This window comes from Arachis hypogaea, chromosome 6 (assembly GCF_003086295.3).
Source record: "Arachis hypogaea cultivar Tifrunner chromosome 6, arahy.Tifrunner.gnm2.J5K5, whole genome shotgun sequence".
Lineage (NCBI taxonomy): Eukaryota > Viridiplantae > Streptophyta > Magnoliopsida > Fabales > Fabaceae > Arachis > Arachis hypogaea.
The window spans coordinates 101601025-101673113 of NC_092041.1; the positions used below are offsets into that span (position 1 = coordinate 101601025).

General features: G+C 31.3%; 2 protein-coding genes and 3 long non-coding RNA genes across 16 annotated transcripts; 3 read left to right on the forward strand and 2 right to left on the reverse strand.

Moving 5' to 3' along the window:
* Window positions 1–24109: 24109 nt before the first annotated feature.
* Window positions 24110–38272, reverse strand: LOC112697170 (ABC transporter I family member 11, chloroplastic). 11 transcript variants are annotated; one of them, XR_003151126.3, is made up of 12 exons: window positions 37909–38268; window positions 37611–37690; window positions 37396–37447; window positions 37141–37274; window positions 36239–36353; window positions 36063–36149; window positions 35838–35886; window positions 35449–35533; window positions 32982–33242; window positions 32369–32488; window positions 25005–25092; window positions 24110–24391 (listed from the first exon to the last, which is right to left on the reverse strand). XR_003151126.3 is itself a non-coding variant. In XM_072197431.1 (10 exons), exons 1-9 carry the CDS (start codon window positions 38095–38097, stop codon window positions 32410–32412), a joined length of 870 nt encoding a protein of 289 aa, XP_072053532.1. In that variant the 5' UTR covers window positions 38098–38268; the 3' UTR covers window positions 24110–24391; window positions 32369–32409. The 11 variants fall into 11 exon arrangements, 5 of the variants coding, with proteins under 5 accessions (XP_072053532.1, XP_025606016.1, XP_025606014.1 ...); XR_003151121.3 differs by lacking the exon at window positions 32982–33242; XR_003151123.3 differs by lacking the exons at window positions 25005–25092; window positions 32982–33242 and adding an exon at window positions 27430–27637.
* On the forward strand, window positions 27038–30169 carry LOC112697172 (protein LAZY 1). Its single transcript, XM_025750233.2, has 5 exons — window positions 27038–27416; window positions 27501–27567; window positions 27963–28723; window positions 29280–29565; window positions 29899–30169. Exons 1-5 carry the CDS (start codon window positions 27411–27413, stop codon window positions 29916–29918), a joined length of 1140 nt encoding a protein of 379 aa, XP_025606018.1. The 5' UTR covers window positions 27038–27410; the 3' UTR covers window positions 29919–30169.
* A 5569-nt stretch (window positions 38273–43841) lies between the features above and the next one.
* On the forward strand, window positions 43842–45761 carry LOC112697173 (uncharacterized). Its single transcript, XR_003151128.3, has 2 exons — window positions 43842–44140; window positions 45129–45761. It is a non-coding gene; the product is annotated as an uncharacterized lncRNA (long non-coding RNA).
* A 197-nt stretch (window positions 45762–45958) lies between these two features.
* LOC112697174 (uncharacterized) lies at window positions 45959–47802 on the reverse strand. Its single transcript, XR_003151130.3, has 3 exons — window positions 47287–47802; window positions 46682–46828; window positions 45959–46499 (listed from the first exon to the last, which is right to left on the reverse strand). It is a non-coding gene; the product is annotated as an uncharacterized lncRNA (long non-coding RNA).
* Window positions 47803–59963: 12161 nt separating this feature from the next.
* On the forward strand, window positions 59964–65948 carry LOC112697175 (uncharacterized). 2 transcript variants are annotated; one of them, XR_011862541.1, is made up of 7 exons: window positions 59964–60168; window positions 60412–60478; window positions 60811–60903; window positions 61027–61943; window positions 62535–63571; window positions 63680–65535; window positions 65713–65948. It is a non-coding gene; the product is annotated as an uncharacterized lncRNA (long non-coding RNA). The 2 variants fall into 2 exon arrangements; XR_011862540.1 differs by having other exon boundaries at window positions 62535–65535.
* Window positions 65949–72089: the final 6141 nt, after the last annotated feature.

The following is a 72089-nucleotide window of genomic DNA, read 5'->3' on the forward strand; positions in this document are numbered from 1 at the left end:
TTAATTCATATTTTTGTAAGATATTCTTAAATTTATTTTGTACTATCTATTTAATCTGTATATATTCTATTACTCAATAATATTATATTTTTGTATAAATATTTTTTTATAATTGTTAGAAAATATTATTCTTTTCATAAACGTTTGATAATAGTTTTAGGATGAAACCAAACAAGATTTTCCTTAACATAGTTATGAGAAGAAAAAATTGGATAATAAGTTTAAGGGATAAGTATAATTTTGGTTCCAACGTAGGGGTTGAAAATTTATTTTGTCCCTCGCCTTTTTTCCGCTCCAAAATGGTCCCCAAGGTTTCAATTTGTTTTAAAACCGTCCTTCGGACCAAAATGCTCATATCCCTTCTTCCCCAAAATCATGCAAAGCACTAGCAGAAACAGAAGCATAAGCACCACCACCACCACCCTCCACCCATACTGCCACTCCATCACCATCTGCATCACACCAACCAAAACTCAGAAAATCAACATCATCATATTCATCCTCATCAGAACTCAGAACTCAGATCTAGAACTCAAACTCAGACAAACAAAAATTCAACTCAAAAAATCATCATCATCATCAAGAACCTAGAATCAGCAACAACAATACTCCAAATTCAAATTTCAGCAACAACAATATTCCACAACAAATTTCACAAAAAATCCAGAAATTTCACTAAAAATCCAATTCATAGAATTCACAGAAAAAGAAGAAGAAGAAGCGGCGGGCGGCGGGCGGCGGTACGGCGGCAGAAAGAAGAAGAAGAAGCGGCGGGCGGCAGTGGGTGCAGCGGCGGGAAGAAGAAGAAAAAACGGGCGGCGATGCAGCAACGGGAAGAAGAATGCGGCGGGCAGCGGTGCGGCGTCCCCCTTCTCTCCCCCTCCCCCTCCCCCTCCCCTCCTCTCGGCCCCCTTTCTTTCTTTCTCTCCCCACCCACCACCCTGCTTTTTCTGTATCCCCCTTTCTTTCTATTTTTCTTCTTTTTTTATTTTATATTTATTTTATTTTATAATTTTTTTAATAAAGGGTAATTTGGTAATAAAAAATATAATTGGTAAAAAGGGCGATTTTAAAACAAATTGAAAATTTAGGGACCATTTTAAAACAAATTTTCAGCCCCTACGTTGGAGACCAAAATCATACTTATCCCTAAGTTTAATTAGCATCATACTACTTAGAGTAACATTTGATGTCTCTTGATTTTATGGAATGTTTGAGGACCGATTCATCATATCCACCTTTTATATATGCTTAGTGAATAAACAATTTTTTTCACTCCACAAAGAAAAAATACTTAATCTTTCAAAGCCAAAACCCATTAGAATGGCAGCCCGGAAGCTACTTGCTATGCTATTGGTAGCAGTTATGACAGCTTCCATCATAGTTGGTATCAATTCATCGAGATAACTAATCTTTCATTTTTCTACTAATTAACAATTTTATTCTTTTATTTTTCTTGTTAACAGAGGATACTAGTATGGTAGAGATGTGATGAGTCGAAATTGATATGTTCAGATAATGGCAAATGCACTAAATCGCATAAAGTAATACCACAGTGAGTGGATATCATTTTCACAAAGATTAACGAATTGAATCAAGTAACGTCTAATTGAATCTCTAATTAGATCAATCAAATATTGGCAAGAGGATTGTGAATCTTAAAGTAGAGCAAAGAACAGTGAAGAGATAATTATTGTGATCGAAAGGAGATTTAGAGATTTAAGAAAGTAATCAAAGAATGGAAATGTTAAAGATTTCTGAGATGTGAAATTCTTAGAAAAAGCGATACTTGTGGTTTTCTAATTTGACTCATGAAAAAATCTTTTCACAGCAAATAATTTATAATCAAATTTCAATTCCTTAATAATTTAATTTCTCTTAACTTAATTAATTGTCAATCCCTTGATCAACTAATTAAGAAAAGAGGTGAAAAACGGTTTAATTTTAAGTCACGCAATATTAAAAAACTATCCATATCTGAATTAAATGTCACGTGTTCAAAGAGTAGTTCTAAATAATTGAAGATTATGAGATGAGTTTCAAATTAATTCTGATATTAAATTTTCTAAAGTAATAACAGAATCCAAAACAGAATTAGAATATTTTCTAATACTTTTAACCATTAATGATGAAAAACGAAACTCAATCTTGAAAGAGTAGAAAAGCATAAATCAAAATAAAGAAAACATTTATATTACTAATCCATCAAATCAAACAAAATTCCTAACTAATCATTTAAATCTTGAATCTTGAATTGAGTTTAGGGTTTCATGGGAGTTGGATTGGTACTTAACGCTGGGCTTCCTTTGTTGGGCACTGGGCCTGATGTAGGGGCGCTGGGAGTCAGTGCTTGTGATTTTCAAGAGACATGCCGAATAGCGTTTTAGGAATTCGCGGCGGTTTTTAATCACCGCGAAACGAAATTCCAGCAGTTCCCCAAGCGTTGCCTATTAAAGGGTAGAGATTTGATTTTGCGGCAATTTTGTAAAACCACTGGCACAACTGCAGCAAATCAGATAATTGATTTTGGGGCGGTTGCAGAACCGCCGTTATTTGGTAAATAAGTTTTTTTAAAAAAAAATTGTGGCAATTTTTGATCGCCGCTATCCTGCACGCTGGTTTAAAAAAATTAAACTGCCACAATCTTCTATATAAGATTATAAAAAAATTTCTAAAAGTCAAAGCATTTTGAAATATGCCCCTTTTTATATGTTAAATACCTACATACACTAGAAAGGTTGTGAATTTTATTTATATAGCAACAATCAGCAAAAGAAAGATAAAATACTAACTTAACACATCAACAAAACACCTATATAAACATAATCTTCAAAATTCAACGGATTACAAAAATCAAAAGAAAGCACTACTGAATTTTTCACTATCCACCACATATTTCTCAATATCTAGATATAAAATAGCAATAAAGGACATCATATTTCGGATCATCTCTTAAAGAATGACGACCGACATAATGTGTTCGGCAAGTAGAGCATTCATTGTTTCTAAGATAATACATGAACGATGAGTTTGCATATAGAGATTATATCCTAAAATACAAAGAATGAATTTTCAAATTTTTACTTTAATTTATTTTTCAAACAAAACATTTCTTGAACCTTCAAAATATTTTGTCTTTGTGTAAACATTTAAGTTTCATTTATTTTTCAAATTTTTAGAAAAATTTTTATTTATTTTTTATATATTCAAGTGAGGCCTGCTTTTGACATGACGCATCTCACACAAAACAAAGTAACATAACCATTTTACCACTACTACATTCATGATATATATATATATATATATATATATATATATATATATATATATATATATATATATATATATAATCCACACAATCTCGAAAAAGATCTTTGCATACCATTAGTAAACGAGTACTTCACTATAACAAACCAACTTATTATCCTAGCACACTTACTATAATTAAATGTATATGGCAAGTTTTTGCTGTGATATTTAAAAGAGACACCACCTCTAAACAGATCTAAGCTAGTATTGTCCGAGCACAAAATCTGAAGGATGTTAATGAATGATAATAGAAATTTTATCATACTTATATGTTATCTTTTTAGTACAAAGCACCTATTTTCAGTTCTGAAAATAGTATATTACTTTTCCATGCGACCACACATGGAACACTTGAAAATTTTTAGAGTTATACTTTTTTAACATTAATATTGGAATTTTTTATTGGGTCTGAGTCTATAAAACAGATTATTCAATGAAACTATGCAGAGAAATTAAAGTAAAAGATAAATTTAAAAAGAAAAAATAGTATTCTAAACCTTTTAGTACCAACATAGGTTCAAGAATAGAAATAGGTTCACTAAGACAAGTCTTAATACACACCAAGCATCCTCTCAATTTTGGTTCAAGCACACCAAATTCCTCAGGTCTAACTAATAGTATTGGTAGCAGATGTTTATAACTTTTATGTCTTTATCAATCAATTAAGCAAATTGGGAAATCTTGAAAAAATGATAAAGTTGTTTGCATACCTGGGCTAATTAGATTATCTAACTTCTCAATTCTCTTGCAATTCCGTAGAGCTATAGAAGCATCATTTTCTAGTGATTTAAGCATGACAACACCAGGACAGTCCAACAACTTAATATTTTTGTCCAATTGAACCTCTTGCATCGATCTTGTTAATCTAGGAATAGCACAAACATTAACAACATGAGCTCTTTTTAAGATATTAATAAAAATACTCTTGCCAACATTAGGCAGCCCAATTACACCTACTGTAATAGTCTTCTTGATCTGCAAAGGCAAAAAAGCAACAAATAAATAAGTACTATAAGTAAAGCAAACAATAAAACTGACTCAAAAAGTTACAAAAACTATTTAGATCTACCACAAGTTTAAAAAATTTGCAGAAGAATTAGCAGGTAAAACACCATATACTATAGGGAGGGAAGAGAGGGTACAGACACAAGCTATATGAAAACAAACACGAGTTAAGTTATAGAACCTCATGACTTCTTGTGTAATTCTTCAAGACTTTGATGAGTGTATCAGCTCCAAGACAATCACTTGTTTGCAAAATATTACTTGGTTTTTGCTGCCTTTGATGACTTCCACCCTAATTTTGATCTCTGCTCCTAGGTGCTGCACTTGAAGGCCATAGTAGGCAGTTTCTTCTCTAAGGTACTTAAGCCATTTCTCAACTGCTTCTCGGAAAACAAGATCTAAGATAATATGGTGGTTGACACTATGGTTAAACCACACAAAACACCACAAATTAGCAAAAAGTATCAGTATAATTGTTGATGGTTGGGTCCTGCTTAAAGTACAGATTCCAGTTTTTCATCAAATCTATTGGGATTATTTCATTTGTCATCATTTTCTAATATGAGGAGAGGAAGGTGGAAAGAAGAAAATTATTAATTTTATTCAATAGTAACACTAGGTGCTTATCCGAGCCAACATTCATCACCATCTTTTCCATATTAGTGCAGCAGGTACTTAAAGGATATTAGGCATCAAGGACTTCTAAAATAACATCAGAAGCTTTAACAATTTTTACCAATTTCTTGTAGAAGAGTTTATCTGCATTATCTGTGTATGTACAAAATTATGGGCATGTCAGAATAATGAAATTTAATAAAGCAATTAAAGACAGGAAACAAGCAAATATTAGGCTATAATACCAAATTATTAAACAATTGTTGAGCAAAATGAAACACCTTAGTTCTTCCCAGATGCGGCACCCATTGTATGAGCTTGCTCTTATGTTTCAGTCATTTGAGACACGCCATCATCTTCTAGTAAACCTAACTTCCTCTTTCGAGCCTGAACAATTGTTAACCATAGTAAGAATACTCTAATGCAATAGAACATCTTCAATTCTATCTAGATTAACATCAAGTCCATAATTGAAACAAAAACAGATAAAATTACAAGTGTTCCCAATAATCTCTAAATAACCATATTTCTGAATCACCTCTTTTAGCATATACAATAAAAGTATATATCACTTATACTCAATCAAATGATTTGATCTGCATCATCATTGTCGTCAAAATATTCATTTTCACTATCATAAATACCATTTTGAGCAAATTTGAGAAGAAAAAAGTGTAAAAAACAAATGAAAACAAATAAAATTTCACTTTGTTTCTAATTCTTATGTAGTCAAAATAAGCACAAAAATGCAGCATGTTTGATTGAGATTAAAAAGAAAAAAAAGAAGTCTATAGTACCCAAAATCATAAAAAAAACAAGGACTTTATCATCTTCATCAAACTCTTCAAAATCAGCATTCAAATCAAGTGGCAAATTCAAGATAAATAAATTATTGAATATAAAATATAGAGAGAAAAATTACTCCTTAAATCACCTTTGACTGCTTAAGTTGTTAATTGAAAATGTAATTTTCGGTGTTCAATCAATTGACAAATCTAAGAATCCAAATAAAAAGGTGAATAAGAAAACGAAAACCCAAATAAAAAAGAAAAGGAAGAAGGAGAAGAACCTGAGATGGGTGGTAATGGTGACGAGTCTAGCAGCGACGGAGGCCAGAGACGACTGTGGCAAGAAGCTTATGCATCTGCAGCAAATTCAAACCACAGATAAAGTAGATTTGAAGAGAGGAAGCAAAGGAGCACCACTTCAGAGTCAAAACCAAAAGAAGCAGCACTAATCGAAGCTCATGGAATAAGGATTAGGGTTAGCAAGATTTTTGGGGGGCTCTTTTCCGAAAAGAGGAAAGGGTGCCTGTGACGTGGTTGGTGACAATGAAGGTTCATAGGAAGGTTAGAGAGAACAAAGGTCACGATTGAGAGAGAACTCGGGAGAAGAGCAAAACCGGTGAGGAGAAAGAATGAGACTAAGAGAGCGAGAATGAGAGAGACAGGACTATAAAGAAAAACGAACAAACTAGCGATGTTTCTCTCCAAACTGCCACCGAACTGGGAGCATATAGTTGCACCTCTCAAAACTGTCGCAGTAACCACCATTAAACTAGCAGATAATGGTTGTTGGCCTAACCTCTGCAATTAGTGCTATACCTTGATGCGTGAAAGCTACATTGCCAATTGGATCAATCAATCTCCATATATTGTTCCTCCTGGTTCTGTTTTTGAATTTTCTATGGAAGAAGGTGGTATTTCTAGCACCTTTCTTAAGCCACTTGATCTTGGATTTTTCTTTCTAGTATCTTTTTTCATTAAGCACTGCTTCCTCAAATTTCTGTTCTAGTTCCATCATTTCAATATCTCCCTGTATCTATCCCACTTTGTTCGAGCTCTTCAGTTGTCATGGATAACTGATCAATGGTCCTTTTAGAGTTAAAATTGCTGGACTACTACCATTTTACCAGCTTATGACAGCAAAGCTTGATCTTCTGAGCCACTGCGTACATTGTCGAACCATCTATACTAGTCTTTCAAATCTTTTCAATTAAACGTCTAACTTCCTCCAATCGCACCATTTATCCTGGAATTTAAATCTGTATTTTGATTTCTCTGTCTGAGGAGAGGAATCCATGAGCAACGAGGCATGATTTGAGCTTGTCTCTAAAAGGTGAAGGACTATCGAATTAGGGTACAATTGTGACCAGTCTTTAATCGCTAAACACTTATCTAGTCTGTCCTGAATTAAATCTTCTTCTATTTTACAATTACTCTATGTGAATTTCTTGCGAATCATACCCAAATCAATCAATAAAATTTTTTCAATGAAACCATTAAATTCTACCATTGAAAACTTTTCTTCTCTTTCATTCTTTTTAAATGGATTAGTAATAGCGTTGAAATCCCCAACAATTTTTCCAATGTTTTGTGTGATCAACGCTGAAAATTTTTTAAATTGTTGATGTTAGATCTAATCATTATGATTGAAGTACACACCAAAGAACAACCAGCTCTCTCAAATAAATATCATTAATCCTCGCTGCTATAAAGAACTTCTCAGCTTTCAAACTTTTTGCATCCACTCTCTTTCCATGTTAAAATCAAACCACTAATCCTCCCATTTGGTTCCACCGTGTAACACTTTAAAAAACCACATTCTCTCGTCTTCACCTGCATTTGCCGAGATTGAAAATCCATCAAATCATTTATGTGAGGTTAAATATTCAAAGTTAAAATTCTTAAACCTAATGCATTTGAAAATTTTTTTTAAAATATCCAAATGAACACTCAAAACCTAATAATAGAAAAAATATCAAAACTTACTAAAAAAGAAATCCAAAAATTCATATTTCAAAAAATAAAAAATTCATATATTTAAACATTTGAATCTATAAATCTAAACAAAAAATAAAATAAAAGTGATGACAGATTCGTAGCTAACAAAATTGTAACTCATCTCATTATCACTAATCTAGATTAGCAAAGGTAGTAGAAACAAAACATGTTAACCTGAGGGAGAAAGCAGTTTAATTTACACCGTGTCGTACAAAGACTGAATCAGTGACAACGACGAATATGAAATTATACTATTTTATGCTTGTTCAACTAATACGACATGCTCATTTGATTGTAAGTTGTTATGTATATTGGCACTATAACAAATGAAGGCACACTTTGATAATTAATCTCATTCAAAAATTGATTAAAATAACCTTGAACTTATTAAATAGTTTATGAATGTAAACATTTCACTAAATTTTGGATATAAAAATATTTTATATAAACATCTAATTATGTATTATCAAGTCAATTCGAAAAAAAAGTATTGTTTATGTAATTACTTTAATATTCATTAAAAATTAAAAAAATTAATAAAAAAATTGTGTAAAATAATTTATTTTTCATTTATGAAAATTTAAATTCATAGTTATTAAATATATCATATAGATGGGATTTGAGTTAACCAAATTACAAATAAGTAATGACTCAAATATGGATTTATATTCTTTTTTCACAAAATCACATAGAATTCACATGGTCATTATTTTTTTTATGAGATGAATTAAATAATTTTTAATATTAAATATTACATCACAAACTCACCTACATAACTATATGAGTTTTTATATTTTACTATATAGATTAAACTCATGTTTCGAATCCGAATACAACGTTAAAGAGGTCAATAAATTTATCGTTTGTATCAAATCTCATTTGCACATGATTATTATCTATCTATGATATTTTTTTTCGTTAAATAGATTGAATAAATTTCAATTTTAAGTATTATAACACTCATATTACACACTCATCCACACAATATTTAAAAAGTTCTTTTTTAATACTTGATATATTCACTAAAATTTGAACTCCAATGCAACATATTAAAAAACACATAAATTAGCATATGAACTAAGTCTCAGTTGTATTTTCTATCCATAATATTGATAAGGGTCTTCACCTGCGACCCTTGAGTGGCCCATAACTCTAAGGACCCTAGTGCTTGTCTTAAATAGTTAACAGCAAAAATTGCTATGACTTGTTTTTGTCCTTACTCCTAAGCCCTCCAAAAGTGGCAAATCGCTTGTTCCAACTCTCCCCGGATTTTGCTTAAAAAGAAGATGCCATTTCATTGACACGAAATCATAATGTCACGTTGCATAATTTTTGGTTGGGCCATCATGTACCAAGCAATCAGAATGTCATAATAAAAAAGTTAGAGAGTTATCGAAATTTATTATTTTAGCTATTAATTAGTTATTAATATTTAAAAATATAAATTAAAATATATCTTTGAATTATTAGATTAAAAAATTTGAATTAATAGTTAAAAAGAATAGTCAAAAATAATAAATTACGATGATTTTTTAATTTTTTTTTTAGAATTATTAGAGAATGTACTAAAGTGACCCAATCCTCTGTAGAAGCATAGTCTTTTGTTGTCGTCATGCCAACAGATTTTTCTTAAAAGGGATAACAATAGGTTTTATAAGTACGTGCTTATTAATAGATCTCTTGATATACTTTTAGGGTTAGGAGGGTTCGGTTAGAATAATCAGTATTACTCAACTTTAATGTGATATCAAAGCAATAAAGTATATTTAATTGAGTTCTTAAAAGAAATGTAAATTGTACAATTTTTTTTAAAATTTTTTTATTATAAAATAATCAATCTTTTCACAATTTTATGTAAAAAATATCCATCTTTTACAAGTTTGTGCCGAATTAGAATAGCAATGGATCGAATAATGGGTCGGATATAGGAGTGAATTTTTGTCCTATCCGACCTCGCCCTTCTGTTCAATTTAAATATTACTTACCTCACTTTTACTCACGAATTTTAAATTATTATATTCTAACTTATCGCTGCTCAATTCTATAATAATTAAATAATATTTTAAAATTTATATATTCATACATAAATTAAAATAAAAATATAAAATTTATTTTATATATTTTTAAATTAATTAATTTTTGTATATTTATATTATATTATATATTTTATTCTCCAAACTTAATCCCACCCTGCTCCCCTCAAACATCCGTCACGACAAAAAAAAACCCACCCGCCTCCGAGTTGGGTAATTATTCGCACCGATTTGGGACGGGACGGATACCTGCGAATTTGAATACTGGTGTCAAGCCTACGCCAGATCTGAGTTTCATCTCTTAAGCAACTTAATCTATAACGCCAACACACCACACCAATAAGATCTTGTCTAATTATCACATGTTGTTCTTGAGATAGGTCCCACGAATATTTTACAATTCTCATCTTCTCCTCCTTAAAGTTTAATCAGTTTCATTTCATTTTTTTAAAGGTAAACTATACGTATCGAAAAAAGAAAAAAAAGGTAAAAAAAGATCAGATGCCGAAACAGTGAGTTAATAAGCAAAGTATTCTAAATGCAGTATATTAAGACATCCTATATGCATGCTCTTGTATATTACACATATATCATATACTCACCAAAATGGCACACAAGGCCACCTCTATGAAGATATTGAAAAGAAATATATCATCAATATAAATATCTCCACTAAAAGAAGCAAAAATATAGATCACTGCTGCTACTACTCTTCTTTCGTCATATGTAACCTGGATACGGAGTAATCTTGAAAAAAGGGGTAGAAAAAAATTTCCTAATAAAATCTAAATCTATCTTGTTTGATACTTCTACAAAATCCAAGCTGATTCTTTGCCTTATAAAAATAAAAAATGTTATTTATACACTAAAATTAGATATTAAAATCAGTCACTAATATATTTATATATAAATATACGTATAATTTAATTTAAATTTAATATGTATTTATATTTTAATATATATTTTATACTAGTAACTAATTTTAATAAAAAATTTAAATGTACACATAATATAGTCATATAAAAGTAATTTTAGGATTGTATTAGAATTACTCAACTTTACACCGTATATATCAAACTAACCTATTTTATTTCTGTTTAGTATTGAATCGGGACCAAAACTTAAAAAAAGAAAAACCAACTACAAACTAATCGAGGTAAAGAAATATTTAATTTGTTTATATCATACACTCAACTAAAATTCTAACTATTTTTTTAGGAGGAGTATCCTACAACTGAAACCCTAATTTTAGCCTCAAAATTTTTTCACCTAGATAATCAACACATCTTTATTATATACGGTAATACTATAGATACAATAATTTAAAATGATTTTATTTAACTTAATAATATTTATAATTATATATTTATTACATCTAAAATTACCTAATTATTTTGAGAGTAATTAAGAAATGCAAAGTAAAAGAACTTAATTCAAAATAAGATAATTTTAAGCTGATTTTCTATTATCTTCTAATTTTTTTTATTATATACTCGATTTTGTACACTAGTTATCATATATATTCAGTCTTACAAAGTTTATATTCTAATATAGTAATGAATTTAGCTAATTTGTGCGCTTAAGAATATAAATTAAAAAAGTATTAAAAATACAAAAATAATTTTGTTTTCAATGTATTTATTTTATATTTATTAAAAAATATATCTCAAAACTTTTACTAATAATAATCTTATTATGTATTTTTTTGTTGTCTATGATATTTTTCGACTCGATAGGTTAAAGACTAATTTGTTGTGGATCTGAGTTCCATCTAAGAGTTTGTCGCTGGACAATAAATTGCTGTATGCATACTTGTTTAAGGAAATGAGTGAGCTGACTATTCGACTAATTCAAAATTGGTTATTATTTTTTTTGTTTGCACCAGGGTATCCATCAGGCCGGAAGTCCAATAATTAATCCCTCAGGTACTGCAGATGCAAAGTGGGTGATCCTCCTAAACAAGCAAGCTCTATTCCCATCCTCCAGTGAGTATCGAGCCCAGAAGAGATGGTTAAGAGACACAAACCCATTGTATGGGTGAAAATCTATAGTAATAAATGTGTGGGCTACTAGACCCAATGGGAACAGGCCCACCTTGCATGGTGTTGTTGCTGGTCCACTACTTCTTGCAAAAGAACACAGAGAATACCGGTCATGTTTCAACAACTTGACTTAGAAAACGTTCAAGCATGAAATGCTAAACGAGATCTCCGAAGATAAGCAACTCTTTTATATTCCCAAGGAGCAGGTAAGCATATGACAAACAAATGCAGTTATTAGATAACTACATAAGCTATATATAGTATTTTTAAGATACTTATTGTTAAGGAAACAAGAAAAAAAATGAAAAACCAAATTTTGGAAGTGTTTTATATATTATATATATGGTAAGCATTAAAACTAGAAAAGATAAAAAAGAAATTCATGCATGTATAATGAATTTACTGAAGACATAATACATCCTAGAGTATAATAGCATTGTTTAATTTTTATATGATTAATCTCATCACTTAATTAGCATACGAAGTTTCATTATTGTTATTGTTGTTGTTAAAGAATAACTTTCGAATTAATAGTAGCTAAACTTGTTGGCAATACTAATTAAGATATTGTTGGAACATACAGCGCAGCTTTATCAACAGGAGGCTGCACTAACTTTATTACTAATAATTCAGCTCCAGCAGATTGATCGCATTTTGTACAGAATCAATCTAGATAGACATCAATTTCGGGTAGAGCCAAAGGTTGTTGGAATTGGATCAGTTGATTAATTAAAAAAGTATATTTAGTTAAGGGGATTTTTTTAAATAAATAAAATAAATATTTTAATTATCGAAATATGCATTTTAGAGCGTTTTTATTGAAAAAATATCACATCTTGTATCTCGTTCACAATATAAACGAGATAAGTTAATACGTATTTCATTTACACTATAAATGATATAAGAGAAGCGAAGGTCTATATATATGTATCTCGTTCATAGCCTCTTCAAACCTTTTGACTTTTTTTTTTTATTTTTGTATTTTCTCTCACATTTACTCATTTTTAATCTATTTCTGAGTTACTTGAAGAATATGGCGCACCTTGATAATCACAATGGAGACATTAATATACTAAACGCGACTTGGCACATTACAGGGGTAGTCAACTTTGAGGTTGGTGTTGTTTCATGTTATATGGATATGTTAAATCATAGATGTGTTACCACAGTTAGGATACTTTTATGTAGGTAGTATGCAGTATATATTAGGCGAATGAATATATGATTAGGAATGGTTTAAATGTTAGGAGATGATGTTAGGTATACGGTAAAATGGATGTTATTGATTTAGTTAGTAATTAAGGTTATTAACTAAGTTTAGGATGCATGGCTTTAAATGCTAGGATATAATGTTAGGCTTGAATGTTAAGTATACCTTAAAATGGCTAGGGCGAGGACATCTGGTGGCCGACCAAATTTCGTGAGTTGTACGACCAGTGGAGTGCTCGGTTTGAGAAGAGACACCGTATATCCATTCAGCTCTGCATCGACTATCGGCCGACGCGGAAGTACTGGGATTGGTATAGAGTGGCATGCCATGTCAGACACTTGTCAAGACAGGACGTCCTAAATGATCCCAGACTGGTGGATTTATCGGGAGACGTGCAGCCTTCTGCCATCCAGCCAAGGGACGTCCTAAACCTTTCCTAGGACATCCCTGACCGTCGTAGGCAGGCCAGGGAGCGAGGTTCGGCCGGACACCAGGAAGCCCACCAGGCGAGAGAGAAGTGTTAGAGAGCGTGGAGGTGCTGTAGGATGTCATAGGAATAACTGCACCTTCTAGGATTGAGATGCTGATGGACAAGTTTGATTGTATCAACAGGAAGATGACATGGCAAATGAGACTACTGTTCAACTGTCAGTGGTCTTGTGACATTATGGGTACGAAACACGTATGCGCTCCTCCCACCCTACGCACCACCCATAGAACAACAGTAATAAACAGGTTCAACAAGCATAACAACTACAACTGACAATATAGAAGACAATGAATCTTTAACTTACTAGTATTCGAGATTCTGTCGGAGAGCAACACGGAAACTCCAAGAGTAGTCTACTGCATGTTGTCGGCAACGCACATGGTACTTTAATCAATCCGACTCCACTACTCGATATTTAGCACTTTTGCGAATGCTGTAATTATTAACACCCTCCATTACTGCATCTCTGCTTTTAAATCTGTGGCCAATCCTAAACTCCACCTCACCATCCAAGTTGTGATCTTCCTCACCCGTGTTGAAAAATGGGTTCTTTTCTTGCATCGCGTCCAGATCCAATGAACTATAGTGACTGGGTACATATGACAAGGCCGGAATTGGACGCAGGAGAGGCAGAAGATACCTATGTGATGCCTCAACTGGAGTTTTCGGTACAAACTCTTCCTCATCATCATCCTCGGAGGCACCGCTCTTTGTTGCTATCTGCAACATACTCCTTGTCGGAGTCCTCACTGTCGACCTCCATGTCTACCACTGGACTGGCAACATGAATCGGTGGTTGTGCTGAGGTGGGTCATCTTGGACTTCGTCTGACGATCCAGATCCACCGCCACCAACGTCGCCAACTTCTACAGAAAGTTCTATCACTTGCTCCGTTATAATTTTTCCATGGATGTTGAACATCTAGCGCACATGCTCATCGCCATGAAACCAAAAAACTCTATTTTCCATCGGTGCTAGCAACCTATAAAACCCCACCCTTCCGATCTCTTTTCTCCCACTACCACCATGCTACCCAATATCAGACTCTTCAGTTTCGCCAATGAACTTAATGGTCGGGTACGCAATAGAATGGGATTCTCACACTCAAATGTCATCCAATTATCACTATTTATCATACGACAATTCGGATAAATACTTACAACCAAGAGACCACTACTAGTAGACATTTTGCCGTATTTTCGGAAGGAATACGTAGCAAAGAAATAGTGAAATGTTTGTGGAGAAGATGAAGGGTTGTACATTCTTTTAAAGCCGTTGAAAATTTGTCTTAACGTATCTCATTTATAGTGTAAACGTCATAATTACCTTCTTATATCGTTTACAGTGTAAACGAAATAAGTTAACACGTATTTAGTTTACACTGTAAACGAAATATAGACTGCATTTCTTCTTGACCTTATCTCGTTTACACTATAAACAATATAAGAGATGTGATACTTTTTAGTAAAAACGCTCTAACATGCATATTTCGATAATTAAAATATTTGTTTTATTTATTTAAAAAAATCCTAGTTAAGGAGATCAGGCATATATTTCTGATTGATTAATTAAATTATTACCTCCTACATAATGGAGAAGTAATGTTTCACATTCAAATATTTTTATAAACCAAGTCTAATCAAATTAAATAACAAGACTTAAAATAATGTTAGTCATAATTAATTATTGTTATGTTAGACTAATTTAGTTGAACTTAATTAACAAAAAATTTAGATATGTAGCATTATTCTTTTAAAAAATACAACCTATATTTGTTATATCATCACCAAATTTTAAATTAAAGGAGGTTATTATAATTATAATATGAGAAAATTTTAAAAGGCAATATTACCAACATTGCAACCGACGTTTAACACAAGAAAAAAAAATATTTAAAATTCTTAAAAATAATAATATCAACTCAATTGAAAAAAAAAATATCTGAAATTCAAACTCGACAAAAACTCATTTTTAGTGGACTTTTTTATAATAAGTTTATTTAACATCATGTTATAGTGTTAGTTGAAAATTGAAATCGACTGTCTTTTCTAGTATTACTCTTTCACTTGTAATAAACAGAAACAATGGATTTCCTTTTCTTCCCTTTCCAAATCTACTATTTCTAGTGCATTCGGATAATAAAAGAGAACCCCCTTTCATTTGACATTAAACGATATGTTGAAAATTAGATATTATGTTATGTTAACTTATCTATTTTTTATTATAAAAAAGAACATAAAATCTTATTATTAGAATCCAATCTGTTAGAAGACAAAAGATATAATATGAGTTGATTCAATTTAAAATAGTGTAAAATTATTTTATTTTATATTTTTTAATAATTATTAAAATATAATTAAGTAATATTAAATATAAAAAATATATAATTAAGAATAAGATCATTTTAATTTATTGTTTTCCCAGTATTATCGAGATAAAATACACGTGATCATATTAAATGGCATCGCTTTCATTTAACCAAAACGTGGAATGGTATTGCTACGGGTGTCTGATAAATAAAGGAGATATTCATCATCCACGCTCATGAGTCATGACAGCACAAATTCTTGTATCACTATCATCAGAAAAATGCATTGCAAGTTTGCAACACTTTAGATAGTATACAGGGCAAGATAAGAATCAACGTAAAATCATTTTCAGAAGCTGATTCATAATTTTCATCGCACTTTTACACCACGGTGGTTTTCATGTCTAACCTTAATACTACATTTACTAAGCAAAATTACTCATCCTTTCGCTTTCTTGTTTTCATGTTTCACATGTTATTATGGCGGAATGAAAAGTCATCTTTCTTTATGAGAAATTTCAAGATACAGCTATCTAGTTAGTCAACTTATAGGATTAACTACTACACATTCAAATAAGAGTTGGCCATCAATTTGTTACTCGAAAGATTAAGATTCAGGCGAGAACAAAAAAAATCTTTAAAAAATATCATCGACAAAGAATAATTAAAAAAAGTAACAAAAACAACTAATAAATATTATAATTTTTATATGTGAAAATTTTTTTTGTATTTAGCAAATAGCTTATTTATTTAATCTTAATTTTTTTGCTAATGTTTGAATAAATATTTAAAAAATGTACAAAAAAAAAATTCAGAACAAAATTTAATGTAAATTTTTCTATTTATTTTCCAAAAAAAACTTGTCATTCAGAATGAAAAATTTTTTTAAAACAATTTATTTGACATAAAATTATAAATTTTTGAGGATGAAAAGATGTTATTTCTCTAATGATTGCAAAAGTGCATTAAATTTAAAATATGACCTCTAAAATCTTTTTTATGATATATATTTAATATTTAGTTATTTTTGTTGTATTTTTAAATTTTTTGGAGACTTATTTGTTCTTAACATCTTTTGAAATTATTTTTGTTAGCGATGTAAACTTTAAAATATTATTTTGATAGTTTACTCTTCAAATAAAGAGCAAATTAAAGATTTAAGTACTAACAAAAATAATCTTAAAAGATAAAAAATTAAACAAATTAAAATTAAAATTTTAAAAATTTAATAAAAATAACCAATCAATTGAATATTATAAAAAATAAATTTCATCAAATATGGAAATTAAGTTAAAAAAAACATTTAATTACATAGGTTGTATAATAATGTTTATAATATTTAAAAAGATATGATACACTTCTTACTTTTGTTTGATAGATAATAGTTTAATTTTTAAAATACAAATATGTTATGAGTGAAAATAAATCAATAACTTGTATAAAATATATGTTAAAATATAAAATATATATTTAAAATAAATTAAATAATATATATATATATATTTATATATAAATATATGACTAATTTAATTATTGATTTTTAGTGTACATATAATATTTTTATTAAAAATATAAGTAAAATATTAATTGTTACTATTCACAACTATTTAACCATTAAATTAATACAATTCAAAGAACAAAATATTACAGAGTGGAACAAGTATACAAGACCTAGTTTTGAAGTAAATAAATTTTCACTTTATACTTAAGTATTTTTTAGGTTGCGTTTGTTTTTTAGGATTGAAATTCAGAAATTAGGATCGAATATTATTTTGGTGATTGAAATTTCAGTTTCGGAATATAAAATTTTTACCCGTTCCTCAGTATTTTTATAAAGTGGGCGTGGGACACAAGATACTAAATTTTTAAAAATAAAAACTAAAATTTCAATTTTTTTAAAACAAAATACTCATTTAACTTTTTAAATTTATCTCTCAATTTTGATATTTATCTTAAGTCGAATATAATACTGAAACATGATTTAATTTAGTATATTATTTTACATCAAATACAATACAGAGACTTAATTTAATATCTATCTCTCAATCTCTATATCTCAGTCGCTGTATTTGATTCTAAGAATAGGACAAAACAAGACACTAAAAACAAAATACAAAAGACAGAAACACAAAAATTAGTATTTTTGTATTTTGTTTGGTAATAAACTAAAACAAATTATGAAAGTCCAATTTATTCTCATCTTTTTATTTAAAAAATTTGGAAAAAAATATAATAATAAAGTTATAATTATAAAAAATTAATAAGAATAATAAAAAAATAAAATAAATTATGACTCTATATTTTTTTTGTCAGGATAGACACCAAATACACCAATTCAATATTTTTCGACACATAATTTTTGTTTATATTTCATCTGTCAAACACAATTTTGTAGTTTGTACCTAAAATATCTCAGCATTAAACCTTAATCTTTAATTTAAAGGGTTTTAAAATATTATAAAAGAAACACAAACATGAAAGCACGGATGGCATCTCATGTAGGCCTCATGGATTTGAAAAGATGCACCAAATCAAGTCAAATCAAATCAGCTACACGATTAAAGAAGGGAAAACTAGAGCCAGGATCTCAAAATCACATAAGCAAGCCATTTAGAAATTAGTTCTCAAAGAGAGAAATCTTATATCATATAAAGTAATTATTCGGAAAGAAAATAATATCTCTTTTCACGAATATCTAATTATAAGCTAAAGCTATTCTATCATATTCAAAATAAACTAATCTATGCACACAATACACATTTTAGTCCCCGTTCAAGGGCTATGCATTGGTTACCATCGTTATGACACCACGAACGTCATTTCTATCAAGAGTTTATATATCACATAAACTTTAATTAAAGGTTTGTCGTTGGTCAATAGATTGCTACAAATATAAGATGGGAATCGAATCGTCTTGGTTGCTACAAGTACAAGCTCCACAAACACAAAATCAACCGTATATGCATCAATATATTTAGAGTGAATATCCAATATGGTCCCTGACATTTTTTCTAAAAGACAATGAGGTCCCTAGAAAAAAAACCACTTTCCGTCCCTGAAAATTTTTTCCGTGAGACAAATTAGCCCTTACGTCAATCATCTATTTTTTGGGTTAACAGAACGTGAATATGTGGCAAGTTAAGATGATGATGTGTACGTTAAGTGCCAACTTAGATTGGCATATTAATGAATCACCCAACTTGTCTGACAATTTTTTGAAAATATAATTTTGTGTTTTATCTGCACTTCACAGAACATGATCAACCCTAAACACCTCTTTCTCCTTCCTTCTTGTGTAAAATCCTAACTGTCTACCACCATGAGCCATGAAGATTATTCTTCGGAAACTAGGAGTCGCAACCTGTGTGGTTATAGTGTTGGCGAAAAGAGTAAGTGCTGCACCTTTCCTTCTGGAAGAGTTAGGCAGCCAAGAATGAAGAAATTCATGTCTCCAAAATGTCACTGTGGGTTCTATGCAATTCTCTTCCAATCTTGCACATAACTTAATCCGGATAGGTTTTTCTTGGGATGCCCTAATTACAATGTAAATATTGATTTTTTTTGTATATTTCTTAAATTTGAAAAATTTATGTAATTTTGATTTTTTTTTTTACAATAAAAATTTTTTATTTTCAGGTACCCATCCCACATTGCAAGTATTTCAAGTGGTTAGATGTATTAGTTCACGAAAATATTGATGAGAACATTATTTCTACGAATGCTATTTTAATGAAAAGAAGATTGAAGGAGGTAGAACATAGAATGAAGGAGTTAGAGATAAAATTGAATTTGAAAAATCAAAATGAAATTGAATCTCAAGGTGGTAGATATTACTTCAGATGTTTTAGGCTTATAATTTTGGGTATAATTAGTATCATAATTGCTGTAGTCTTTAGGACATGTCCTACGTAATTGTCATAATCTTAGCTGTGACATTTTGTGATAATTATGTTGCGTTGTAATGCTTTTAAGATGTAACTAAATCTGTATAATATTATGTTTTATGTTAATCACTTTAATCTGAGATGATATTATATTGAAAGAAATTAGAATATGTTACAAATGTGTAATCACATATTTTGATGGATGAAGATATAAAAATTTGGGTATACATGACGTACGAAAAATTACCGATTAAGAATTTAATTCAGAAATCAGCGTTGCAAGTACAGTTCTTGATCAATAAAAATTCCGCATATCAATTTAAAAGGGTTGTCATAAAATTTAGAAATAAATACTGGAGTAGAAATTCCAGGTCGTCTCCCAACGAGTTGCTAAGAGAATGCAAATTATTGATCAGAAATTTTCTCAGAAATTTGGAGTTTGGAAAATAGGCACACAAATAATTATAAATTAACAAAAGATTTATGTAATTGGAATAAAGGCCTTGGCTTGGGAAAGATTAATTGGAAGTTCTATCCTTGTTGGATTTCCCAAGATAAATAATAATAGGTTGTTGCTTCTACTTAGTTAACCATCAACGAATGAAGGAAAGTCAAGTAATTGAGCCAACTTCTATTCACAAGTCCTAATCCTCTCCTTTGGGAAGGATTAGCGTTAGCAACTAGAGAGCTAGCCAACAACTTCCAGTTACTATTTAACTCTTGAGTTTTCCCAACTCAAGGGTCTCCAATATTAATCAACCCCAAAACCAAGTTAAAAGTCTACTTCATTGACATGAATACTACGTTCACAGGCATATAAGGGGAATAAAGAGAAGACATGATAAATTGGATAACAACTGAAAATTGATTAAAGGTAAAAATAGTTATTTACATTAATAAATCCTAAAACCATAAACATACGTATCTGAACAAGGTAAATGGGTAATTAAAAGAGTAAAGGAATAAGGAAACAAACTAGAATAATGGAAACTTCAACGGAGGTGGTAACTCTTCTCAATATCCAAATCAAAAGCATAAAACTAGAAATCTATGAATGTGAAGAACCCTAGAGAAAGTAGTGATTTTCTCTCCAAGATTCAAAAAACTAAAACTAAACTATGAATGTGCGAATGTGTGAATGTCTCTGCTATCCCCTGGCTCTAGTCTGTGTTTCTGGGCCGAAAACTGGGTCGAAACTCGACCCGAAATCGCCCCCAGCGTTTTCTGCACATGGCGCATGTCACGCGTACGCATCAGTCACGCATACGCGTCGATGGTCTTCTTCGCGTGTCACGCGTACTCGTCAGGTATGCACACGTGTCGCCGTGCAAATCTCCAAATCACGCGCACGCGTCAGGTACGCGCACGTGTCGCTCCTCGCTGGTTATCTCCTTTAATTCTTGTGCTCCTTCCATTTATGCAAGCTTCCTCTCCATCCTCTAAGCCATTCCTGCCCTATATAGTCTTAAAACATTTAACGCACGGATCACGACATCGAATGGTATAAAAGGAGATTAAAAAGATATAATTTAAAGGTTTAGGAAGCAAGTTTTCAACCATAGAACCAAATTGGGAAGGAATTATAAAATTATGCAAATTGTATGGATAAGTGTGCAAAGATTTGATAAAAACCACTCGATTGAGTATAAGATAAACCATAAAATAGTGGTTTATCAATACAATAATCGTAAGTTAAATATATGTTTCATCAAATTAAAAAAAGTCTGTACAATATGATTTTCATATGTGCTATATGATAATAAAGATGGAGCTATAAACACAATCTAAAATAGTTCCATAATCTATTATAATAAACTTAGCACCAAAGTATGACTGTTCGTGCTGTGCAATAGTAAAATAATATGTCCCTAAATTGCTAGTTGTCTAACTTATATACCAGCGAATTCATTTGCAATATTAAGGAACCAAAAGATAATTAATTGAGTTCATAAGATACATATGACTCTTCACTTATAAACTAACAAAATACATGACTTGGTGCTTTTAATCTATTAATGAATCTCCTCAAGTGTTAGTTAGAGTCCTAAAACCAGGTGTTGGCATGAAGGTAAACAAGCTGCCGGATGCCCCTGAGATAGTTGGTCCAAGTGGCTCTAAATGGTTTTGAGTGGGTAGTATTAGCGGCCTCACAATGGTTTGCTTCATTCGAAACCCAACAGAAGATTCGGGAATTTGCTATGTAGCCTGTACAAGATAGAAGAACCATTTCAGCCCAAAAAATGAGCAATACTAAAGTCACCAAATACAATCTTATACTCACAGGTCCATCATTAGGAAGTGCAGATTAAGATAAATCAATCTCTTCACCAAAATCTACATTGGGCGAGGCTTTCACTTTTGGCATCTTTTTCTTATTTGTTTGCCTTTACCTAGAAATGATGATGCAAATATAATATATAGATTCAGCAATTTGCAATCAACAACACATAACAGACCTAACAGAATTAACATAATTAAAAAAATAGAATACACAAAATAACAAATGCAACCATTGGATCATGTTGTTGTCCTAGCTTGTTTGTTGCTGCTCCTACGAAAATTCTTGATTGAGTCTTGCTATCCTTCTTTGTCTTTTTAGTCTTTGATTGCCAATTTGGATCTTTAGGTGCACCTTTACAAATCTTGTGATAATGACCTTTCTCTCCACACTTACTACAAGTTACTTGGTGGATCTCCTAACTTTATTGCCAATCACCATTTCGATAGGAGCTTTCATCCTCCTAAGTTTTGGCCGGCCAGCTGGACGTACGATTGGGGGAGGGAGGATTCCTTGACAATCTGTGGGGATTCAATATTCCTCACTGTTTATTGGTTGGATCACATAGGAGTATGCTGCTCGAACAGCAACCATTATCAGTGACTTATCGACAAAATCTTCTAATGTGTATCCGATATTTTTCAATCTAAAAATTGCAGCAACTGCATGCTTGCATGGAAGTCCTACATACAATTTTAATAAATCAAATACCATAATGATAGAGCAGATAAACTTGATATAACTAATGATAGAATAGTATACATGAATTACCTGTGAGCTGCCACACATTGCATAAGATATAACAAAAAATGATTGTTTTCGTCTTGTGCTATTGCGGATAGGAGCTGTCCACCATAATTTCCTTTCAGAAAGCATCCGTCAAAGTCAATCAACCGCCTGCAACCAGCCTTGAACCCAAGCATACAAGCCTCAAGCGAGATGTAAAGCCTATCAAATAGTGGCAGACTCTCTGGTTGGTTGAGGTATTTTCCACATCATTGCAGTGGAACCTGGGTTGCTCCTTAACAGCTAACTTAAGTAGTCTTGTAGTTTATCGTATTGTTCTCCTTCCTTTCCAATTACTTGTTCTCTTGCAGCCTTCAAGCCTCTTGCGACTATCTTGTCATGCAGTTGCACATTATACTCGTCAACCATGTGCACCTTAGCCTCTTTTGGTGTCAAGTCCGGCCGAGTTTCCAAAATCTTAACCAACTTGCTTGCAACCCACTTATAGTCGGCCATATTAGAAACAAAATCCCTCCCACATGTATGGTTATCTACAAAAGTTTTGATCTGATAGCAACAATCTCTAGAATTGTATGAGGTATAGATTAACCACAGACATCCTTCATCAGCACACGTCTCCCTAATTCTTTTTGGTTCGTTCCTAATATATCGGCATTCCTTTCCCTCGTAAACAAAGTAATCATTCAAGCACTCCTTGAACTCGGCCATTGTGTCGAACTACATACCCAACTCAAAGTACACTTCTCCATAGTCATAACCAATTTTGTGCTATGGCCATTGATGTTTATTACTTCCTTCATCATCTGATGAAATAGGGGACACAAATGCTTCACTCTCATAAACATACTCCTTCTCTTCTTCAAAATCAACTTCTTCTATAATGGGCTCAAAATCCTTAGTGTGACTTGACCCACTTTTATCTTGTCTAGAACCAGGTTGGGCCTTAGAACCACTAAGCCCAGTATGTTGTCCACCTATATTGACCCCTAAACCAAATCTAACATTACCCCTTCCACTAGGACTAAAGTTGGGCTAAACATGTTTCTTTCTTTTTCCCGCATACTTCCTTAAATTAGCCTTCTTCTTGTCCGTATTCACATTTCTAGCAGCCTTCCTGTCAGCATCACCCTTCCCATTATCACAATCATCTTTCTCATCAGCAACCTTCTTATTAGTATGTGTCCTCAGCTTCATTCTGTCTTCGTCACTATCAATGTCACTACTCTCATCATATGCATCTGAAGGAGGATTGTATGCCTCATCCTCTGAACTTCCATCATCTTCATCAGATGAGGATGAGGAGGAAGAATCCTCAACTTGAGCGGTAACCTGACCTAAATTCTCGTTAACATAGCAAGGCTCACCAACTGGGTGTTCAAAGTATAAATTAAATTCTAAACAATCATTCGCCGATAAACTGTTTCTCAAATAATTTATCTAAGAATCTCCCTTAATCACATACAGACCAAATTCTAAATTTTGAGCTGTGGGTTCTAATCAGTACATTATAGCATAATCAGCATATCCTAAACTCTTTAGTAGTTCTTCTAGATAAAAAAAAGTTCACTAAATCTAAGTCTATTGGAGAAAATTTATGTACTTTTCCATCCAAATACTTCAACACCCCAGTACTATCCTTCCCAAGTCTTCCACCATGGTGAAACACGAGTACTGCAAAGTTAGACATCTGCAGCACCAATAAAAGACAAATTCAGCAATAATAACAATAGGAAATAGATAGATATATTTGAAAATAATGTAGATTATTTAGTAATTTTAATGATTGATATATCAAATTTTAATATAGATTATATATCAATTTATCAAATTTTAATACATAGATAGACAAATTTAATGTAGATTATTCACTAAATAAGACAATGTGAATTATATATCAATTTATCTAAAATTAGATAGATTAGTTCATACCAATGGAACATTTTTGTAGTGCGTATATGTGGTGGAACAAAGAAAAATATCATTTTCAAGAAGAACATGTAAGATTCATAACAGACACAATATTGCATTGCAGTAGACTAAAATGCAAACTTATGAATAAAAAGGAATCGAAGTATCAACATCAACAAAACACATAAGCTTTTCAGTCAAAATATACAGAGCATATTTGTTGTTATTGAATCCTAAGCCATGTTCTAATTCAACCCTTCATGCAAAATTTGAATATAAACAATACTCCAAATCATAGGTTTCAAAGCATGTTCAATGACAGAGAGTGATAAAACCACCTTCAACTTGATCATACACATGCAATGGCAAAGAGAGTAAGTAACGAAACTTACCTCTTAACAAACAATTCCTCCGTCACGGCGCCGTCAAAACGCCGTCAATAACTCCGTCGGAACCAACATCTTCCTCCAAGTGAATCATCTTCAACGAATTTCGAAAGGGAGAGATTAGAATTTTTTTGTAATTCTAGAGAGTAAAAGAGGGATTCTGTCTCATCACATATGAAACTTGTTTATTTTTTATGGAATTATTAGGGGGTCGGGTTAGATAGCCACTAATCTGCCTATCCAGGTTGGCATTTAACTAACACATCATTAACTTAACGTGTCGCATAGACATGGTCAATTAGCTCTAGAGACATTAGTAATGGAAGGGCTAACTTGTCTAACAGAGTTAATAAATAGGGGCTGGATAGGATTTTTTTTTTATAGGGGCCTTGTTGTCTTTTAATGTTATTGTCAGGAGCGTTTTGAATTTTTTTCTCATATATTTATTTATCATTCTCTTTAGTTTTATAAAAAATATTTCATTTAAATTGTAAAAAAATAATAAATAAATATATTGATACATCCATAGTTGATTTTATGCCTCTGAAAGCTTGTACTTATTCTCCAGATTATCGACCTTGTCTTTGTACTGGTGTCATATAAGACATTCCGTTAATTATTTAACTTTGACCTCACGGTAGGACTACATTGAAACTAAATGAAACTTTTTTTGAACTTAAATAAACATTTTAAACTTTAAAGACCAAAACAAGATTACGTCCAAACGTACCTATTATTTTTACTTGTACAACAGACTTAACACTTAATCAAATATAAAAATATACATGTTAAATTCTTTCAAATGTTAGATAACAAATGTTAAAATTAATTATTAACAAAAAATTAAACTTTCATATTAAAATAATAACTAAAAAATTTATTATTTAATTTTTTTATCTATAGAGACCCTAGTCTTCTTAGACGACGGAGACTTTTGTCTCTTACGACCTTTTTATAAAAATAGTTTAATGCTATAAATTTTTTGTGCCGTAATCTATAATGTCAAGACCGACATAATTTTAGAAAATTTATATTCCCATGTATAAATACTTTCTCCATTTTGTGCAGGCTCGTGTAGCTTGAAAGGAAGCTTGACACCACCAACCCGAGTACTCCAGTACTAGACAGGGGCAACGGTTTCTGGTCTGGTGTAAACTAAGGAAACTAAGGAACTGCTTTTGTAGTTACTTTAGAACGAGTTACCACTGATAGTTTTTCCTTTTGGAAGGCTATCGAATCTTAAGCCTAGATTCATATGTTAGATGACTTTTTGAATGGTAAATTTAAATATTAGTTACTTTTACAAATAAGAGAATATATATATATATATATATATATATATATATATATATATATATATATATGTGAAAATTAAATTTTTAACAAAACCATAATACAATAATTAAGCAAAGGGGGGCTTTTACTTCAGTCAGTGTAGTATTCACACCAAAGGTCATGTATATTACCCATTTGGGGTCATATTCAATTATTCATTTATGACCATATATGCCCCCCCCCCCCCCCCCCCCCTCTCTCCTTTTTTCACTATCCAAGTGTTTGCGGCTCCTACAATAATTAATAAATAAATGATGGCCTAATCCATGCAGATGAATCATGACAAATTGTTCTCATAATGTTTGAACTTTGAAGCATCATCCAAAATCTAACAACCACTAAAGTGCGCAACCCTGTATAAGGAGCTAACTGAACAATTAGGGGGTGTAAAGTTTGCAAAACCACACAATTGTTACTCAGGTTTTCATAATCCTATCACAACTTGACAAATTGTATGAAATTTTAGCCTAGTGTTATAACTAACTGTCAGACAATGGAATTTATAATCCAAACCTCTGGAAAATGTAACTGGATGCATCTAGAAGCAATGCACTGAGACATAGTACTTTACTATTTTGTACAGTGGTCAGTTTAAGTGGGGCTTCTTAATCAAACAATTTTAGTAAATTTTATGTGCAGAGCATCATTCTCTGAAATTGACAGTGCTTCGGCATTTAAGAACCAGCGTGCTTCGTTGGGGGGTTATCAACTTGTTTACGTGTGTGATCCACTTAAAGAAATATCGTACTGAGAGAAAAGCATAGACAAATGGCAAAATGGTAGACATTCCACCTTCAATTTGCCCACCTGATTAGATTTTGAAATGAATACCCAACCAAACTGTTGTTTCTACCTATATGTTTTTATCTATGTAAACTTATATCTGAGACTCCTAGTATCTACTTATTCCCAACCCATTTAGATTCAGACTGGAAAGTCCTCTGAGCTTTTTACTTAATCAATCATACCCTACCAATCCTAAATACCTTTCCGATTTGGACATTTATATATACCACCAGCATAATCTCAGTCAAGAAAACCTTAGTCATCACATATCAACAAAAGAGAGAGATCAAAATGAAGGTATGTGTCTAACCTATGTCAAATTAGCATGGAACATTTCCTTCAATCCTTCAGCTTCATCATCATCATTTTTCCTTGTTGCAGATATTCCAGTGGGTGCATCGAAAGCTTCGGCAGAATAGTATTGATCCTTTCAAGGATTTCACACTTGGTATTCATTCACCTGTGCTTATTTTCTCTTTTCCACTACTTTTTTCTCTTGCTATTATGATATTACTGAGCTGCATTAATATATATGAACCACAAAGGTAAACATCAGGTGTTTTGCAGATTAGGCATTTTAACCAGATCAGGAACACTAATGTACTTGAAAATATGCATCTCTTTTCAACATGTTAGATGCATTCACTAACCAACTACAGATAAAATTTTCCTGTACATCACTAATAGTGCCTCTTGTTGACATTTAATTCAACTTATTATACTTTTCCTTTTCCCATGTTTGGTATTCCTCTTTCAAGAGAACAAGAGCAATGGGAAGTATTGAGATTATCTTTATTAATAATTTCACCAGCTCACTAATTTTCTTTGGAAATTATATTTCAGCAAACCCTTGTAGTTGTCTTACACCACAGCCAACATGTGACAACCAATACTCCCACATGATGCCAAGCTTTGGCTCCATGAATCAACCCGGCTTCTTAAAGCCACACCATCAAGAAAGTCTGACATCTTATTCAGGGCTTGATGTCGAAGGGGAGTCCAAACAAGAAACACCTGCAGCCATCTCCGAGCTCTTTGAAGGCTTTCTAACAATTGGAACTCTTGGCACAGAAATAGTCAACAATGAACCAGCAACACCAACATTTCCCATGCCTATTGAAGACATAACTATGAACAATGCAGAGGTGACGGAAAATGATCTGAAGCTCATTAGTTATGAGCTTGAGAAATTTCTTGAGGCTGAAAAGGAAGAAAGTTTCTATGAATCTTCAGGAAGAAACAGCCAAGTAAGCACTATCACACTTAGTAGCAAGCAAATAGCTGGATCTGAAGCTGAAGACAATGCAAACAAAGCTGTGTGTCCACTGCAAGGATATTTATTGGGGTCATCACCTGAACTTCCAGAGACAACAGAAGTGAAGAAAGAGAGGGCATCACTTGCCGAGCTATTTCATAGGACAAAGACAAGTCAAGAATCTATAGAGACAGGAGAAAAAGGAGAAACACAAATCAAGCAAACACAAAAGTCTGCCATGCATATTATGAGAAAGATGTTGAAAAAAGTCCATGTCTCTTCAAAAAGCTGTAACACTGCTGCAAGGGATGATGCCGCCTCTGCTTCAACCAATAAAAAGCTCCATAAGGTAGGTCTTTACCAGATCTTCTGCACTTAACATCAAATTCAATGGTTGTCCCCATCTCCCATTGCCTATGATTATTGCCTTGGCATCTAAAAGTTAGCTAATGAAAATTTTAATGCATGTTTGTTTCTTGGTCACCCGGAATACAATGAGAGTAGGAATCAAACACACTATAGAAACCAGATTGTGCAAATAATTTATTACTCAAATTTATTAGCGAAGAAAAAACAACAAACAAAAAAAATTTGCTAGTTAATTCTTTCATAGAGAATCTATAGAACTTGCCGTAGAAGATAATCAAAGCAACTTAAAGAATTAAAATTCGTAAAACAAGACTGAAGAAAATTAGCCAAAGGGATTTGGGTCAGACTCAACGTATCTAACAACACTGAAGGTCATATGTTAAATATCATTCCAAGTTGAACAGTTTTGGCATCTGGCAGAATAGTTTCAGGTACCAAAATAATCTGCAAACCTCTGAATCCAACATATATGTCTTCAATATATGCTGAAAGCAATCTATCATATCATAATTTCATTGTTTCATTTGGATATGTAGGTTCTAAGAATGTTTCACAGAAAAGTCTATCCTGAGAACACTGTAACTGCAAAGGATTTTGCTAAACCCAACAAAGATAAGATTAAGGATGCTTCTCATGACTGCTGCCATGAATATCAGAACAGAGACCCCACAAACCCAGACAAAGGCAGAAGAGTTAATTCGGACACCAAGTCAACAAAGTCTTCCCCAAACTGTGAGCCCATCTGGAACCCGCCGCAAGATGGGCTTAGTTGCAGTACTTCAACTACAAACAATGAGCACTGGATCAAAACAGATGCAGAGTGTAAGTACTTATCTCTCTAGCATACAGTTCCTCATACACATATAAGTGCACACATCAAACTTTTACACAAATCTTTCATCAGCATATATATATGAATTAGGATCAAATGACGCATGTGTCAATTTAATAAAGTTATACAGCTTATAACTTTTTATAGGATATATATTTTAATTACCCAACCATTGTGAATCAAAATAACATATAATGAACATCATTTATATTAAATTTTACCGAAATCGAACATCAATAAGCACCATAATATATGTGAAATTGCATTATAATTAGTTAATATATCTGTGTATTTTAACCCATTTACAATTTTTGGCATTATAGACTTGGTGCTGGAGCTGTAGCTACCTAAGCTGTAAGAAAGTGCAAGGCATTGACATTGAGCCTCTATAATAGACTTGTAAAATCTACTCTTTCATAATACTATGATGATCTTATGTGTGTACTTCCAAGTGGAAGTGATGCTGCATTAAGGTTGTGAGTTTCATGTATACATACTTTATATGTAGACATCAGTTACTTCTACTATTTTCTTATTGGTTCTCATGAATCATTCTTCCATCAAACTCAAGAAAGGCAACTCATAATTACAAAGTTTGTTCAGTGCCTATTATGTCTGCATTTTATCCCAGCTTTAGTATCGAAGTGGTCAATCTCGGATAGTGGTGCAGAGTGGCTGGCCCCAAAATGCCACCATGGGATAGCAAATTCTGGGATAGCCACTATTTCAAGAAAAACAGAAAATGATGTGTATGCTCACAATTGATACATTCTTTGTTATAAATCATAAGTCATAGTCTGTGCTTTAAACTCATAATAAACAATTAATCCAACGTACAAGTATAAACAACAATCCAATAAAATAAAAGTCAACCATCATAAGGGAAAAGGAAAAGTACAGAACCAAACCCTAATCAAACATCAACAACTAAGAACCAGTAGAGAAGGGAAGCAACCGAGAGGCAGTACAAACGTTTAAGATAGGATCAAATGATACCAGTGCAAGTTTAAGAAAATGTTACACTATCCAATAACTTTGTATCAAAGTAAATTTTTACAAAACCTACCATTCAATCAGAAGTTTATTCATTGTAAATCAAATCTATAAAATTTCATAGCAATCTAAAAATCATTTGATATATTTTTTTTATAGATCAAAATTGACGGTAACACTCAAGATTGGCATATGCATGAATTAGATTTAGGCTTCTGATATTCAATTTTCACAAAATTTGGTACAATGATCTCCATAATAGGTGACTATAAATCAACGGTTTGATTGATTCAAATTATTATAGATAGATAAAAACAGTGTAACTTTAAAGATAACATTGATGTCATTTAATCTTAACTCATTGAATTGGATTCAATTGACATTAATGTCATTTAATAAAAAATTAAAAAAAGAAACTAAACTAAACTAAATCTGACCCCTCAATTTTACAATAGATCAATGGTTGGTACACTTATTATAAGGAACATGCAAGCAAGGATAAGACAGGAAGGAATATCATGGGGGATAAAAGAGAGAGATGAGAAAGAAAAATATGAAAAAGAAGATGGGATATGTCATGTTCCCTGATCATGACTACTATGATTAATATCCTGTATTAATTGTGTCATTAAAATAAATGCCTGTTAAGCACTTATCCATCTCTTTCTCCTTTGAGCTGATACTTAGTCATAATGTTTTGCTTCTATCCTCTGTAGGTGGTTTTGTATGCTGTCCTTATAACCCAACTCCAACTCCGTTTCACGTTTCTATCCTTGAACCCATAGGCCTCTAATCTACCTTAATTTCAATATTTTGTAGTCAAGAAAAATTCATGTCTACTTTGTAAAAAGCAGCCTTGCGTAACCTAAGAATAGCTTTTGTATCACGAATTAGAACTCAATATGTCACAGGCCATTTCAGACTTTCAAACTCCCAATCACCAATTTTTGTCAATTCATGGCTGCTTTTTGCATATGATCTTAGTTTCCAATGCAATTCTTTGCCAACGACTTCTTTTGGTAACAACTGCATCATCATCATCAACCTCAACAAACCAAATGCACAACTACTCTCTTCTTTTTCCAAGTCAAAAGGATACTATTTTCATCACACTGGTGTCTTTTTCCAGCATCCTTCTGGTTGGAAACCACAACACTCCGCTCATCTCCCTCCATGCAGCCTACCCCAATGTCCTTTTAATTCCAACCAGTGTAACAACACCTGCCATAGCCAGTGTTTACAATATTCATCTGCCAGTGCTTCCCCCATTCTCAATAGAGTATCCAGCATTATGATGAATAGGAGCTACGATGATTTTGTATGATGATTGAGCCTCCTAGTTGTTTCCAGCTAACTATGTTGTGACTCCAGTTGGTCCATAGTGGTGTTGTGACATCACTTCAACAATCTCTCATTAATATCAATCGTATAGTCATCTCCGACAGTCCCATCTAGAGAACATGTATTGTTGCTGAATCAGGGATATTTGAGATATCCCTTGTTCTCCTAGACTCGTGACTAATTTCCTATATCACCTTTACTCCTCTCTAACTCTCTCTTTATAGCCGTCAATCAACTAACGGATTGTTATTCTTAAATACTAAGGCCCATAACTTAGGCCTGGTCCCTAACAGAACCCAAGACCAACCTTAACACATGGTCAACAAGCAAATATCCCACAAAATTAAGCTATTTTGAGATATCCGAATAGTTAAATTTCCTTTTCCTTTATTCTTTTAACATATGTCATTATGTTGCAAGTAGAAAATACATCTAGCACTTGAAGCTTATGGTTCAAACCTCATAGAATCCGGTGCTAATAAAAAGGCAGCGAGTATGAACTACAATGGAAGTAACTCCTCTCTGAGGTTGCCACCCATCTCCATCTTCCATGATCGATCTACAAGACTTGCAAACTCTCTGAAATACATACAGGAAGCTCGATAAGTGAAATAAGTGGTTCTCACAATAATATGCAATAGAACATTGGCAATAAAAACTTCAGCCAATATGCAATGGTAAACAATGTGAAATGATTAACGGAGAAACCACTGATCTACTACACATATGCAGCATTGTTAAGTGTGTATATATTATATTTTGGCAATGCCAATAACTTCAAAAGGACTGTCCATTTGGGTCTCTTTATTTGGGGATTCTTCCACCATGGATGCATAGATAGGACAAAAGTCCCCTTCACATGGATTTAGGAACAGCAGTTGTGAGTGGGCACAAGGTCCTGTATAGTTGAATTACCTAAGATATCCTTAATATCAAATTATATACAAAAAGATGTACATTTAAGTAACTTTATAATTATTATATTAATCTAAAGAAACTAAAACTAGTTTGCAAAAAAAAAATCTTTTTGGACAAAGATTTAAATACTATTGCAACACTATTGGATGCATACCGACTCATCGAAAAAGAAAACTGAACTTGTTCCCACATCAATCAGCCTATAGCCATTCCTACCACACCCTAGGATTGACTATTCATTTCCTTGCTTCCTCACTTCATATGCCGGTTCCCTCTGATATCCACTCCAATCTTTGCTGCCAACCACTCTTTACAACTGCTGCTCAATGGTGGCCTTCCTTCACTAGTTGCCACCATAACCCTGCCTCAACTTCATTCTTTAGATTACTGATTTGTGCTCAACATCATTTTCTTCCTGTTGTTTAAAGCACGAGCAAAACATTGTTGTATTAGTTAACTAAAGCATTGATGACCGCATGATCCTTTTGGTCCCTTATTACAGTTGTTGATCCAGGAGTCACCATTTCTTTTTGCGAATAAAAGGCACATGTGCAAGACATAATTAAACAACAACGAGCAACCCATGCCCTACTCAAAGCTATATGAATGATGTGATACCCGTGTTCTGTCAGAAATCAAGTTGGCAATAAGAAAAATTTAAATGTAAATCTCTTTCAATAGCCCCACCCCCTTCTTCTGTCAGAAATCAAGTTTGCAATAAGAAAAATTCAAATGTAAATCTCTTTCAATAGTCCCCCCCCCCCCTTTTTTTTTCTTTTTATTCCCTCTTGTTTGATAGAAAAAATAAAAATAAAAAACTTGTTGCAATAGTTTCAACGTGTAGTTATTATATGTAACCAAAAGACCTATTTCAACATGAGCACCATAATCTTAGCATGGAATATAAAACCTGGCAAGAGTAACCCTATTTTGTTGGCTACTCGATTTCGTATCACTCGACTGTGGTAGCATGCATTCCAGCTTCCACTAACCCCATCATTCTCATTGCTTGGAGTAAAGGTCCCAAATGGCCCCAAAACTTCATATCGTGCCTTAAAATGACTCCCTGAAATTTCAATTAACCCAATCTATACTCCCAAATTTTGATTCGCAACTCATATTAGTCTCTAGGTTCATCTCGTTAGTTCAACCCCAACAGAATAATACAGAACGCTTTGGGTAAAGGAAGGTTGCAGCAACGAGCTCGCTTATGATGTCGCCATAAAAGAGAAGGAAAGAAAGAGTCAATGGTTTTGGCTGAGAATGATAATTTGTTTTGGGGAAAAGACATATTTTAACATTTCATTAACTTTGCATCCACCACATAACACTCGTTTTTTATTGGACCCCCATGGCAACTTAACTGCCAACTCAGAACACTATTAACGGAGATGAACCTAGGTGAGTCACGAATTGAAATCTTCAGGTCCATATTGGGTTAATTGAAATTTTGGGGGCCATTTTGAGGCACGGCGCAAATTTCAAGAGTCATTTTGGACCTTAACTTCATTTGCTAGTGTAAGGATAACTGTTGTAAGGGCGGACACATGTCCTATTCACCTTCTACCACTACCGACCACCTTCAAGCTGCTATGCCGTGGATCCCTATTTTCATCCAAATCAGAACTTGAAAACTCCAAAATAGACCTTCATAGCTAACCCACAACCAGTTTAAACTGCAAAGCTAAATGACATTCCAGTCCTACACCCTAACTATGGTATCACCTTAATAGGAAATATTAATTGTTGTGGGCGCAGGTCAGCTAAACAGCATTAAAGATTTTATGAAGTTAAAGCACATTGAGGGAACTGATCCTACAAAGGGTGATCCATAATTTGATGTATGGGGTTGGGATGATGAGGGATACTTTCTTTGGTTGAACAACTTAGAAAGAAAGTGGATTTAATTAGGGATGCCATGTTGCTTTTATCCTTGAAGTCCTTAAAACCATCAACAGCGTATAAAATTATAGGATCCCCATCCAAAGGAATTATGAAATCAATCAATATATTCTGCGTTGTGCACAAATCCTCCATTTTTCACTAATTACTTTATCACTCCACTTCTTGTTATTGGTTCACGTAACCTCTCAACATTTGTACCATTTTTGTAGTGCTCAGCAATAATTGTAGCCAGGTGGAATAAATAGAACAGTAGAGTTGTTTATGACAAATTGTTATAAAACAAAAAACTAAAGATTTCACACAACAATGAGGCTCAACTGGAAAAATTACAACACCTAAACAATGGAGGTCATAATAGAGGCACTGAGTGATTGGTATGAGTTCACAGCACGCACAAACTCCTACGTAGTATCGATAGGTTTGAATTTGTCACTTAGCCACTAACCAAGATACAGAAAAACAGAAGTTACAGAAATCTCAGCAAGTCAGCGTCATGCTCTTTCCATCAACACATCAACTTTAATACAAAATTCAAATTTATTTAATGTCTTTGTATCAATTGAAGTTAGAATTTCAAAATGAGATACACAAATCATGAGCCAATGCAGCAATATACAAACTCTTATATACATATGCAGGATATAATATAAAATGATTGATAGTTATAATTAAAAAATGTACAATGATTCAAAATTAATTGAGAAATTAGTAAAAACCTCAAGTCATGGCTGACAACAAGAACAGTCAACTCCCTTTTTAGATGCTTTAAAAGCTTCACAACATCTGCACGTGCTTTCCAATCTGCTCAGTGGGAAATTATCAGATACAACTTTAAAAGATATACTTTATTTCATTTTAACTGAAAGATAATCATTGAAGAAGTAAAGGTTCACATATAAAATAATAAGACACCAAAAATAAGAATGCTCGTATTCTAAAAATTACAAAATGTAAGAAGTTGGTAAAACAATATTAATTGAAAGCTAGATTTTAGTAAGATTTATTTGATTTATTTGATTCAATCCTTGAGAGGAAATCGAAAAGCTCCTTAAGTGGAATAACAACAGCAAAGCACAATAAAGAAGTCACAAGTTGCATTGTTTACCAAGTCCAGCAAGAGGCTCATCCAATATCAATAGATCAGGGATTTGCACCTGCAAAATACATTTGGAAAAGACCATGAAGCTCATTAATGCTACTGACACCTATAACTTTGTAACCGAGATTGCATCAATCACTCAATAGCTGGTCAGGTGAAGAGATGAAGCAATAACTAGCAGACATCTCAGTATCAGGATTTGTAAGTTTTTAAAAAGAGGAAAATTCTTACTAATTGAATTGCCAAAGCAAGGCGGCGTTTGTAACCGCCGCTAAGGGAGTGAGGATTTTTGTCCAATGATATCCCATTCAATCCAACCTATAGTAAGAGCAGTAGATATGAATATAAGGATAAAATGATAACAAAGGCTTGGAAAGACACCCTGTAATATACAGAGGCATAGCTACCCAGTTAATTGCCCTTTGAAGCCCTAAAGCAAGATTTTCTCTCAATTGATAGCTACCCTTTTGCCTTGGCCACCCAAAAGTGACTTCATCAAGCACAGTTTCAGCTAAAAAATACCTAGCTTGCAACACATATGTAGAACAAGTGAAAAATGATCAAACAAGATTTACTTATGAACAAATAAACTATGACAGATGAAAAGCCCTCTGCAATCTTATAATGCCAGACAGTGTCTGAAACAGAAACTGCATAACAGTCTTACTTATATCAGACTATATATGCATTTTTATGTATATAAAATATATAATACTAGAAAGTTTTTTTTTTTGGGTCAATACAACACATAACACACACACCCACTCTACTCACACACCCATTAGATACTCTCTTTTTCATCAAGAGAGATTCGAACCCATGTGGTACTTTTAGGAGGCAAATGTATTTGCCACTGGGACAAGCCTCAGCCACATAATACTAGAAAGTTTAAATGACCATAGTAAGCATGAGGGGTAGTCATCTTGTAAATTGATGGTTAAATGTTCTAGTAGCTAAGATTCAACATAGACAGCAGTAAGGTGCAGAAAATAATCAAAGCCTCCACTAGCTACCATAATGGTTGGAGCCTTGTCATAGTGGTGTCCACTTAGAAAGGTTAATGACTAAATAATAACTTGCATTGGTTATTATTGTTATAATGTTACATGTTTGTCCTCAGTCCTTACCACGTCCACGGCAATGCTTTTCTATCCTAGTATTTCTGTGTATACGTTTCTTGGGCTTGTACAAATCCCAACAATTAATTGTGTATATGATACAAGGTTTACAACATCAGATTTTAATCAAAGTTATACAACAAAAAATGCGTTATTTATATTCAAATCAATTAATATTCATAGTTTCATACCTCTCAGGAAACTGGAAGACAATACCAACTCTTTCTGGTGACAAAGGCTCAGGAGGCTGGATAGGATTTCCATCATTTCCATACTTTTGGCTGTAAATGGATCCAGTGGTCGGTTTGCTTATTCCTGCAAGAAGCTACATGAAGAGAGGGAAGACCGTTGGAGGAACAATAATACTTACCCAAACATGAAACTAACATGAATATTCATGCAATTAAATTCCCCGAACAGGGAAAAAAAGAGAGAAAAAGAAGTACCTGCAAGAGTGTTGTTTTCCCACTTCCACTTTGTCCGAAAATTAGACCAAAACTGCAGCAATTGACAAAAATTCAGCAGGGATTAAGTACAAGCACCTAACACCTAAACGCTCAATCATGTCAATAGGAACTCAATGATAAACATAATAAAGCTCTACCTCTTTTAATTTAAACACACAAATTTTAAAAGGAGAAAAGTTATTGCTAATAAGTACCTTTTCTCCGGAAGTGAGAAACTAACTGAATTCAGTAGCTTAAGCTGAGTCCCCGGAGGCTGATAGCTAACATCTCTAACCTTAAGCCAAAAAAAATATATCGCATTCATATAATATTAGTTAGTCTTAGTCTTATATAAATACGATCACAAATGTGAAATTCATCGACATCGAAACAGCAATGGATATGACATGAAAATTACTATTCTATATCTAGTCCTAAAAACTACTAACTAAAGCTAAACTTTTCATTCAACATAAAAAGTAAAAAGATTATATTCTAGAAGCTACTACATACTTCAAAAGCGGTGTAATTGCAGTTGATGGTGGGAAGCTTGGTTGTTGGTGCAGGGAAATTGAACCTGGAAGAACTGAGGCGATTATGGTTGAGTGAGGGTGAAATTGGGGTTAAATTAGAAAGGGGGAATGGGGGTGGTGAGCCTGAGAGGAAGCGAAAGGGAGGAGGAGTGCTTAAAGAGATGGCCATTGAGAGAGTGGGGTGGGGGACAGGGCGCCGGGGTCTTCAGGGTATGACACCTGCGTTCTTCACTCTTGTCTTTTTCTTTCCCTCTGGGGCTACCTGTCACAATTTAAAGCTAGTGTTTGGAACGGGTGTATAGAGACAGACGGATAAAGAAAGTGTTTTGCACTTTTGCATATATTTCCTAAGTGAATTATACATTTATACTATAAAGATGTTTACAGATTTTTCATTTAACAGAATGAAAGAAAGATTAATAAAGATAGTCACATCTTGAATAATAATAAAATAATAAAAAATAATTATAAAAATAATTATATTCTTTTTTATATTATTTTAATTTGTATAGTAGAGTATTCTATTTTTTAATTAGGGTAAAACGTCTTTTTTTTAAAGAAGTTTACATGTCCTATTGTTATTATTATTGAAAAATCAATTATTTTTAAATTTTTTAATAAATTATAATAAAATCAAATTTTTTTTATAACAATAATAATAAGTTTAATTTTTTTGGGGATCTAATTATATTTTTAAATTTTTAGATATTTAAATGTTCGCAAAATAAAAAATTAATGGTATATTTATTTTTTTATCAAAAAGTTTAAAGATAGTCGGTTTAGATAGTGTAATTCGATCGAATTAAACCGGATCTAATAATTATAATACAGACAATTAGGTTTATTATTGTTACTATAATAAACCAATTTTGTTCTGATTTATTACAAAATAAATTATTAATCGGTTTAATAAAAATATCCAATAATAACATGACACATATAAATATCTTTAAAAAAATATTTTTAGTGTCTTTATTAAAGTGGTCTCTTTCCTAATTTCGCATGCTATACATCCACATGGTTCACCAATATTTTCTACCATAATTTCGTATTCAATAATTACGAGATTGCATATGGATAAGCTATCTAGGTTAATATTCAAATTAGTCTCTAAATTTATATTCAAACTTTAAATTTATTTAAATTTATTTTTGAAATTATACTCCAAGACTCATAATAATTCTTAAAATATTTTTCGTCATCAGAAAATTGAGCTGGATCTATCATGTTGACAAACATTCTCTCTCCTCTAAAATGATGTCGATTTATATATATATATATATATATATATATATATATATATATATATATATATATATATATATATAACTTTTATGTCTTCTCTCTCCAAACTTAGTCTCGGTGCCTCTCTGTCTCTCCAACCTCCTTCTCTATCGCTGTTCTCATTAGTCGCCGTCTCAGCGCCACGGCCGCTCACCCTCTTTCCCAATCTAGTCTATGACACTCACAATATTCAAACACGACAGATATAGAGCTCAAAATCTCAACCTTCTTTGTTATTGTCTCTTGCCAGCTTTCATTTCGTTGTTGCGCCACTCGTCGGCCTCCATCTCGTCACCGCGCCACTCGCCGGCCTATATCTCATCGGTGCGCCACTCGCCGACCCCTCTGCGTCACTGTGTCATCTCGTTTCTCACCCTCACTGCTCGTTGCTGCCTCCCTCTCTACTTGTTGCCGTCATTGCTCGTCGTCTACGCTCTTCTCTTGTCTCCTATCTGTCTCCATCTACCTCCCTCTTCTCTTCCTTGGCCCAGTTCTCTTCCTCTGCATGTGACGGCCAAGGTGAGTTTTTGAAATTTTTTTAGGTACTCAATCATTATTGTGTAATATTTTGGGTGATTGTTCCTATTGATCTTGTTTTAATATAACTGCAATTAGGGATGGCAAACGAGGAAGCTCCCCCCTCCCCCGCCCGCCTAATGAGGACATCCTGAATTCTTCTCTCGCCCCGTCTAATAGCAGGCTGGCAGGCCAAACCTGTCAAATCTCTTCTTTTTTTTAAATCATTAAATATTAAACAATATATATAATTTCACAACCATTTCAATAAATTTATAATTTCTAAAGACATAAAAAATTATAATTTCTAAATTCACAAACATTAAAGTATTTATAATTATAAATATGTAATAAACATAATCATAAATTAAGTTTTTTTGAAACAAAATAATAAAACTAACATTGTCCAAAAACATATAATTAAACATCTTCAAGTTTATAATCAATCAAACACAAAATATAATTCAAAATATAACTTAGAACATCTTCAATTATCATCTTCATCCTCTTGTAAATCAACAACTTCATAAAAATTTGTAAAAAAATGGTCCTGACAAAAAAATGTTTGGCCTGCCAAGAAGCTCGCCTCCCCCATTGAAGCCAACCAAAGTCTACGAATTAGGCAGTGCGGGTTAGGCAGGCCTCTTTAAGTCTGGCGGTTTTAAATTTTCAACCCAACCCGTCTTTTTTAGTGGGTTACGCGGGTCAGCTCGACAGATTTCGACCCGTTTGCTATTCCTAAGTGAAAAGGTTGATTTTTGTTATTTTTTATTCTGTAATTGATGTTGATTTTTTTCTTGGTTGTTGCTATTTGGGTTGATGATACTTGCTTATTAGATTGATTGATCTTTTCTTATTGTTTCTGGATTTTTTTGTGATCTTTTGTGATTGTCATAACCCTAAAACAACAATCTTTGATCTTTTCTGATGATGCTATTGTTATTGCTGATGATTGAATTTCAAAGAGTGAAAATAGAGAATGGAGTTGAAGAAGAAAAAAATTTGATTGTTGTTGGATTTTTTTGGTGATCTTTTTTGATTGTCATAACCCTAAAACAATAATATTTGATCTTTTCTAATGATGTTATTGTTGATTATGATTGAATTTGGAATAGTGAAAATAGAGAATGGAGAAGAAGAAGAGAGTAAGAAAGAGAATCTGGTAAAGATAATTTGTGATTGGGGTTTTTAACCTAATAATATGTATCAAATTGAGTTAAAAACTTGTATGTGTCACGTATATATAGTCGTTGTAGTCCATTGTGGCATCTCTGACACACGTCATCACTCATTTTGCAAATATTCGCTGGAATATATTTTAAGGACAACCGTTGTTAAGTTCAGGGACAAATTTAGAGCAATTTTAAGTTTAAAGACGAGTTAGAGGTTCGATTGCAAGTTCAGGGACCACTTTAAAATTTAACTTTAACTTTTTTAGAACAAGATTATCTAAAGCAAAAAAATTGATAAAATAATAAAGTAAAAAATTAATTACTTTTAAATTAAAATAGTAAGCTACATATTTTATAAAAATTACAAAGTTAATACGATTAATTCTTTACTTTATTATTTTATCAAATTTTTCACTTAAAAAAATTCAAATTCAAATTATTTTACAATTTCATATCCATGACAAGCAAAATTTTACACGGATGTGAATAGCTACATTTTTACTTATTCATTCCAACCATTTAAAAAAAGAAGAGGTCCACTACAAGATTCTTGTTATTTTGTGGCGGTTTTTTTCAGATTGTGGCGGTTTTAAACCCCACGAAAAGGGTTATGCCAATTTTTAAAACTCCCAAAATTTGAGGTGCCACAAGCCTATGTGTAGCAGTTTTATAAACCCCCAGGATGTCATTTAGTGGCAGTTTGTTGTCTATTCAGTGCAGTTTTGAACTAATTTTTGTAGTAATTTTTTACTATTTTGTAGTGGTTTAAAACCTCCATAAATTAAATTTTTAATTAAAAAAATTGGTCATTTATTGATTTCAAACACCCCCACAAACCTGTTAATATTTAATAGTTGCTAATATAAAATAATTAACTATTTTTGTAAGAGTATCAATACATATTAGGTAACATGATAATAAATTTAAATAATAATAAACACATCATAACATTTTACAAAAATAAAATACCAAAGATAATTCTTTATACAAGAATACATCAACTAAAATTTGTTTAGAAACACATGAAATTGATCAAGCTAGCAATGCAAAAAAGAAATAATTAACTAAAACCGGATGAGGCTATTTGTGTGCAAGAAAATTGTATGGTGAGCAACATCACCTATCTTAACACTTTGTACTCTCCTTATAAGCTACAACAACATTCCTAACTCTCACATACACGCTTAGCAGAAGAGACTGAATATTCAAACCAAACAATTAATTGAGCAAAAGAAAAATTCAACAATTGTAAAAAGAATTACAAGAATAGACAATGTACGAATTACAAACAAAATGCAGTTAATTTCAATTACAATTACAATAAAAAATAAATTATGAATTAGTTATAATTACAAGAACAGATAAAAAGAAAAAGAGGCCGAAAGAGAGAAGTAGCGATCGTTACCTAATTCAAATGGTGGCGATGGAGAGTAAGCTATGCAACGAGTAATGGAAAGTAAATAAACAAGATTGGATAGATAGCTGGCAGAATATCTAAGAAATACAGCATGCCTTTGAGTGCAATATATAAAGCTTACAGTGCCAAGGAATCAAAGATTGATATTAATAAATCTCAAATGAAAAGAAGAGGGGATTTAGCATGACAAGAATATATGTTGTATTTATTAAAAGCTTCAGAACATAACGAGCTTATAATATTCTAGTGGTATAATTATTCAACATTTTTATAGTGAAATCCATATTAACTTAACCACATTAAAAGCACTGCTGATTCATGCTTCGGTTTACCAAAATAACGGATAATAGCATGACTATCATTATTTAACAAATACAATAATCGTACCTGAATCTTTCCTTTGCCAAATGTTTTATGCCCCTACGGGAATATCTCAACCATTATCGTGTAATGCACCAGCTAAAATCTCGCTGGTCTTGCACTTTTCTCATTGACCTATTATACAAAGAACATTTCAATTTACTAACAGAAGCAACAAAATTGAGAGCTCGGTTTTAGAGACAAAGTAAAAGATTGCAAATAGGAAAGAAGGTAGTAAAAAATCAAAACAAAGGAATGAGAATGATTCCTTGAGCCCGAACTTTGCTGACACAAGAATGGGCGTAATAGTGAATAAAGAGCTATAAAAAAAACTAAAATAGAATAATCTTAGTTTTAAGTAATAACGGGTAGCTACCAACAAATTTCTATTGAAATGTAAACATCCATATACCAACCCAGTTTTAGAAGCACCGGAAGCAAAAACAACACAAAAACAAATAGCAAGCATGCTTAGAACTACAAAAAAGAAACTCAAAAGTTCTGAAATTCTCAAAGAGTAACAGAATCAAAATTGACAATAGTTAATGTACAATAGAATTTCAGCTTATTACAAATAAATCTATAAGAAACCTAAAGATATATATGGCATGACTAGAGGTTTAAAACTTTTAAATTATTGGAATAAAATTGAAAATTGAGATTGATACTAACTGTGAGCAAAGAACAACGACGAAAAGGTAAACCAAAGAGCAGTGCTGACTTGGCTCTTCCAATTGCCATGAAACTCTAGATTAGGTTCTTTCTCAAGTAGCTAACACTACAAGAAATAGTGTAATTATCGACGCAAAATATTGACGGCCAAATTTTTTGTCGATATTTTTCGACGGCTTGTCGTCGATAAAATAAAAAAATTACTAAAAAATATATTAAAATCGACAACAATGTCGTCTATTATTTTAGCAATTTTCTAACATCTTAACATTATCGTCACATTGCCGACGAGATAGTGGGTGATAATTATTTTTCTTTAAAATCGACGGACTAGTTGTCCATTTTAATAATTATAATATCGACAGTTTTAGTCATCGATAAATTTAAACGATGAAGATCTTCTTTTGAAACTAAATAAACAGTGTAGATTTATTATATAAAATAGATTGTTTTACCTAAACTTGACGAAATTACTGTCAATGTGTATCAATAAAAAATTATCCCGCATTTTCTACCCGCGTCCCTCGTTTTGCTCAATTCCCAAAACATTAACCCCAAACTTTCAGAGAATTAGAGTTCAAAGTGAGGCTGCTGTTTCTTCTTCTTCTCCAACACTCCAACGCTTGAGAGTAGAGACCAGAGACGGAGTCACCGTCACGAAGAGAGGCAGAAAGCAGATCAGCAGAGCTTCTTCTTCTTCGACTCCTGAGAAAATCCGCCGTCCTCCACCGGAGAGCAGAGCTTCTTTTTCTCCTTTTTTGCCGAACCCGCCACTACACCATTCTCTTCATGTAAGTTCCTCTCTGTCTCTCTGATTATTATATTTATTTTTGCAGTTGTTTATCTACTATTTTCACCATAAAATTCTGAATTTGCATTTGTTAGTAACAATCTTATCAATATTCCTGAAACCTAGTTAGCATAGTCAATATTACCGAAACCTAGTTGTTATAGGTCTTCAATTCAAATATTGATGAAGGAAGAAAGGCATGTAACTTCTCCTTCAGGTGCAGCTGCTTCTCATACCGCAGCAAAAGCAGGCTCAACAGCAAACGCAGTCACAGAATATTCCCAGCCACCACCACCAGCAACCTTCGGAAAGCGAGGAGTGTAGAAGTGTCGGTCCATCTTGTTGATTCCCAATTTTGACACATCTTACGCCTTCCTCTTTTTTTGCTTCAACAATTTTTAGATTAGGTATTTTCTTCAACATTTTTTTGAGTCCATTAATAATAGTTGTTGGTGTACTCATCACACATTCACAATCTATCTTATAGCCATGAAGTAATAAAAAAGTAATTAAGCCTTCATAGATTATTATTCCTTGGTTAAAGTTAAACAGCGGATGGTGATGTGCATTATTGTGAATGATTTACATGCTATTATTTTATGTGTGTATGTGATCGTAAATATTTGTTTGCTTTAAGGTTTTTAAGATGTGTGGGGTCAAGTCTAGTTTGGTGGGAGAAGAAAGGAACAAATGTGAGTGTTGATGGTAGTAAGCAGAAGGGTAGGTTCAGGGGAATGGTCTTTTGAAAATGAGAGGAGATAAAGGCTTCTGTTAATCAATTATGAGAACATGAGCAGTTAGATGGATGCCTTAATTTTATGAAAATAGTAGTTGTTATATCTACTATTTACACCATTCTCTTCATGAGCAGTTATATTTATTTAGATGGATGCCTTAATTTTATGACTAACATCTCGCTTTAGTTCATGGATTACATTCTGCTTTGTTGCTCCATGATATGTATTCACGGTAGCTTTTACATTTGTCAGAGTGCAATTGCAAGAGTTGAAGGAGAATCGTGGAAGGAAAGCACATAGCTTTGTTGCTCCATGATATGTATTCACGGTAGCTTTTACATTTGTCAGAGTGCAATTGCAAGAGTTGAAGGAGAATCGTGGAAGGAAAGCACATAGATTGCACAAGGACAGAGCAAGTTCTGAAGTTCCTCAGGATCCTATCACAGCTTCAGTGGCTTGAAATTACGACGATCTGTTGGTCCCTGCCACGATGCCTGTGGCAGCACGCAATCCTCTCCTTGAGGAACAACAACGTGAAGTGCTCCTGTGGATGCTGCAAGAAAAAAGAAAAATGAAACCTAGGGACCACGCAGACTAGAAACAAATCGATGAGGAAAAAGCCATTCTCAGAAGGTTCCTGCGTGCAAAGCCCACACTAAAGTTTTAATGTTTCAAGGCCAGTTCTATTACATGACCATATTAACAAAGTAGGGTTATCTACTTTGCTTTGAATATTTTGTATTATTAGTGAATTGCAATTTAAACAAATATAAGTCTGAGTTTAGTTATTTATCTTGTCTTGAGTTTTTATGTTAGAGGATTATTTATTATTTTGATAAGTTTGTAAATTTATTATCTAATATTTAGTATAAATTATATTTAAAAGTTTGTTTGTCTTGTTATCTAATATTTTGTATAAATTTTATTTTGATATTTAAAATTTTATTTACATTAATTGTCTGCTATTTTTCAATAGAAAAAATAATTAAAAAAATGTGGCTATTAAAATTGACGGTAAATTTGTCGCTTTTTAAATTTAAAATAGACAAAAGAAAACAAAATATAGACAATGAATTTGTCAATATTTTAATAATTAAATTGACGACTCTTTTGTCGATTTTATTGAATCAAATATCGACAGAAACTGTGTCAATTTTGTATAATAATATTGACGACAAAACTGTCGATTTTATTAAGAAGGTAAAATTCTCAAACTCATATTATAGACGGAAAGATTGTCGATTTTAATGAATTATTATCGACGGCCTGGTAAGCCGTCGATTTTATTAGAATTTTGAAAAATCGACAAGCTTAATAGCGACCTCATCCACCATCGATTTTGCCGTCGTTTTTTAATATTATCGACAGCCTAGCCGTCGATTTGGCCGTCGATTTTAACGGTGTTTCTTGTAGTGCAACCACCAACATTGTATAGATCAAGATGGCTCATGTAACTGTCCAAAGTTTCCAGGTAAATGGCTTGATGAACATCCATGCTGATTCTTCAGACTTTGCTAGAACTAACATTGATAATCTTGATTTTGCATATGGCACAGTGACGTCCACATATGGCAATCTTTTCTCTAGTATGGTAATATCTCCAATAACAGCATCATAAGTCTTCTAAAAATAAAAAAATACAAAAAATAATAAGATATATGGTTGTATTTAGAACACATTATAATTGTAACATTTTGATAAGTGAACTTGGACATAATTGTTCATTGTAATAGACTTAGTCATATCAATATTACATCATAACATTTTTACATAGATGAAGGTAGAAAGAGAAGAACTATTATTACCTCAATTTCTCTGAAACATTAGCTAGCTCTATTGGAAATGTGCAGAACCTAAAAGTAAAAACAATTAGGTGAAAACCAAAAGGTGAGGATACTTCTCATTTCTTTGTCATTGAGTGACTCCAGTGACTTTTAATAGCATTGTTAGCCCTGATTTAATGAAGATAAAATGAATTAGCATGTTTGTTAAACATTAGGAAGATATCTATCTAGTTGGTTCAGAAAATGCATATACATTCATCATTTGTTTTTAATCTCTTATTATTCTTCAACTTTTCTTTGGAATGGCTAGTGATCTATTAGTCACAAAAAGTAAAATGTTCACAAACTAAGCTTATACATAAACCACGATGACTGAAGAAAGAACATTAACAAAATTCAACAAATAGATAATTATTTCACATTCTGAAATCTGAATCGACAAAGTACTAGATACTTTATTTATAGATATATCTCAACACTTCTGCATCAACAAAGGAGAATAGCCTCTGATGGAAAGATTTGAACCTAATGATCACCTAAACTGTGAACCCTAACATCATTATTACTTCATAAAGAAATCAAAATTTTCAATAGAGAATAATAATTTCCCATTTAACTCTATTTACCTTTATAATATATCAAATCAACTTAACTAAACCTCAATTCCTTTGCCTTGACCTGAAAAATTTACAAAAGAGGAGTACATTAGAACACAAGAAGCAGGATGGTGTATAACTTCGAAAAAAATATCATCAAATTATCACAACAGCTAATATCTTTTGAAACATTTGAAGAATTGAAGAAAGCAAAGAACAAGAATAATTAGGAATAAATGGAGCTTCAATCGAAGATGATGCAGAACCAACGGCAAAACCCGTTGTGGAAGATGATGCAGAAGTAAAAATCTAAAACATTAGCTCAACGATCTGAATGAAATCGTCACTGAAATACACGAGAACTCCACGAATTCTCCACGATCGCCTCGTCCTCCATTCATAGCTCCATCGGCAATGCGTTGATGAAAGAGACTTGTTGACAATGGCAGCAAGGAGATGAATGGCAGTGACGATGAAATTGAGAATTTAGGGTTTCAAACCCTCTCTAGTTTTCTCTCTCGAAGAACTTTTGATTTTTTTATTTTTAGTATGGGGCTATGGGCTTAGTGAGTATTTGTTTGGTTTGGTTTTTTTATAATTAATTTGGTTGAAAGTATTATAACAGTGGGAGTTTTTGTTAGTTATTTAAAATTGTGACAAATAAAATATACTATGGAGATTTTAATAACTCCCACTAAAAAATTTCTACAAATAAATAAGAATTTTATAGTGGCCCTTGGTGGAAAAATGAAAGAGAGAAAAGAAAATCAAAAGAAAAAAATTGAAAAAAAAAAACAAAAGGAAAACAAATAATATGGAGTAGTTTTTAAATTCTAAATTCTTAATCATATTATTTTTCTCCGTATATGTTTTGTATGTTAAACGGCTGAATAAAAAAAAATCTCTAACTAAGCCAATTCTTTTTTATTTTTAATTTTAAAATTCAAAAAATTACAATAATAGGATTTTTTTGTAACAAATTTATTTTTTAAATAGTTGACTGGAACTAGAATTAAAATATATAGACTGTGAGTCATTTAAATAACTAGCTAATTTAGTTTTCTATAAATTATAGTACATAAATTTAGAATTATTTATGTTATGTGTTATGATATAAATTTATTTTATGTAGTAAATTTGTGTTTATTTCATATTGTAGATAGAAAATTTATTACTCCTGATATAATATAGGATTTACAAATGTAAATATGTAGGGTTGAAAACAAGTCTTAATAGAGAAAAAGAGTTAAATACATACATGAGTATATTCTATCTATCTAGTTATACATTCCTTTATGATATATACATAAATTTATTACCAAGTGAATTATTATGTTATCGTATATGTTTCACATACGTAAATTATTCTTGGAAACTCTAAACTTCTTAAACACTATCTAAAACCGACTTCTTAAATTCTCAATAACATTCTCCTTCGGACATAAACCCCAACTATAAGCTAAAGAAAGTAAAAAAGCCGAAAAAATTTACACGGTCCTAAGCAATCACAACACAATATCAAATATATGCAAATTATAGTATTCTTTACTATAGATTCGGATGTCAAAGAATTGTGGTCGGGACTAGTTATCCAACCTGATTTGGATGAATTATCCGGCCATTACTTGGACGAATTATCCAGTCTCACCAGAAAATCAGTTTATACAAAAATTAACACCTCATATCATAGGTGCGAAGATACTACATCAAACCATAAAGTGATCCAATAACAAGTAGTGCTTCTCTCAGTCTCGTATTCCTAAAAGAACTAACATTGTATGACAAAGAAAATAATACTGTATTTAATATTTGTTATAAAGAATTGGTGCATCATCAATAATATCTTTTTCAAAATTAGGGGCTATGTTTTAGGATGCATGTTCAACGGAGTCTTAGTTTAGACAAACTAAATATTTCTCATAATAATCTTATAAATTAGCCCTTAAGCAATAATAATTCGTTGCCTGAACAATTATTAGGCACTAACTTCTTAACAAGTCTCTTGCCGTAAACCACAAATCACATAAAATATCACTCCAAGACAACTCTTTTTATTACTCATGGCATCACCACTTGATCAAAGCTCAACATAACCTATAACGATTCAAGCTTACAAATTATAGTCAATGAAATGACTAAACGTGGTTGAATTGTGTTTGTTTTCTCTTTTTTTGAAAAACTTTTGTTTTGTTAGTTAAAACAACTTCTGAAGTTATCAGCATATATCTATTTTAAATAAAAATCTTGAGTGTTTGATCATTCAGCTATCCAAGTGTCAAGATTTTAGATCACTCATTACTGTTCATATTATGTATGTATGTATGCATGTTAATAATAATTTTTTTGGATGGCCATCACACCTAATCTGTAAGCCTATTGTTTCTCCTACATACTCCTCTTTGGAGGAAAATTGTGGAGAAATTTCAAATAAAATTTAATGTAATTGCAATTTGAATTTTGAATGCACCTACCTACATTTAGATGTTGTTTATATAAGTACATATCACATATAGCAGCATATAGAAATATATAATCTAATATGGGTGAAAGGTGTGTCTTTCTTGAAGAAATCTCCACAAAGAGAGTAGATTGGATCATTAAGGTTTATGTTGTAAGGATGTGGTATGGTCCTCCACAACCAAATAGTAGTGAAGCTAGTGCTTTAGAGATTGTATTGCACGACTCGAAGGTGTGTTTAAACCATAATAACTTCTAAATTATTATCTAGAATTTGTTCAAACTCATATACCATTATTGTTACTTTATTGTTACTAGAGCAGCAAGATACACTGAACGATTCCAAAATCAATGGTACGACTGTTCCAACCTATTCTGTCAGAGGGACATCTATATAGTATTTCTTCTTTTATAGTCCAAAAGAGCAATATGTGGATGAAGTACATCTCGCTTCAGTATAGGATCACCTTATTACAAAGAAGCATGGTTCTTCATATCCCTCAACCGTTAGGAGTATTGCGTCAATCCTGCAAGAAGAAAGGCTTAATAAGAATTTTTTTTTATAATGATTTAGTTCAGACTCAGTTTTAATGTTATTTTTTATGGTTTATCCATTGACATAGAACATCTTTTTGTATTTTAGATGTGCTAGCAGAGGTTATAGAAAAGGAAGATTCAAAGGATTTGGTTACCAAGCAAGGGCAGAAGAGCAAGCAATTAGGGTTGTTAGTGGAGGACCTTGAATAAGTGTTGTGTATTTAAAGCCTTATGACAATCAGGTTGATGTACAACTATTTTAATTTTTATTAAACATGCTAACAACTTACAATATATCAGGAAGAATTCTATTAGCTGTATCCTATTTGGTTCACTAGTAGACTTGATACAACCCTATTTAGATAGTGATAAGGCTGAACCTCTCATAGTTGCATTCCAACTATTCAAAGCAAAGGAATGGAATTGAATGAATCTAATGCTATAAATGGTTTAAAATGTTAAATAAAGATATTTTTTAATATAATGATCATGTTTATTATTTTGGCTTAATATTCAGGGAAGATTAGTATTCCGAGTAGTTTTGACACGTCTAACCTCCACATAAATTCCAATATTAAGGAGGCCAAACTATTTAAAAAGAGGTATATATCTATTAATAAGTTCGTGAAAATAACATATCATATAAATATACTCAATCTTTTGTTATATAGTTTGGTAGACAGCACTTAAGATATAGTTTTTTTCATCCCAGAGGATAAGTCATTTGTCGTCCAGTTCATATCGATCTGCTATCGATGAGCTCAGGAAAGCGATATGCAAAGTTGAAATAATAGACAATGTGTTGAACGCAAGTGATGTGAGCATATAAAAGAATCATATATCCTTTTGAATATGCCCATACACCATTATTTTTTATTTTAAGAACAGAAATTTTTTTTAGGTTAGATTTAAATGGATACTATATACGATTGTTGACTTTGATGTCAGGAGAAATGATTGGTTCTTCATAGCTTGCAAGTATTGTCATAAAAATACAAAAAGATAGAAGAGAGGTTTAAGTGTGACCATTGCCACAAGAAGGCCGTTCGGGTAGACTTGCGGTATAAGCTTCAAGCTTATATTTTTGATGCAACTGGAAGTATGTCTGTAGTGCTGTGGGATACAGAAGCAAGCCAAATTTTAGGGTTGAGTGCAACCAAAGTCAAAGAAAGCTACAGTGAGGTACAATGAACATATTTTAAATTTGTTTATCCCTCATTTAAGACATAACATTAACATCCTTTTTATTATTTTAAGAATTCATAATAAAGGATGATTCTGGTAATTCTTATCCGGAGGTACTAAAGGCTGACAGCCTTTGACATGAAGTTGATATTAAGGATTAATGTAAAAAGTAGTAATTTAAGTGGTAATGAAAACGTGCATAATGTCACAAAAGCTTGCCTTGATGAACACTTTATCCATAAATACAGCCAATCTGTAAATAAACAATCTTTGGAGGTAAAGAAATTTGAAAATAGCAATCCTTACAATAAATTTATATAGTTTTATGAACTGTATGTCTTAAAAAATTATGCAAAACAAGTCTATTGGATATTGAAAGGGTTGAAAAATGTTATAGCTTGGATTGTACTACTGATGTTGTTTATCTTGATGATGATGAATCTGTCCAAGGTGGACAGGTAAATTTTTTAATGTATAGTAAAGAAAATTTCAGTGATTAAAAAAGTATAATTAGAGTGCTAATGATTACTAACTATTTAATTTATTTTGATCATCAGGAATCCGCCAATGAGTTTAAGACAGTTACTAGTGGTAAGCGAAGAGCTAAAAGGATTGATGCAGAAATTATAGGAGTGGTTGCGAAAGACTTAGGGAGTATGCTCGTAGGACAGTTGTCAAGTACTAAGAAGCCAAGGTTGAGTATTAATAAAAAAAAAAGAATATCTAGACTTTGTTCTAACTTGGAGAGCTAAAAGGATTGATGCAAGAAATAGAAGTAGTTGTGAAAGACTTGAAGAGTATATCCATAGGGCTGTTGTCAAGTACTAAGAAGCCAAGGTTGAGTATTAAGAAAGAAAAGAATCTCTAGACTTTGTTCTAACAAATGGTACTTAGTTTAATTAGTTGTTGTTTAATTAGTAATTATGTTTATGCCTCTAGAAAGTGTTCTTTTAGAATTTCATTTTCTAATTTGTATTGATGCTAATGACTTAATATTTCCTGCACGGAGTAACCCATATCAGTATAGTTGGTTATTATAAATTGTCTATCTATATTCCAAACTTACAATTATCATATTGTAAGAGTACTATATATACAATATAATTTACAAGGTACAGATTCAATAACAATTATACATAAGAAAAATCATTTATAAATTAGAAAAGAAACTATTAGAATATGGTATATCAACTTTCACTATTCTCAATCCGAAAATAATTAATAACCTTTAAAGGATGGTCTATATATTTACAATCTATATATTTGGTTGCATTCCTTGACCAAATATATTTACAACCTATATATAATAAATTGAGCAAATATATCTAATTTTAATATTATATTTATTCAAATACAAAAAACTGTTGACAAAAGAGAAGCAAAATATATTAAAGGTTGGGTTAAATCATCCCTTCCAGCATAGGTAAACCTATGCTCATCAATATTTGCTTATGCTATAAGAAAAAGATATTCAATGAGGCATTGTATACTGTTTTGACAGTGACATACATTTAAAATAACAAGCAATCTGCTACATTAGAGGCTGTGAAACCAAACACGATTTGAAATAGTAACCTTTGGATTTTGTTAGGTATAGTCTTTTTCTAAGATTTATATTTGAAGGTAAAAAAAATAGGGTTTAAACAATAAATTAAAATCACACACGTGACACATATATGGGATAAAGTAGTGACTATAAATATCCTATACAAGAATGTTCAGTAGATTATAGGTATTCACATTACATCCCTTTCGCCCACATTAACATAAGCCAAAGTGCTACCTCAGTAGAGATGAACCTAGAACAAATTTTCTTAGATGATATCTTGCTTGAAATTTTCAGGAGAAGCAAGCCAAAAACAACAGCAAGATACATGGCACTAGGTAAAGTATGGAATGAGATATTATCTGAATATAGTTTTATGAAGGAGAACACATTTGTAACTAAGGGTAAACACTTGAATCTGCTACTACAAGTAGGGTTAGCTGCTTGGGTGTATTCGCCAGATAACATAAGTATGATTGATTATGTCAGTAGAGCCGTCATACCATGTCAGCTGCCTATTGATATTAATTAATCTGGGTGGTGGAGTGTTATTGGGTCTGAATATGAGATGCTATGTCTGAGATATAATATCAATAGTTTTAATTCTGAGGTGTTGGTTTGGAATCCCGTTCTGAAAAGTCTTCGGTGCTTGTAAGACCTTGCTGACAAACTATGCCATCAAGCTATGATTGGGTATGCATTTTGTTTCACTCCTAGAACTGATAAGCATTTCATTGTACATGTATCAAAGAGGCATATTAGATATCGATTTCTTCACTGCAATGTGTATGACTCGGCTTATATGGAATGGAGACATGGTTATATACTTATATTAAGGATCAAAGGCTGAAGAATCTGGGTGGACGTTCTGTCATACACGGAGGCAAGGCTTTTTGGATCAATTGGGTGGGAAGGCAATCCGGTATTTCTAGTGATATAGTTATCTTTGACGTGGTGACTTTCGAAATCCAAAAAATTAAGATAAGTGGTTCTCCAAACCAGGCTCAAAAGCCATATTTTCAATCTGTCACTATTTTTCAAGACAATTTATGTTTAATGGGTTATGAAATATCCAATATAGGATGTCACACTATTTTATCTAAGGTTGACATTGAAACCTTTAATATTGTTCCTTGGAGGAAGTTTATAGAGAATAAGCAAAGGGAAATTCTTTGCAACTCCAGTTTTATTATTGGTGAAGATCTAATCAAAGTTCACAAGAGGACAAATTTACCTCTTTCAACAGAGGTCTTAGTATCTAAAGTCAATATGATTAGTCACGAAAGAAATACCATTTACTATAGTTCATGGCCCTATGAGATAAGGGTGTAAGTTACCGAACCGGACCGAAAAATACCATAAAATCGAACCAAAAATTACAACAATCGATTGAAAAATTGAAAAAATTGGTTTTTTTTTCGAACTAAACCGATCAGCTTGGTTTGGTTTTCAGTTGGTTTAGTAAAAACCAAACCGAACCAAATCGAACCGAATAGGATGCTGCATAAGTGCTTTTTTTTACTGATTTACCCTTACTGATTTAACCTAGGTATAAAAGCCTAGACTATACCCTCACAGCCTCACTCTCTCTTCCTTTCACTCACGCGGCGAAGTCACCCGCTCACCCTCGGTGGTGCTTATTGCTCACTCCTCACATAGACACGAGACACCCACTCACCCATAGGCTACAGCGCACTTCCATCTTCCATTCTTCCTCCTTCACGCGGCCATGTCTGAGAGAATGAGAGCCTGAGAAAGCCAGAGAGCGTCGTCCATTCATCTCCGTCGCAGGCTCTCAGGCGTAGCAAAGATTAGCATCATCGTGTAGCCAGCAGCATCGTCCAATTTGCGTCCTCGTGCAGTCTAGAGTCTACACCGTCGTCCAGTCATAAGCCGTCGGAGCAAACCCTAAGTCGTGGCAAGAAACCCTAAGCAAAGCAGCACTTTAGTCGACGAGCCCTCTCCTGCAAAAAGCACCTAAACAATGTCTTCTTCGGAGGTTAGATCTGATTTTCAAATTTTTATAATTGATTTTGTCTTTGAGGATTCTTACTAGTTTGTGCTTAATTTGTCTTTGATTGTTGTTGTTGTTACTGATTAAAATTATTGTTGTTGCTGTTACTAATTAAAATTATTGTTTTTGCTAGTTTGTGCTTAATTAGAAAGATGAGTTTGATTGAAATTTTTTTCTGCAGAATTTTATTGTTGTTGCTTAATTACTGTTCTTGCTTTTTATCTTGTTTACCAAATTCTGGTCTCTGTTTTATCTAATAAAAAGTTAACAATGTCTCCCATAAAGAAGAAAATCAAGAATCAGTAAAAATTATGAAACGTACAACAAGCAAATAGTGGAGAGTTTCATTAGTTAGTGTTCTGTTTCAATAACAAAAAGTAGTTAGTCTTATAGTTATATATATATAAGGTCTATGGTGTAGTCAATGGATATAATTCTATCCTATCAATTCTAGTCATAAAATATTACTCAATCACTTCTTTTCTGCACTTATATCTCAGCTAGCCTAACATCTTACTGCAAAATTTATCTTAGTTCTTTATTGCATTAATCTAATCAAACCATATAATTTATTGTGGCTGCATATAATATGCTTTAATGCATAATCTGTTTAATCATCTGAAACCAGATGACCTTTGTTGGAGTTAAATTATTTTGGATTAGAGGCATGATCGACAGACTGTGTCAAACCAGATTACCTTGCTTGTCAACTTTGTGCTCCTGTCGATTTTGTATTTTGAAGCAGAATAATGATTTTTTGTACTGTTTTCCACTTGATAATTTTTTTCAAAGAAGTTTTTTTCTTTTTATATCTTCTTTCTTTTATTTTTGTTAGAAAATTGCATCAAGGATCAACAAGTCATAATTATTATTTTCTTCATTATGGCTGCATATTTATGTGTACCGTTAATTTGTATTTCTTTGTGCATATATCTGTGCCGTTAATTTGTTATCTTGTAATCTTGTTTTTTAATTTGTTGTGGCTGCATTATAATATGTTTTAATCCATATAATATCTAACTGCATATAAATTTGTATAATATATTTTATAATTTGTTGTGCCTCCATATAATATGTTTTAATTTGTATAATATATTTTATAATTTATTGTGGCTGCATATAATATGTGTTAATTTGTTTTATATATCCATTATGGCTGCATATAATATGTTTCACAAATTGTTGTTGTGGCTTAAAATGCTAATTTTTCATTGTTATGTTTATATATATGCAGCCAACAAGAAATGAACAGCCCAATCGGGGAAGATGATGATGAGTCTGGTGTGGATTCAGATTAAGCATGGTGGCTGTTTGGTTTTCATTTGTTTTAAAGTGACGGTTTCAATTTAAAGTGTGTTTATTTTTGTTGTTTACTAGACATTTTTAATTGTATTTGTTTTATGTTTAATTAAGTTGAATTTGTATTGAATTGGGATGTGATATACTCTTGTTATTCTAGTTTATTGACGATTTTAAAATTCATTTAAAGATAATTTAAATTCTGATTATTAGGAATAAAAAACCCGAAAAAATCAACCAAGCCAAATTACTGTTGGTTCGGTTTGGTTCGGTTCGGTTGTTCAAACAGCAGCCAACCGAATGGTTGGTCTCATTGTAAAACCGATCAGGTCGGTTCGGTTGGTTTTCGGTCCAAAATCGAACCAAACTAAACCGATTACACCCCTACTATGAGATGTGTCTCAAGTCTGTTTTAATTGTATCCTGGGTTGTTTATTCCCCAAGGGTTATGTGTTGTTAGTGGAAGTAGTGCTATTAGTATTTCTTTTATATTATTAGTTGGTTTATCAAGTGTTATAATCATGTAGTTGTATCAGTTATTGATAAGTAATTAATGAAGTGTTATTACTATTTATGATGAATCTAAACCTCTTCTGTTCTCACTTTTTAGCAAAGTAAGTACAATTCATTTGTTACTATAGAAATATTCTTTAATGTATCTGAAAATAATGTAAACAATTATAGTGCCCAAAGTTAAAATTATTCAAAATATATATTTTATTTAATATGCGAAAATGACTATTTTTAAAGAATTTCAATTTATTTAAAAAAATAATGTATTCAAATAATTATCTTTTAGTGTTTGGAGTTTAGGGTTTATGATTTAGGCTTTAAGATTTAGGGTTGAGCATTTAGGTTTGGGTTTGGGTTTGGGTATGGATTTGGGTTTGGGTTTAGGTATTAGGGTTTAGGATTTTGCGTTTATTATTGGATGTCTATATTATTTATTCTAAAGTAGATACCTAATTTGAAAAAGAAAGATTCTTAAATATCAAATAAATTTTAGACAAAAAATTTTAAAGATAAAAATGTAGAGGTATGTAAAATAAAGAATTTTTACCTATGAAAATAAATGAACTGAAAACCCTAATACACCTACTCCAAAAGAATTTTGAATTAAACACAGCCAGTAGATAATAGAATCATCATTATCAATAACAACCCTAAGCAATAGCTATTCCAATCCATCGTTCACTTCCACATCAAAAAAGAAATATCACTCAGTATACCAAAATACGGTACAGAAGTATGTAGAATTAGCAATATGAGAAGCAATTACAAATCTAAATAGAGTACCTGTAAAGTGAATCGTATTGTCCTCGGTGATCACTAACCCCAAACAATCATCACATCAATCAATGTAAACCCTACTACATGTTCACTTCTGTCATCATCAGATCAGAGAGAGAAGCTATTTATCACCGCCATGATTAGAACCGAGAGAATGCTGTAGCAAGAAACTATAGAGTAGAGGAGACAATCATAGGGCAAAATCATATCGCGGCATCCACCTACTTCATATAGACTGTAGCCTTTTCGGATCTATGGGAGAGTTGTTAAGAGACATAAAATGTAGAGCCTGAAAAGAAGACAATGCGAACGCCACCATGTCGTTTCCCAAAGACTCCTAAAATTGAAATAAGAAGTGGTGTAAAAACGGGTTTATAGGGTATGGGATAAGAAACGGTAAAATAGGATAATTGTGGAAAAGGGGTTTATAGACGTGAGGTAAATTGAAAGGGTATAGAGAATGAGTGAAGGTTGCAGATAATTTTTTTATCTTTTAAGAGAGATTTTTTTATCATATCAATGTTTCTCTATTCAATCAAAACTAAAATAATAGAGGAAAATAAAAGAGAATAGTCAATATTCTATTAATTATATAGAATTGAATTGCATTTTATGATGACTTAAATTTTAATTAGAATTAAATTAAATATTAGTAATTAAAATGAATTAATAAATTTCTAGAATTGAATTGAATTTCAGTGTTTAAAATATCTATAAAATAAATTAAAATTTTATAACAGACAACTTCATCTTTTATTAATATAACATCCTTTTTATACAATAAATGTATTTATCTATTAAACTATATGAAATAAATTAAATACATCTGAAAATTTTAGATTTAAAAGCCACTAATATTAATTAAGTTGAAGGAAAGGAAAAATAAGACAATAAAGATATTTTATAAAACCAAAAAATATAATGACCATTACTAAAAAAAACAAATACATTATTTTAAAAACAAAAGAGAATAGTTAATATTATATTAATTATATAGAAGTGAATTGAATTTTATGATGAATTAAAGTTCAATTAGAATTGAATTAAATTATAGTATTTAAAATGAGTTAATAAATTTTAGACAAAAAATTTAAAGCTAAAAAAATGTAGAGGTAGGAAAAATAAATAATCTTTAGGTATAAAAATAAAATTAATCGGAGACAAATATGTACACACATTGTCATGGATCCTTTTACATCCCAGTTTTAATTATTAGATTAATCTATATATTAATTTACAGTTAAATCAATTAGGTATATACATGTGTACAAAAACAAAATATTCTTACACAATAAAAAAGGTAGAAAAAACTAAAATCTGAAGAAAATAAGTTTGTGATGCTTTTTCATTCCCACAAATTGACCATTTAGCGTTTATGTATTCGTTAAGGTAGGGTGTACTTTAATGACATATTGTCTTCATTATATAGAGAATTTTTCTAATTTCAAACACTAGGATTCTATATTTATATCGAGTATTGTTGTTAACAAACTCATAGAGGAAGTTTGGAATACCATTTACAGTGAGTTAGTAATGAGTGATATTAAACCCAAACATTTTTTTTTCAGGATCAAAAAGTTACCTAACGAGTTGATGATAGAGATATTTTTCAAGGCCAACTTAAAAACTGTGACGTAATGTAGGGTTCTTAATAAGTTCTGGAATGAAATGCTTTCAGCATAGTTTAATGAAAGAGGTTACATTTAAGAACATGGATAAATATACAAGTGTGTTTATCCATATTGAGCTTCCACCGTGCGAAAGTTTAACAATGAATATGACAAGCATTGATCATATTCACGGTGCCGTGAGATCATGCGAGCTACCATTCATCGTGTCTAATCTTGGTTGGTGGAATATCATTGGTTTAGACTATGGCAATATCTGTATAAGGTGCACTATTGGTGGCTTTTTGTCTGAGTTGATTGTGTGGAATCCTTTGATGAAATGTGTCAAGTTTCTTTCTGATCTTGCTTCTAAACAATGTTGTCCAACTATTTTTGGTTATGCATTTGGGTATATTCGGAATACTGATAATTATTTCATAGTTTATGTTTCAAAGCGGCATTTTAATGATAAGTTTTTGCAATATCATGTGTTTGACTCATCACAAGGCTCTATGATTAATAGTAGAAGCAAGAACTTAAGGCTACATAGGTTAGGATATCACAATATTGTCTATCAAGCAAAGGCATTTTGAAATAACTGGCACTACTACATTTTGAAGATTTGGTAACATTTATTGCTTAACATTTGTTAAAGTTTTAATGATTATTATAAAATTATATATAAAGTAACATTTATAATGAAATGTTAGTAAATATATATAATTTTTTTTTAAAAAACTTCAAAAATTACCTATTCCTATAACATTCTAGAAATCAAAATAGAGACCTAGCCTAACGGTTGAAACGGAAGAAAGATCGGAAACCAGCTAACGCTCTCAATCTCACTTCAAATCTTGTTCTCTTTCACAATCTTGCTCTCAATCTCACTGGTACTCTCGATCGTGCTCCTCTGCTCCTTGAATCTCTCTCTCGTTTCAACAAATTCTAAGGTTGGGTTTGTTATTCTTTATTTTGAGGTGAGTCTAATGGAGGAGAAGAAGAACCTCTTTTCGTATTCTTTCTTCTCTTACTGATCTTGATCCAGATTTGAATCATGCATATGTAATTTCTCACCAATTAAGTTGTTTATTTGAATTTAGGTATAAATGAGTTTAATTGCTCCTTTAATTCAAATTATGTTGTATTATATCTTCAGAACTGAAAGAAAACAATAATATATTTGATATAAGTTATCCTCATCATGTTTCATGGCTTTGTAGGGTCCAACGTTGTCTGAATTGTCTGGAAAAAGGCTATGACTGATTCCAACGAGCTTCCAAAAGAAGGGTACAATTCAAAACTTTGGTTGAAATTTGTGTTTTCCCATTTAAAACACATATTGTAAGAGATAGATGTTGCACTTCTTATGTTCAAATGTACTCTTTTTGATACAAGCTAACCCTATTAGCTATGCACTATTTCTGGCATTTTGAGAATGGATTGTTGCACACTGTGGTAGTGTGTCGAATGCCACTAGCACTTGTATTATTAGGACTAGGCTTGTTTGGGATTAGTTTGCTAATTTGCTTCGAGGTTCTAATAACCTATGATTGCTACTTGCTAATACGTTTATTCATTATTAAAAAGAAGAAATAACAGGTTTCATATTTCTATAACAGGTAAATCTTAGTTCCAAAAGGTGAGGATGATATATATATCCAACAATACATCTAACAATGTCTTACAGTCTTATTAAACAAGATTGAATTTAGGTATAAATGAGTTTAGTTACACTGTCTTTTTAATTATTATTCATTCTGTTTTTCCATTTGACTATAACGATTCTAGTATTTAATTTGAGTTACTCCTTTCAATTTTTGTCACATAAATTTCAGATTTTACATAGATTCTGTTTTTGAATTACAAAGTCCAGAGAGAGCTGGACTGACGAAGAACACGGCAAGTTTCTAGAAGCTCTTCAGCTGTTCATCTCTTATTTTCTTTCTTCTTTTATTAGGACAAAATAAAATTGCATTTGTATGTTCCTTGACTTATTTTCGTAGTTCTTATTGCCAATTTAGAGGTATTTTTTTTTACCATCATTCTTAGTATCCTTTTAAGTTCAAACACTTGATTTAGTTGACCTATTTTTGCTGAAAGAGAAGAATAAAAAAATAAAAAAGAGAAAAGAAGGAGAAATTGATCCTTAGTATTTGCAGTTTGCTAATTTTAGATAAGAATGCATTTTCAATTGTTTAATTTTACTTCTCACAGTTTATGCTTAATGGTAAAAAAGTAGTGTGATTATTATATATAATGTTATGACTACATGCTAAAAATTTAAGCAAATGCTATTATTCATTCTAGAATTATAAGATTCTTTTATATTTTTTGCAGTTAGGGTGCAACAATTATTTTTTTATCTTTTAAATTTTAATTTTCAGGTTTTCACATATTATTTGCATTAGTTGATGTAATGAACAAGTATGGGTATAAATTAGTAAAGTGCTTGAATAGGCTCCTTTATATTAGTGATGAGCATAAATTGATTCAAGCATTTTATAGGAGACAAGTTACATTATTAGTAGCCTTTATACTCATTATTTATGGCATGATTTATTATCTTTCACATCAGTGTATAGATTAGCCTCCGAACCAAGCAAATAATTGTTTTGATAATGACATGCAATTTCTTGTACTGAATGTTATATTTGTTAGATTTGGGGGTAAAAGTAGCTACCAATATGCCGTTAAGGGATCACACAAAAAATTTTCGCAGGAGCTTCTCCACGAGTTGAAACTCATCTGTCAGGTATGAAATCTAAAATTCTCTGATATCTCAAAAATTTGGATCACTGAAAGAAACACTAAGAAATACTCGAGCTGGTTTTGATTTGCATGGAAGCTAGATGAAATTTTCTTTTTCTTTTTATTCTTTTGAAGAAGAGACAGAAAGAAGTTGTATTTTCTAAAAGAATATTGAATTTATATATATATTTTAAATAAATCTACTTTAATATATTTGAAGTCATGGAAAAGAGAAACTTAAAACTGGGAAAGAGAAACTTAAAACTGAAAGCTCTTATTTACTACGAGAATAAGAGCCTCTAGCTATATCCTCTTGCATTGTTTCTCTTTATTCTCTCTTGATCTTGCCCCCTTTTTTATTGTGTTTGAAATTATTAACATCTTGGTTGCCACTTTCTATAGTATGTTGTATATGCTGCACACCTATGAGCTACCCTATGAATATAAATGGACCATCAATTACAATTACACTATTGGTTAATTAGTTCTGGATTCTATTTAGGTTTTTCTTGAATGTTTTGTCTCACTTTCTAGTCTCTTGGTATTTTACATAATTAATAATCTTTATCAATCCTATGATTCTGGTTTATAATAGTATTATGACAAACTGGAAAGACAAAGCTTTAAGGTCAAGCATCTCAATGAGAGATATCATCTATGAACAAGATGAGAAAATTGAATTAGGTCCTCGTCAATCTCGATTAATATCATATATGAAGAAAAGTAGAGGATTGAAAGGTGGTTCTATGGTTAATATCATTGGTGAGTTAGAGGATACTGCATCAACCCCTTCACAAACACCTTTAGTACTGCATACTAATGATGACAGTAAGTGATCCTTTATTGCATTTTTTTAATTTGAGTGTTGTGACTATTATTGAGTGTTGTGACTATTATAAGATTAGATTGAATGAATAGATAGATGTCTTTTAGAAATTCTCTCCTCTTTATTCTAAACTTTCTCATTCTTGATAATAGGACCAGCTTTAGCACCCCAAGCTAATGATAATGATAGTAAGTAATCATGTTTTATGTTTAGTTTAATACTAATAATAAATGTGTAGTATTTCTCTATAATTTTCTTTTATTTATTGATTACCATAACAGGACCAGTAACTAAGAGAAAAAGGGTCCGACAAAGTGCCTTAAAACTCATTGTTTAAGCTTTAAGGATCGGTTGCCAATTAGATTAAATAAGCATGGTCAACCAATTGGTTGTAATCGTGCCAAGTTAAGCAGTCATTTGGGGACTTTGGTTAGAAATGCACGCCTTGCTCCATTGACATACACAAGTTGGCATGGACTTAAAAATAATTGGAAAGCTACCATTGTATTACATTTTTATACTTTTAACTTTGGTGTTTTTTTTTTATTAATTTTAAAAATTAAATATTAATAAACATATCTATGTTCATCATTATGGTGTAGAAAAAGTTTGACATCGGAGTACTTGGTAAAGTGTGGGTTTTCAAAACCTTGGGTTCATCTTGGAGGACATATAAAAGTCAGTTGAAAATACAATATTTTAAGGAAAACATGTCACTAGCTTACAATATGAAGAATTGTCCTCGTACTGTTCCACTTGATCATTAGAAGATTCTTGTTTAATTTTAGAGCCTTCATATGATTAAGGTATACTAATTCTTAGCATGTAATTTTTTTCATACTATAATTAGTTATACCAATTCATTTTTCTAGTTTTAGGCTTAATTATTCAATTATCTTTTTATGATTTTAAAGGAACAAAGCAAGAAGAATAAAGCTAATAGAGTAAAAAATACAAGTCAACATACAACAGGATCAAAAATATTTGCTGAAATACATGAAGAGGAGGTAGAATTAATGTGTTTACATTGTCTTATTCAGTTATTTGCATTGGTTCTTTTTTAGTTAATTGTGTTTTTTCTTAATAGGCAATGAAAAATTCTTACAAAAGAGAACCATCTCGGGTGAACATGTTCTTTTTAACACACAAGCCAATAGATGAAAAATCAATGAGTGGGGGAACAAGCAAAATTTTTGTAAAAGATATGTCTTTCTTTTAGTATATATATATATATATATATATATATATATATATTGTGATATAGATGTTTTGTCATAAATTAATGTAGTTTGAATTTTGGATTTTAGTTAGAACTTGAGGATGCCATAGCTTCACATTCTGAAAAATTAGAAAGTACAAACCAAGATGATATACTTTTTCAAGTGTTGGGAAAAGATCAACCCGATCTTATCCGAACTTATGGTATAGGTGTTGTAGCTTTAGATTTGTGGGGACATAAATCTCAAATTGAGACGGAGAGGTTAATTGAAGAAATTAAAAAGAATGCTCAAGCTAAAATTCAAAATATACAACAAAAAATGCAAGAGGAGATGGAAACAAAACTTCAAGAAAGAATAGAAGTCATGAAGTCACAAATGTTGTGTGGATTTAATATGTTTTTAAATCAGCTACAAAAAAGCCTCCCAAGAGTAGAGATTCTGAATCTCTCTTTTATGTTAACTACTCTATATAAGAAGAAAGTAGAAGATACTGCAACAACACATCATGAAGTTAATGCTGCTACTGTAAAAGAGGTGTTTATATCTTTCTTTGTATTTTTTTCTTAATAATTAATTATAAAATTTACTCTTCATAGTTTTGTTCTAAATGTAGTCAATAATTTAATCTACACTAAAATAACTCCAATTTTAGCATTTATAGATTAATAATATCACTAATTTGTTATTTTCACATTTATAATATTAATAATTTTATTGCTATGTATGCCAATTATATCTTGATCATCATCTGTTTTAATTCAACTAAATAATGTAAACATATATAACAATTAGTATATATAGGTGAGAAGCATATTGTCGTTTGCGTATTTATCTTTAGATAAAAAGTAAGTAGTGAATTATAGGAACTTCATTAATAATTTTTATTTTTACATAAAAATTAATTAGTAATGTGTTTGTGGATAATTGGTGTCTTCAGAGCTGGTTTTAAGTTAGGCATATATATCTGTGTTAATTTGGAATTTTTGTGTGGCAAAATAAAAGTTAAGATGGAATAAGGTGTTAAGTAATGTGGCAATGAGAGAATGATATAGATGATGCGTTATGGGACATGACTTGAATGTATGAAAGAGATAGATAGATGGATATATAGAAAGATATAGAAGCAGTGGCAGAGGAGCATAATTTGCAGTAGTAGAATTAGGACAGAGAGATAGCTAGATAGATAGATAGATAGATAGATAGATAGATAGATAGAATGAAGAAAGAAAGAAGGATTTCAATTTATTTATTGAAAAAGCTGCATAATCATGCTTTATATAGAAATTTACATGTCAAATAGATAGCATACATACACTGATCATCATGTGCTCTAATGATAGCATAGCATACATACACTGATCATCATATGCTCTAATGAAAAATTTGATGTTTATTATTTTCTTATGTTATAGATTCTAAATAAATAAAAGTCAACTAGTAAAAATATTATAGAATCATCTACTATTACAGAAGGTGTTTCTAAGTCTCAAGCTAAGCTATTACCTCGAACAAGGGAGAAGAATGTGATTGTTTCACTTAAATAGAAGCAGGTATATTTAGAACTAAAATGAAGTTAAAATAGCATCTATGATTCATACTTTGTAATAATCATATTGAGATTATTTGAAGTAATATGTTTTACCTTTAAATAAAGTTGATATTATTTTACCCTTCTTGTTCAGTAACAATATTAGTATTGGTGTCTTAAAATAGTTATTTTTTTGCAGTCTCTTTATTCTTCTTCTATTCAAGAGATTCTTGACTTGAAATTGGAGAAAAAGAAGCATGATCAACATAAGAAAAGATTAAAGAAGAAAGTGGTGTGTTAGCAATATTGAGATGACAAACTAAAAAAGATTAAATTTTATGTTCTAATTTATTTGTTTGAATTGTTAATATTGATTGACGATGACAAAATAGAGAAGATTTGGATTTTATAATCTATCTTTTGCTTATTTTAGAATTGTTCTGTGGTAATTTTAGACAATATTAAAGAAAAAAATTAATTTGCTTATTAATTTTTTTTATTATACTTTGTGTTTATTTTGAATTTATCTTCAATGTTTTGTGCATTTAAATTAGTGACAATACCCTTTCTAATGTATATAAAAATAAACAAATAAATAGTTACATATTAAAATATGAATAGTAAATAGATATTATAACTATAAATGTTACCAAAAATTTATGGTAATATTTTTTTATTGTTAAAGAAGATTTTTTGTAATATTTTTTCAATGTTAGTAAAAAAAAGATCGTAACATTTATTAGAGTATTGTTATAAAAGATTTATTATAATATCTTTTAAGTGTTAAAAAAATATCTATGATAATATTTTTTAAATGTTACAGAAAATATCTATGGTAACATTTTTTTAAGTGTTACTATGAATGGTCTATTGTAACATTTCTTATAATATTACTATAGAATATTTTTTGTAATATTTTTACTAAATGTTATTAAATCTTTAGAAAAATATTAGTAAAATTCTTTATTAATATAGAGTATATTTAAAATTTGTAAAAATGTTACTAATATACATAGGTAACATTTTAATATGATTTAGTAATATTTTTAAATGTTAGTAAAAGTCAAGTATGTAGTAGTGTGGGTGGAAAGTACACAATATTCTGTTACCAATTGTGTTGTCATATTCGCTATATATCTTTACGAGTTTAAAAAATAAAGATTCCAAGGAAAGCAATTAAAGACTTTCAATATCTTATTGTTTATGAGGATAATCTTTGCTTTGTATCTCATGAGAGTAGACCAGATAAAAATTGGGTCAACTTTTGGAAGGTAGATATCGAAGATGGTGGCTTTTTTCATTGAAAGCGTATAACAAGGATAACTAATGTTGGCATTATTACTAATCCTAACCTAAAGGTTAAGCTGAATTTCTAATGTTTAATGAGGATGACAGAAGTAATGATAATGATAATATTGCAACATCTCCAGAATTTTCTATTTCTAAGCTCAATATGCATACTAGAGGTAACAAAACTTTTGTATACAAGACAGGGGTACAAGATATGATGTTTAAGTCTATTACTAAAGTTCCTCAGAGTGTGCTTAGGCCATGAAGAATGAAAAAATTGTACCGCAATATTTTTTTATAAAAAATACTATATATATGATAGTACTATGCTTTAAGAAGTGCTTTAGACTCCTATGTTTCAATTATAAATTTGATCCGTATGTTGTACTTTCTTCATGACAATTATCTTATAATTATTAAGAGAATTTATTCATTTGATATAGTTGTGTATATTATTCTCATCCATTACTCTTAATTTTATAGCAGATAGACATTTTTTTAACTACACAATCTTTTAAAAGATATCATTTAATTAACAATTTCTTTGTGACATTGAATTTATTAATAAGACAAGATTTATCATATAGAAAAATTATTCCATATACCGGTTAAAGTAAGCGGAACAGTGTATACTTAGTATAACCAAGTTGCCATAACATATATTTGTCTTGTAGCAAAGAATAATGGACTAAAACAACTCTAATTTTGTGAATGGATTGTCGCAAATGACCAGCTCAAAAACGTAGATGACGAGTACATTATTTAAATTGGTAAGCTGTTTTGTTGGAAGCCAAATAAATCTGGATTGGTAGCTGGTAAGTTCGAAGGTGTAAGATCTGGTGGTGGTGTCAGAGCCTCAGAGGGAAGAACGACGTAGAGGGGCTCTTTGCGGTTGGATTCGTTAATTTTTCTTCCTTATTCTTTCTTGTACTCTCCTGATTACTTCTCTTCACAACAAACCTTACACAAGTGTGAAACAAAATCTATCATGATCTTCCTAACTTCAAAAAACGATATGGATGAAGAGACATAAACTATATATGGTCAATGGAACTTTTCTCAAACCTAAAAAGATCGAATCATAAATAAGTACAACTAAAAAAAATAAAAAATAGAGATCAGCAGGGAGAGACAATGAAAAATGGACTTAGAGATTCATTTTAGATTATTCGAAATTCACATAAACAAAATTTTCTTACTAAGACCCTTTGTCGAGTTGAATGCAAAATGGCAGTGATCTCTTTCTCAGATATGCACAATCATAATAGCTAGACTATCCATTTAATATATATTATTTATTATTTATTTATTTAAATTTTTTGCCTTGTCTCTTCTTTAAGCAAACAAAACAAAATAAGTACTACTTTTCTGTTACCTTTTAGAATCTCACATTACTATTTATTATTTATTGCTACTTCCACTTTGTATAGCTTCTAGTTTTACGGACTTTTCTTTATGGTAATAATAGTTCAATTGGTTAGAGACTTTTTTCAGTTTTTTTATAATAATATAAAATTTAAGATAAATCATTACTTTAAATTCTTTAAAACGTTATTGTGTGTTTGGTGACAAACTGAAAGGCATATCTAATATAGTAAAGTAGATGGTTGTGTGAGTTGCTAAAATTGTCGAGGTTGTTCATGGTTTTATTTGGGATAAATTAAATGGGACAGCCAATTTGGCCACAAAAAAATTATATGAACACAATGATAATTGATTGGTGCAATGTGTATAGTACTAGACTTGAATGTGAAACTTGGATAAACTAAAAAAATAAGGACCTATTTGAGGATCTCCTTGATTAAATCATGATGTCCAGTTGAAAAATTCATATTAAAAAGAATAATGATGAGGAATATATTCACATTACTTAGCTTGAGGTGTGAAATGTAGTTGCTAAAGAATTGGAACTCTGGGCAGAGGGTTGGGTGCCCAATCGAGAAATTGATTCGGCAGTTGACAAAGTCAAGTCAACTTATCTAGTTGAAGTGCTGATAAAGACATTATGGATGAAACAACATCCTTGCTCAATCCTAAAGCAAGTTTAGGCCGCAGCTCTAATAAAAATGACAATGGAGCAAGACTGCTGATTGGTGTAAGTGTGTAACTGACAAATCAGCTAAGAAAGATCAAATTTGCATGCAAGACCAAACTTAAAGATTCCTCACTGCTTATAATGGGTGCAAGATGCAAAGTGGTTCCCCTTATCCTTTGATTATCAAACACAAACATCGGATGATTGATAATAAAGAACTCACAAGAAATAATAGTCCAACCTTAAGCCACCGACGACCCAAAAAAAAAAAAGAGCCCATCTCAACATTGGCTCGACTCAGCTACAACATAAAGTAAGACTAAGAAAAGGAGTTAGTCTAAAGTAACTTGGAGTTTTAGACAGACCTCACATTAACTCTCCTATAATACGGCTAAACAATTCAACCGGTTGCAAGCCCAACTTAGACTTTAACTTTTTCTACCCACTATAATCAATACATGTGAATCTACACCATTTACATAATTTAATTTAAATCTCAATGGTGCAAATGTGTGGAATACCGAATTCCTTTCAAATAGAGTGCCATATAGGAACCGCTTCCTATCATATATTTAGATTAATACATAGAAACCATTTCACAAGCCCAATTGTGTTTATTTGGTAATTGAAGCCAAACATAGATAAGAAACCTGTAAAATTGATGCGATTGAGGTGGATTTTTAAAGAAAATAAAAGAATCACTCACCATTATCACTAAATATCTATATTATCTATTGTAAAGATTTTTAGACATCTCTCCATTGTTATTATGTGAGGCATAGAGTAATACTCAGAGTTAGAATTATTCAATATATGTATGTGTGTGTAATTTAAAATTCTAAAATTATTATTTTTTAATCTTTTAAATTCATTTAAGAAATTAATGTATTTCAAATATTGTATAATTAATGGTGATAGATATATTAACTAAAATTAGAGAATAAAATAGATACCTATTTTGAAAAAAAAAAGGGAATATTTAGTATCAATTAACCTTTAGACAAAAAACAAACTTTTGTATTTTTGGAATTTTTTTCAAAAGTTTATTTAAAATAAGAAATGTAAAAATTTGATGAATTACAAATTATGTTGGATTCTTTTTGTAGGAGAAGAGAATAGAAAAAGTTGTCTAAAGTGTAGAAATAGATTTTTAAAAAATATCTTAGGGTTGGGTTTATTTAGGGTTTAGAATTTAGGGTTACAATGTTTACGTTTTATAATTTGGGAGTTTAGGTTTGAGTTGTTTTGGAATTTAGGATTTAAGAGTTATAGATAATGATATCTAATTAATTTATGCAATAAAATTTAAAAATAAAATCATAGAGGTAGATAAAAAAAGAATTGTTAGGTAAAAAAAAAACATTAGAGGAAGAGATATCATAATTGATGAACAATTTTTTTAAAATTTTATTTAAATTAAGGAATGAAATTTTTTTTTGTATTACAAATAATATCAGAGTTTTTTGTACGTGAAGATAATAGATATAGTGGTTAGATATCTATTAATTGATGTAAAAAATATATGCCAAATTAATAGAAGTCAATTGTGAATAAAAAATTTTGAAATTGATGGATTGAGGTGTATTTATAAAGAAAGAAAAAGAATCACTCATCATTATTACCGACAGTCTATATTATTTTTTATAAAGATTTTTAAACATATTTCAATGTTATTATGTGAGAGATGGAGTAATAGTCAGAATTAGAATTATTCAATATATATGTATATAATTTTATATTCTAAAATAACTATTTTTTAATCTTTTAAATTTATTTAAGAAATTAATGTATTCGAATAATTATTTTGTTTAGATATATTAACTAAAATTAAAAAAATAAAAAGATACCTGTTTTGGAAAAAAAGGAATATTTATATCAATTAACCTTTAGAAAAAAAATTTTAAAATAAATATATATATGTATTTATATAAAATAAAGAATTTATAAGTATAAAAAAAATATTCATCAGAAAAAGTTGATTAAATTGATGGATAATTTCTTTAAAAACTTTTGTAAGTAAAGAGAATAGATAAATTGGTTAAATATATATAAATTGATGTAAAAAAATACTAATTTAATAGAAGCCAATCATAAATAAAAAATAACTGTTTTAAAATCTTATAAATTCTTTTAAAAAAATTGATGTAAAAAAATTCATATTAAAAATTTTTGTATAATAACATACAATAAAATTTTATAAGTAAAAAGTAGGGTTTTTTATTTTAATAAATAAAATAAATATAATATTTACCGAAATAAATATTTTTACGAGAATTTACCGATTTAAATTGTCTTGTCATATTTCGTTTATAGTGTAAACGAGATGATTTTTTATATATCTCGTTTACAGTGTAAATGAGGCAAGTCAAATTGACACGCGTATATCTCGTGTAAACGAGATATATGTATTTTTTAAAAAAATTGAAAATAATAAAAAAATATTAATATTATCAATAATCCAAACTTTTAGCATGCAATTAATACATAAAAAGATTGGTAGAAGAGATTAAAATAGATATATTTGATCAATTAGTACTCAAAAAGAGAGATTATTTAATGAGAAGCAATAATATTGGTCATTATGATATTGGTCATTATGATAACTACGTGAGAATTGAAACGGTCTCTCACGTTATCTCCCATATCCACGTGAGAGATAACTGTTTTAATTCTCTCCCCACTATCCTATCAATCTCTTCCAAACGGTTATTTTTATTTTTCAAATTTAAATCAATCCAATTGGATCATAATTTAAATTAAATTTTTATGTACTCTTTTTTATTATTAATTGATCAAACATATCTATTTTAAAAAATTTTAAACTAAATTATGATCTAATTAGATTGATTTAAATTTGAAAAATAAAAATAATCGTTTGCCAATTGTTAAGAGAGGTTGATGGGATAGTGGGGAGAAAATTGAAACGGTTATCTCTCACGTGGATAATGGGAGATAACGTGAGAGATAACTGTTTCAATTCTCACGTAGCTATCAATTTTTTGCAACAAAATTTTTTGACAATGGGTTGGTGTGTTTGAGGTACGGTGTTCATGGACTCCCATCCGAGATCATGTTGTGGAATTCTCTAACAAGATGAACACGAGTTTTAAAAGATCCTGGATCAATTCATTCTTTGCATGCTATTTGTATATATAATTTTGGATATACGAGTGGCATTGATCAGTATTATATAGTTCATGATTATAAGAGGAGTTTTCGAGACAGGAGGCTGGAGTTCACATATTATGATT

Excerpts from the sequence above, each read along its gene's own strand:
- LOC112697172 (XM_025750233.2), top strand. Across the intron at positions 28,724-29,279 it reads CCAATAAAAAGCTCCATAAG|GTTCTAAGAATGTTTCACAG; the intron begins GTAGGTCTTTAC and ends TTGGATATGTAG. Across the intron at positions 29,566-29,898 it reads GATCAAAACAGATGCAGAGT|ACTTGGTGCTGGAGCTGTAG; the intron begins GTAAGTACTTAT and ends TTGGCATTATAG.
- LOC112697170 (XM_072197431.1), bottom strand. The coding sequence starts at position 38,097 with ATGGCCATCTCTTTAAGCACTCCTCCTCCCTTTCGCTTCCTCTCAGGC. Across the intron at positions 37,691-37,908 it reads GCAATTACACCGCTTTTGAA|GTTAGAGATGTTAGCTATCA; the intron begins GTATGTAGTAGC and ends TTTTGGCTTAAG. Across the intron at positions 35,534-35,837 it reads TGAGCCTCTTGCTGGACTTG|ATTGGAAAGCACGTGCAGAT; the intron begins GTAAACAATGCA and ends CCCACTGAGCAG.